Consider the following 72,089-nt stretch of genomic DNA (forward strand, 5'->3'; position numbering starts at 1 on the left):
GATGCAGATTACACCCTCCTCCCAAGAGCTGGGCCTCTCTGAGATGGGAAAATCTCATTGGGGTCATTAATATCTGGGGAGAACCCCTCTTAAAAAGGTTCCATATAGGCAAGGCAAGAACCAGAAAAAACAAGAGCTGAAAAATTCTGATCAATTAAACAGAAGCTATGAAAGAGATCTAGAATAAATAGAACTGAATGCCAAAGAATACATAGAGAACAAATACAAATAACACACATAAAACAAAAACTAGGGAAAAGACTGGAAACAATATCCAGAATAATCTAATCAAGAAAATCAGTTGCTTAGGCTACAAAAAATCCCAAGTCATATTGGGAGGCAAGAACAAATGGACCAGCCAAAGAAACAATCTAACACTTCAACTGAGACACAGTAACTGAAACAACAAATTAAACATGTTCAAACAAATCTTCTAAATCAGATAAATGACCTGAAGGAAAATGTGGGAAAGAGATGAAGGATACAAGGAAGACACTTGGTGAAAATACAGAAGAATTTATAAGCTTGAAAAAAACAAATGGAAGAGCTTGTCAGAACGAAAGCCACAATAGAAGAAATGAAAAACCCAATGGAGACATACAACAGCAGATTTGAAGGAACAGAAGAAAGGATCAGTGAACTGGAAGACAGGATATCTGAAATCATATACACAAAAGAACAGATAGGGAAAAGAGTGAAAAAATATAAGCAGGGTCTCAGGGAACTGAAGAACAACATAAAGGACATGAATATAAGCATTATGGGTGTCCCAGAAGGAAAAAATAAGGGAAAAGAGACAGAAATAATAATGGAGGAAATCATCACTGAACATTTCCCAACTGTTCTGAAGACATACAATTACAGATTCAGCAAGTGCAGCATACTCCAAACAGAAGAGATTTGAATAGACCTACTTCAAGACACTTCCTAATCAGATTGTCACATGTCAAAGACAAAGAGAGAATTCTGAGAACAGCAAGAGAAAAGTGACCCATCACATACAAGGGAAGTTTGATAAGACTATGAATGGATTTCTCCACAGAAACCATGAAGGTGAGAATGCAGTGGTATGATATATTTAAGATACTGAGAGAAACTGCCAACCAAGAATTCTACATCTGGGAAAACTGTCCTTCAAAAATAAGGGAGAGTTTAAAATATTTACAGGTGAACAGACCCTGAGAGGGCTGGTGAACAAGATACCTGCTCTACAAGAAATATTAAGGGAGTGCTACAGGTTGATAGAAAGACAGGAGAGAGCACTTTGATGAAGAGTATAGAAATGAAGACTATCAGGAAGGGTAAAAGGAGAGAGAGAAAAAATATAGGGCATATAAAATTCAAAAGACACAATGGTAGAATACTGTCATTACAGTAATAGCATTAAATGTTAGTGGATTAAACTCCCCAATCAAAACACATAGACTGGGAGAATGGATTTAAAAACAGAACCCATCTATATACTGTCTACAAGAGACTCACTTTAGACCCAAGGACAAATATAGGCTAAAAATTAAATGCTGGAAAAAGATATTTCATGCAAACAACCAGAAAAGAGCAAGGGTAGCTACACAAATATCGGTCAATTTAGATTTCCAATTAAAAGAGACAAAGGATGACACTATATTTTAATAAAAAGGAATTCATCAAGAAGACATAAAATTCATAAATATTTATGCACAAGCCAGAGTACCCCCAAAATACATAAGGCACACACTGACAACACTGAAAGGAGAAGTATGCACTTGTACAATAATAGTTGGAGACTTCAATAAACTGCCTTCATCGGTGGATAGAACATCTAGACATAGGATCAATAAGGAAACAGAGATATTGACTTTTATGATAAATGACTAGACTGAACAGATATTTATGGACTACAACCCCCAACAGCAAGATACAGATTTTTCTCAAGTGCTCATGGATCATTTTCCATGATAGACCATACGTGGGGCCACAAAGCAAGTCTCAATAAATCTAAAAATATTGCTATTATACAAAACACTTTTTCAGATTGTAATGGAATGAAGTTGGAAATAAATAACAGGAAGAAGGTGGGAAAATTTACATGTATATGCAAACTAAACAACACACACTTAAACAACCAGTGCATCAATGAAGAAATTACAACAGAAATTAGAATATATATTGAGGCAAACAACAATGAAAACAAAACATATGAAAACTTATGGGATGTATTAATAGTAAGTTGGGGCTGAGAGGGAAAATTATACCCTAATTGCCTGTATTAAAAAAGAACATAAGAGCAAAAATTGAGGAATTAACAGTTTGCCTGGAGGAACTATAGAAAGAAGAGTAAACTTACTGCAGAGGAAACAGAAAAAGAAATAACAAAGATTAGGAAAGAAATAAATGAAATTGAGAACATGAAAAACAATAGAGAGAATCAAAGACCTACAAGTTGGTTTTTTAGGAAAATCAATAAAATTGATGGGCACTTAGCTAGGCTTACAACACCAAAAAAAAACAAAAAACAAAAAAAAAAAACAGAGATGATGCAAATAAATAAAATCAGAATGGGAAAGGGGACATAACTAATGACTCTACAGAAATAAGGGAGATAATAAGAAGATACTATGGGCAACTAAATGCTAATAAACTAGACAACTAAGACAAAAGACCACATCCTAGAAAAGCGTGATCAACCAACATTGACTCGAGAAGGAATAGATGACATCAACAAACCAACCACAAGTAAAGGGATTGAATCAGCCACCAAAAAGCTCCCAAAAAAGAAAAGTCAGTACAAGGTGCCTTCACATATGAATTTTACCAAGCATTCAAGAAAGAATTAGTACCAATCCTGCTCAAACACTTCAAAAATATTGTAGAAGAGGGGAAGCTGCCTAACTGATTCTATGAAGACACCCATCACCATAATACCAGAAAAAGATTCTACAAGAAAAGAAAATTATACTCCAATCTCTTTAATGATTATAGGTGCAAAAATCCTTGACAAAATACTTGCAATTTGAATCCAGCAAAACATTAAAAAAAATTATACACCATGACCAAGCGGGATTTATTCCAGGTATGCAGGGCTGGTTCAACACAAGAAAATTAATTAATATAGTACACCACATCAATAAATGAAAGCCAAAAGACAACACGATCATCTCAATTGATGCAGAAAAGGCATTTGATGAATATCAGCATCCTTTCTTGATGAAAACACTCAAAAGGATAGGAACAGAAGGGACTTTCCTCAAAATGATCATGTCAATATATGAAAAAAACCCCACAGCTAACATCATTCTCAATGGGGAAAGACTGAAATCTTTCCCTCTAAGATGAGGAACAAGACAATGATACCCACTGTCACCATTGTTATTCAATATTGCACTGGAATTTCTTGTTAGAGAGATTAGGCAAGAAAAAGAAATAAAAGGCATCCAAATTGGAGAAGAAGTAAAACTATGAATTTTTCAAGATGACATGATCCTATATGTAGAAATTCTGGAAGAATCAACAGCAATCTACTAGACCTAATAAATGAGTACAGCAAAGTGACAGGGTTCAAGATCAACATGCAAAATCAGTAGGGTTCCTATACACTAGTAATGAGCAACATGAGGAGGAAACCAAGAAAAAATACCATTTACAATAGCAACCAATAGAATAAAATATTTAGGAATAAACTTAACCAAGGCCACAAAAGATCTACACACAGGAAACTACAAGAAATTGCTAAAAGAAATGACAGAGGACCTAAATAAATGGAAGGACATACCATGTTCATGGATTGGAAAACTAAATATAGTTAATATGTCAATTCTACCTAAATTGATTTATAGATTCAATGCAATACCAATTAAAATCCCAACAACTTACTTTGCAGAAACAGAAAAACCAATAACCAAATTTATGTGGAAGGGCAGGGTGCCACAAATAGCCAAAAATATTTTGAGAAAGAGGAATTAAATAAAAGTCCTCACGATACCTGACTTTAAAGCAAATTACAATGCTACAGTGCTCAAAACAGCATGGTACTGGCACAAGAATAGATATACTGACCAATGGAATCTATTTAAATTTTCAGAAATAGGCCTGCTCATCTACAGACAAAAGGGTTTTTGATAAGCCTGTCAAGTCATCACAATTTGGACAGAGCAGCCTCTTAAATAAATGCTGTTTGGAGAACTGGATATTCATATCACAAATAGTGAAAGAGGACTCCTATCTCACAGCTTATACAAAAATTAACTTGAAATGGATCAAGGACCTAAAAATTAGATGTAAGACCATATAAGTTTTAGAAGAAAGTGTGGGGAAATATCTTAAAAATCTTGTGATAGAAGGTGGTTTCCTAGACCATACGCCCAAAGTGCAAGCAATCAAAGAAGAAAGAGATAAATGGGATCTCTTCAAAACTGAACACTTTTGTGTATGAAAGGACTTTGTCAGAAAATTAAAAAGGCAGCCTATGCAATGGGAGACAATATTTGAACCACATATCAGACAAGGGATTAATACCCAGAATATATAAAGAGATCCTACAACCCAACAGCAAAAAGGAAAACAAACCAATTTAAAAATGGGCAAAACTCATGGGCAGACATTTTTCTGAAGAGGAAATACAAATGGCTCAAAACATAGGAAAAGATGCTTAACTTCACTATTAAATAAATACAAATCAAAAACATAATATCTTGCACTCAAATGGCCATTATCCAAAAAAAAAAAAAAAAAAAAACAGAAAATTAAAAGTACTGGAGAGGATGTAGAGAAAGAGACATACTTATTCACTGTTGGTAGGAATGTAGAATGGTGTAAACACTTTAGAAGGCAGTGTGGTGGGTCCTCAGGAGGCTAAGTGTAAAATTGCCATATGATTCAGCACTCCCAATACTAGGTATATATTCAGAGGAAGTGAAAGCTAGGTCAAAAATATACATTTATAAACCAATGTTTACAGTGGCATTATTCATGATTGTTAATAGATGAAAACAGCCCAAATGTCCATCAATGGATGAGTGAATAAACAAACTGTGGCATACATGTACAATGGAATATTACACAGTTCTAAGACAGAATAAAGTCATAGAGTATATTACAAAGTGGATCAACCTTGAGGATGTTATGTTGAGTGAAATTAGCCAGAAACAATAGGACAAACACTCTATAGTCTCACTTATATGAACTAACATTGATGAGCAACTTTGAGAGTTAAAGCTGAGAACCCAGGTTATCAGACAATAGAAAGAGGATAGATATCAGGCATTTGATACTGAAGGAGTATAGAATGTTCATCAGGATTGATTGAATAAATCCAGAAATGGATAGCACAATACAGTGTGATGGTAGCACAATATTGTAAGTACACTGAACAAAGATGACTGTGAGTATGGTTGAAATAGGAAGCCTAGGGGCATGTATGACACCAGAAGGATTGATAGAAGATAAAGATTGGAACCGTATAACTTAGTGAAACATAGAATGCTCAATAATGGTGATTGAAATGTATGAGTAAAAGAATGTTTTTTCATGAGAGAGAACAAATGAATATGAACTTTTCACAGTGATGAAAATGTGAAGATATTGGGGAAAGAAACAACCATTGCAAACTACCATCTATAGCTATCAGTAGCATTGTAATATTTCCATTAATTGTAACAAAGGCAATACACCAAAGCTAAATGTCTGTAAGAGGAGGATATAAGGAGGGGTATAGAATTCTTGGTGGTGGTGTTGTTGCCTGATGTTTTTATTGTATTTTATTTTATTCATATTTTTTCTTTTTTAATTCTTATTTTTATTTTGGGGGGTAGTGAATGTGTTCAAGGGCTGATTGTGGTAACGAATGCACAACTATTTGATACTGTGAACAATTGATTTTACACTGGGGATGATTATATGGTATGTGAATATATCTCAGTAAAATTTCAAGGGAAAAAATAAACAGAGGGGTAAAAGTGCTGGAGAAAATGTAGAGAGAGGGATGCACCTATTCATTGTTGGTGGGGAAGTAGAATGGTGCAGCCCATCTGGAGGGCAGTGTGGTGTTTCCACAAGAAGCTAAGTATGAGGTTGCCTTAAGGTCCTGCAACACCATTATTGGGTATATACTTGGAAGAACTGAAAGCAGGGATACAAATGGACATTTGCACACTTGATTGTGGAGGCAGTATTCATTATTTGCAATGTATAGAGGTGGCCTAAGGGTAAATCAACTGATAAATGGAATGTTGAACAGTAATATATGCAAACAATAGAATATTGAGTGGCAGCAAGAAGGAATGAAATTGTGAAGCATGCAATTATGTGAATGGATATTGAGGACAATATTTTGAGTGAAGTAAATGAGAAACAAAAAGAAAAACACCATAACACCTCAATAATATGGACTAATTATAATGTGCAAAATATAAGAATTGAATCTGAGAGCATAGGTTGTCAGGGGAAGGCTTATTGTAAAAGTCCCTAGATTGTAAGCTATTACATCAGTCACATGTGTTCCTGAGTTATAATGGCTATCTCTAAATTCTGAGATGCTGAGCTCTTTGTGTATAACCACATCAGTCCCTGGAACTTTGGATATCTGTGTGACACCTGAGATTCAGAGCTAGAGTTCAGCAACTATGAATGCCAGTATTACCTCATGCAGCATTTATTTTAAAAAAACTGAAAAACAGTTCAGACTTCAACTAGAGATATGAATGAAGCTGATCTTGTTAGGACTAAGAAAATCAGACTAACAGGTAAAGGATTATATTGACAGTGTTGTAAATCTTCAACTTCTGTGTGAGACCAAAAGAAGAGATGTTTATTTGGGGCAAAATCTATATTTTATGTAGCACACTATATAATTGAACTTGTATGTTCAGTTTATTCAAAGACCATAATTACATGGAACTTTGAATAAGGATTGTGATCTTTGTTGATTTGTTCATGTTAGTGTGAAGCCCCAAACATCTCAAAGTAATTTGGACAGAGAATAAAAATATATTCACAAAGCCCCCTTGAAAGATTGTGGGAAAATGTGGACATAGTAAACTTTCCCACCTGAGTAATTACTGATACTCCTACAGTCATTGGGGACTATCAATTTAGAAGGCTGAGCTCTTGTTCTTGGGACTTGCCCTTATGAAGATGGTTACTGCAAAGGAGAGGTGAAGCCTACTTATAATTGTGCCTAAGGGTTATCCCATAGAACCTCTTTTGTTGCTCAGATTTGGCCTCTCTTTTGAAGCCAACTCAGCAGATAAACTCACTGCCCTCCACATTATGTGGGAAATGAGTCCCAGGGATGTAAGTATCCCTGGCAATTTGGGATATTACTCCCAGGGATTAGCCTGAACCTGGCATGGTATGATTGAGAAAGCCATCTTGACAAAAGAGGGGAAGAGAAATTAAACAATATAAAAAGTTTCAGTGGATGAAAGATTTCAAATGGAGTCTAGAGATTATTCTGGAGGTTATTCTTATGTGTTATATAGATATCCCTTTTTAGTTTTTAGTGTATTGGAACAGCTAAAGGAAATATCTGAAAGTGTTGAACTGCAACCCAGTAGCTTTGAAACTTGAAGACTATTGCCTTGCTTTGCTAAAGCTGACATCATGCAAAACAACAGAGGAATTGACTTCTATAAAGGGGATCTTTTAGGTTACAAATTCACAGTTCCAAGGCCATTAATGTGTTCAAACCAAAGCATCAACAAGAGGACACCTTTAATAAAGAAAGATCAATGGCTTCCGGAAAATCTCTCTCAGTTGGGAAGGCATGAGGCTGGCATCTGCTGATCCTTTGCTTATGGGTTCTGGTTTCAAAATGGCTTTCTCCAAAATGTCTCTGGGCTGCTGTCTTTCCCAGCCTCTTCAGCTCCTGTGCATCCAAGTGTCTGGGGTCCTCTCTTAACTTCTTTCTGTCAGATCCTGTGCATTCTTGCTTGTTCTCCCAGGTCACTTCTCCCTAAGCATTTGGGGTCCCCTCTTAGTTTTACCAGAGAAAATTCTGGGCAGGCATCTCTAAACATCTTTCTGTCTGCATCTCCAAGCATCTCTAAGCATCTGGGTCTGTGTCACCTCTTAGTTTTTCCCAGGGGCAAACTCTGGATTACATGTTTTGGCTTCTCTCCAAATTGTCTCTCTCAGCTTCTCTGAGCTCCTTCTCTCTGTGAGCTCTCTTAAAGGGCTCCACTGATCAAACTAATGCCCATCTCAAATGGGTGGGGTCACATCTCCATGGAAACAACCTAATCATAAGTCCCACCCTAATCAAAAGACTACTAAGTCTGCCCTAACAAAATTGCATTAAAGATCATGACTTTTTTGGGGGGCATAAGAATGAATTTCAAAACAGCATATCTATATAGCTTTTGTAGTGTGACTGTGTGATTGTGAAAAGTTGGTGGCTCACATTCCCTTTATCCAATGTGTGGAGAGATGAGTAGAAAAATGGGGACAAAAATTAAATGAGTAATAAGGGGGGTTTGGGATGGGACATTTTGAGTGTTCTTTTGTATTTTATTTTTATTCCTATTTTTATTTCTTTTGGAGTAATGAAAATGTTCAAAAATTGATTGCTGTGATGAATGCACAACTGTATGATGGTACTGTGAACAAATGATTGTATACTCTGGATGATTGTATGGTATGTGAATATACCTCAAAAAAACTGAATAAGAAAAACTCCATGTGCAAAAGTATCATCAAAGTTCAAAGTTGGTGAAGAAAGTAAACTATAGCAAAAGACAAAAAATTACTTTGGGGGAGAAGAATAGCAATCTGAATCCTTGCCTTAATCTTGTGGAATATAAAAATGTGAAGTGCAGCAGTGCTAAATCTCCCCTTCTCTTCCAGTTAGACCCTCTCAGAGCTGCTATGTCAGAGACCCATGTGCTAATTTAAACATAGCACAAGGAGAGTACTGAAGTAGGAGTCAGAAGACATGAGAGTTTTCTGGTTTAAATGAAACATACAGAATATCTTGTACCTGTTAGTTCATCCATAAAATGAAAATAAAATTACATTGTTTTCCTATTATAAAGCCAATAGTCCCAGAAGTGTCTAAACAACAAAAATTTATGATGGCTGAGATATATTGCAGTCATCTCGTCATAAAACTCCATGTTTCTAAGCTCATTGAAATAATTTGGAATACAACCCAGCTTGTAGCCATCAGTGCTTCCTGATGAAAATCAGCAAACTGAGAGAATTATAAAGGAGAGGAAAGGGTACAACCAGGTCAAATTAAATGCTCTGTTTCCAGGAATCCTACATACAGAAGTTCACAGTCTTTCATGACCATTTTTGGGAACAATCACAAAATGCAGTAATTTTCCATATCACTGAGAAAGCATCAATGGCAAAGAAACTGTTCCATTTTTGTATGAGTTATGAGTTTGATTTATCTACCATCTAGTGCAGTCACCAATTACCTATGGTGCAATCCAACTTGATATTATAAAATAATTAAAAATAATGTATACAAATTTTAATGACATGGAGGAGGGCACGGCAAGATGGCAGAGGGGTGAGGTATGGGTTTTAGTTACTTCTCCAGGGCAGTTGGAAGGAAGCCAGGAACTGCATGGACTGGAAACCACAGAGCAATTTGAGTTTGGACATACTTCATACAACACTCATGAACAGGTGGAACAGCTGAGATCAGTCAAATCTGTAAGTTCTCATGGCCAGGGGCCCCAAGCCCCTCCACACCAGGCACAGTCCTGTGGGAGGAGGGGCCATTGGTGCTGGGAACCAGAAGGGAGAACTGCAGTTGCAGCATTGATTAAAAACTCAGACTGCTGATCAAAAACTCCAACCACAGATAGACTGAGAACCAGACACCAGAGAATCCAGGAGCAGTCAGACCACTGGGGAGGAGATAGGGCTAACAAAAACAGCAGAAAAAAACAAAACAAAACAAAATAAAAACAGAGACTTTTTGACTTTTTGAACATAATACGAAGAAGGGCTGGGCTCAAACAAAATCAGGCATATATGCAAATCCAGGGGGTAAGAGCCCTTGTCAGAAAAGCCAGTTTCTCTGTTTTCTTGGTTGTTCCTTAATCACCCTTTGTTATTCTAAAACAATTATTATGTTATTTCTAAAACAATTATTCTAAGAAACCCATTACAGAAAGCCACAAAGATTTTCAATTTGGGCCTAGGCAAGAGAAGAGTTAAGATAGCTCTGAGACACAAAGCAATAAGTCTAGTGGCAGAGAAAATTTGCTAAACACCATAACTTCCCAAGAAAAGAGGACCATGGCCCAGCTCCAGTGATAGCCCTCCTTTTGGGAACTCATATCCCAGGGGCTGGAATTCAGAAACCAGCTTCACTCAGACATGCCCTAAACAGGGTCAGGGTCACCTGGAGAACTAAAGGCTCCATGCAACCTTACACTGATGGGAGAATGGTGGGCTGGCAAGCACCAACTGCTGGGAAGCATAGGAGAAACATAGAGTCTAAATGTCTCAAAGGAGGGTCTCATTCTCAAGGAAACACCATACCCTCCTCCTTAGACCTGGACTTCTCTGGACTGGAAAAATCTGGGGTTGACAATATCTGAGAAGACCATCACACAAGAAGGCTACATAGAGGCAGGGTAAGAAACAGAAAAATAAGAGGTGAAAAACTCTGATCAACTAAACAGAATATAAGTTAAAGGTCTAGAATAAGCTGAACTGAACACCAAGGGTCAGAGAACAAAGCCAAACAACAAGAAAACCCTAGGTAAAAGAGCAAAAACAAGCTCCATAATAAACTAATCAAGAAAGTCAGATGCCTAGACAGCTTAACACAACAAGTCATGCTAGGAAACATGAAAATATGGACAAGCCAAGGAAACAAATAGTTCAAATGAAAAACAGGAGTTGAAGCAATTATTGCTAAATCAATTCAATGAACTGAAGGAAGAAGTAATTGGAGATGTTTAAACAAATTTAAATCAATTCAAAAATCAAATCAATGAGCTGAGGGAAGACAGAGCAAAAGAGATGAAGGATACAAGGAGGACACTTGAGGACCATAAAGAAGAATTAATAGACTTGAAAAAGCAAATGGAAGAACCTATGGAAATGAAGGGCATAATGGAAGAGATGAAAAAGACAATGGAGGGATACAACAGTAGATTTGAACAGGCAGAAGAAAAGATCAGTGAATTGGAAGACCAGACATCTGAATTCACACACACACACACACACACACACACACACACACAACAGATCATAAAAAGAATGGAAAAATATGAGCAGGGTCTTAGGGAGCTGAGTGACAACATGAAACAAAAAAATATACATGTTATGAGTTTCCCAGAGGGAGAAGAGAGGGGAAAAGGGGCAGAAAGAATAATAGAAGAAATAATCACTGAAAATTTCCCAATGCTTATGAAAGACAGAAAATTAGAGATTCAAGAAGTACAGTGTACCCCAAACAGAATAGTCCCCAATAGACCTATCCCAAGACACTTACTGAACAGACTTTCCAATGTCAAATACAAAGAGAATTCTGAAAGCAGCAAGAGAAAAGCAATCCATCACATACAAGAGAAGCTCGATAAGATCATGTACAGATTTATCCACAGAAACCATGGAAGGGAGAAGACAGTGGCATGATATATTTAAGATACTGAAAGAGAAGAAATGCCAACCAAGAATTCTATATCTGGCAAAACTGTCCTTCAAAATGAGGGAGAGAGCCAGGTGGGGAAGATAGCAGCATAGAGACAAGTGGAAGCTAAGTATTACCCCTCGAATAACTAAAAAAAAAAAACAGAAACAACTAGTAAATAATCCAGAATAACTGTAGGGGGACAAACGAGACCATCCACTCATCATACACCAACCTGAATTGGGAGGAAGGCCTGATAACACAGCATAAAATCTGTAAGTAAAACCTGCAGATCCAAGTCATGAGACTCCCTCTCCCATAGCGCGAGCTACAAAGCCTCATGGTGCCAGAGAGAAGCTCTCTCCCAGCAAGCAAATATAGCTCAGCTGAGCTCCAAATGTGGTTTTAAGTAGTGAGTGTGAACTGCTCACTACAGGTGCGAATCCCCAAAAAACAGACAGAGGCTTTGGGTGACAACTGACCTTGGAGAGCTGGAGGGTTGCCTTGGACTAGGTCTGAAGGGGACTATCTGTTTCTTTTTCAGCTCAGTGGAGAAAGCCCCAGCCATTACAGTTCCCAGTGCTGTGACTCAAAGAAGGGTGGAGATAGCAAAAGCAGAGAGAGAGACCATTGAAATGCTAATGACCTCCCCCTAGGGGGTCTATCTTCTCTAAGAGGAAAGGGGTGGGACCCTTTCCACTCAGAACCAGACCCCAGAGCCAGGGTGGGGGGGAACACGGCCACACCTCCTCACACCAGTCAAGAATTATAGGCTAACAGGCACCACCTGCTGGGCAGAAAAGCACAGTGACCTGAGGCATCACAGGAACCAATTTTCTAAGACACACCCTCAGGGAAACCAGATACTGACTATTTCTTCCCTCTGGGACCTGAGCCTGTTCTGGTCTGGAAAAACCTGATTGGGGTAATCAAGGAAACCATGCCTAGACAACAGAAAATTACAATCTACACTAAGAAAAACAAAGTTATGGCCCAGTCAAAGGAACAAACATACACTTCAACTGAGATACAGGAATTTAAACAACTAATGCTAAATCAATTCAAAAAGTTTAGAGAAGATATTGCAAAAGAGATAGAGGTTGTAAAGAGAACACTGGGCATACATAAGACAGAAATCAAAAGTTCAAAAAAACAACTAGTAGAATCTATGGAAATGAAAGGCACAACACAAGAGACAAAAGAAACAATGGAAACATACAGCAGCAGATCTCAAGTGGCAGAAGAAAACACTCAGGAAATGGAGAACAAAACACCTGAAAGCCTACACACAAAGGAGCAGATGGAGAAAAGAATGAAAAAATTTGAGTAATGTCTCCAGGAACTTAAAGATGAAACAAAGTACAAGAATGCACATATCATTGGTGTCCCAGAAGGAGAAGAGAGGGGAAAAGGGGCAGAAGCAATAATAGAGGAAACAATTAATGAAAATTTCCCTTCTCTTATGAAAGACATAAAATTACAGATCCAAGAAGTGCAGCGTACTCCAAACAGAATAGATCTGAATAGGCCTATGCCAAGACACTTAATAATCAGATTATCAAATGTCAAAGACAAAGAGAGAATCCTGAAAGCAGCAAGAGAAAAGCAATCCATCACATACAAAGGAAACTTAATAAGACTATGTGCGGATCTCTCAGCAGAAACCATGGAGGCAAGAAGGAAGTGGTGTGATATATTTAAGATACTGAAAGAGGAAAACCACCAACCAAGAATCCTATATCCAGCAAAGCTGTCCTTCAAATATGAGGGAGAGCACAAAATATTTTCTGACAAACAGACAATGAGAGACTTTTTGAACAAGACACCTGCCCTACAGGAAATACTAAAGGGAGCACTACAGAGTGATAGGAGAACACAGGAGTACGTGGTTTGGAACACAACTTTGGGAGATGGTAACACAGCAATGTAACTACACTGAACAAAGATAACTATGAATATGGTTGAGAAAGGAAGGTTGGGAGCATGTGAGACATCAGAAGAAAGGAGGAAAGATAAAGACTGGAACTGTGTAACTTGGTGAAATCTAGAGTGTTCAACAATTGTGATAAAATGTACAAATATGCTCTTTTACGAGGGAGAACAAGCAAATGTCAACCTTGCAAGGTGTTAGAAATGGGGAGGCATTAGGGGAGGGATGCAATCAATGTAAACTAGAGACTGTAACTAACAGAATCATTGTATTAAGCTTCCTTTAATGTAACAAAGGCAATATACCACGGTAAATGCAGATAAGAGGGGGGGACAGGGGAGGCATGTTAGACACTTGACATTGGTGGTATTGTCTGACTTGATTTAAGGTTATTTTTCCTTTTGCTGCTTCCTAGCTGTCATTTTTCTTCCTCTTTCTTTTGCCTCTCTACCTTCTCTGACTCTCCCTCCTGCCTTGTGGAAGAAATGTAGATGCCCTTATATAGATAGTGGTGAAGGTGGTGAACACATAAAATATGACTATACAGAGAATCATAGATTATTTACTTAGGATGGAATGTACAGTGTGTGAACAAAACCATATTAAAAAAAATGGGTTGATGAGAAAACCTCGAGGGCAATATACTGAGTGAAATAAGCCAGACACATAAGGACAAATATTGCAGGGTCTCACTGATAGGAACTAATTATAATATGTAAACTCACAGACATGAAATATAAGGCACCAAGATATAGAACAAGGCTTAAGAATGGGGAGCAGTTGCTTAGTATGAGCAGAATGTTCAGCTAGGATGAACTTAAATGTTTGGAAATGAACAGAGGTGTTGGTAGCAAGATGTGGGAATAACTAACAGTGCTGAATGATGCATGAATGAGGTGGAAAGGGGAAGCTCAGAGTCATATATGTCACCAGAAGGAAAGTTGGAGGTCAAAAGATGGGAATGCATAAAACTGAATCCTATGGTGGGCAATGTCCATGATTAGCATACAAATATTAGAAATCTCTTCCATGAACCAGAACAAATGTATGACAATACAATTAGAAGTTAATAATAGAGGAGCATATAGGAAAGAAATATACACCTATTGCAAACTATATACTACAGTTAGTAGTATGTCAACATTTTTTCATAAACAGTAACAAATGTACTATAACAACACTACAAGTCAACAATTGAGGGGGGTTGGTTAGGGATATGGGAGGATTTGAGTTTCCTTTTCTTTTTTTCTTTTTTTCTTTGTTCATCTTTTACTTTATTTCTTGTCTGGAGTAATGAAAAGCTTCTCAAAATTGAACAAAAATTAAGTGTGGCTATGGATGCACAGCCGTATGAGGGTACCAGGGGCAACTGATTGTACATTCTGGATCTTTGGATAATTGTATGGTATCTGAAAAATCCCAATAAAAATTAAAAAAAAAGATACTGAGTTAGCTTTTATTTTAAATCAGGGAGTTTGTTAGGTTTGAAATCATAAATAAATTGCCATCTTTACCAAAAAAAAAAATAAAAAAAATGAGGGAGAGATTAAAATATTTTCAGACAAACAGACACTGAGAGAGTTTGTGAATAAGAGACTGGCACTACAAGAAATACTACAGGGAGTGCTACAGGCTGATGGGAAAAGACAGGAGGAAGAGGTTTGGAGAAGAGTTTAGAAATGAAGATCATCAGGAAGAGTAAAAGAGAGAGGAAAAAATAAGACATGACATATAAAATCCAAAAGACAGAATGATAGAAGAAAGTATTACCCTTAGAATAATAACACTAAATGTAAATAATAAAAAGACACAGACTGGCAGAATGGATTAGAAAACAGGACCCATTTAAATGCTGTCTACAAGAAACTCACCTTAGACACAAGGAAAAAAATAGGCTGAAAGTGAAAGATTGGAAAAAGATATTTCATGCAAACAACAACCAGAAAAAAGCAGGAGTAGCTATATTAATATCAGTGAAAGTAGACTTCAAAAGTAAAACAATTAAAAGAGACAAAGAAGGACACTATATATTAATAAAAGGGTCAATTTATCAAGAAAACATTACAATCATAAATATTTATGGCCCAAGCCAGAGTGCCCCAAAATTCATGAGGCAAATGCTGAGAACACTGAAAGGGGAAGTAGATAACTCCATAATAATAGATGGATACTTCAATACACTGCTCTCATCAATGGATAGAACACCTAGACAGAGGATCAACAAGGAAATGGAGATGTTGAATTGTATGATAAATAAACTAGACTTGACAGACATTTATAGAACCTTACACCCTACAACAGCAGGATACATGTTTTTCTCAAGTGCTCATGGAACATTCTCCAGGATAGACCACATGCTGGGTCACAAAGCAAGTCTCAACAAACTTAAAAATATTGATATTATAAAAAACACTACCTCTGATCTTAATGGAATGAAGTTGGAAATAAACAGGCAGAAGATTGTAAAATTTGCAAATATATGGAGGCCCATCTATTCCATTACTAGGTATCTGCTCTGAGGAACTGAATGTTAAGACATGAACGGACATTTGTAAACTGATATATATCATGGCATTATACACAATAGCCAAGAGATGGAAACAGCCCAAATGTCCATCAATTATGAGTGTATAAACAAACTGTGGTATACACACATGTTGGAATATTATGCAGCTGTAAGATAGAACAAAGGCATGGAACATATAATAACATGCATGAACCTTGAGGATATTATGTTGAGTGAAGTTAGCCAGAAACAAAAGGGCAGTTATGCTATGGTCTCTCTAATATGAACTCAAATTAATGAGTAAACTTTGAGAGTTAAAAGTTGATAACAGACTACCAGGTGATAGAAAGTGGGTAGAGATCAGACATGTGATGCTGAAGGACTACAGAGTGTTCAGCAGGACTGATTGCATAGATCCAGAAATACATAGCATAATACTGTGTGATGGTAGCATCTTTGTGAAAAAAGAAGTCTGTAAGTAAAGCCAAAAGAGGTGGAATAAGGGAATGTATGACACCAGAGGTAAAGACCAATGATAAAGACTGGCAATGTATAACTTAGCAAAACCTAGTGGTAAATGACTATTACTAAATGTGCAAATATAAAAATGTTTTTACATGTGGGAGAACAAGTTAATATCAACCATGCAGAGTGTTGAAAAAGGGATGGTACTGGGGAAAAAATATTACCAAAGCAAACTGGAGTCTATGGTCAGCAGTAACCTTGTAATTTGCTTCCATTAAATGTAACAAAGGTAATACACCAATGCTAAAGGTGTATGAGAGGGGAATATAAAGGAGGGATATGGGATTCTTGGTAGTGGTACTGTTGTCTGTCCTTAATATTATATTGTTTTGTATGACATTTTATTTTCTTTTTAACTTTTTTATTATTCACTAAAAACACTTTTTACATAGTAATCAATATGTTCAAGTGCTGACTGTGGTGATAAATGCACAACTATATGATGATACCATGAACAACTGATTGTTCACTGTGAATAATTGTATGTTATTTGAATACATCTCTATAAAATGGTAGGAAAATATATGAATAGGGGTAAAAGTGCTGCAGAAAATCATGGAGAGAGGGATTTACCTATTTACTGTTGATGAGGAGGCAGAATAATATAGCCTTTCTGGAGGTCACTGTGGTGGCTCCACAAGAAGCTAACTATGTGAGGGCCTTAAGGTCCTGAAATCTCATTATGGGGTATGTACTTGGAAGATCTGAAAGCAGAGAGAAGAATGGACATTTGTAAATTGGTGTTTATGGAGGCAATATTCATGATTTGCAGTGGGTGGAGGCAGCCTAAGGGTACAATGACTGAGGAACAGAATGGTGAACTGTGGTTTATGCATACAATGGAATACTGAGCAACTACAAGGAGTGAAGCTATGAGACATGCAATGAGGTCAATGGATCCTGTAGAGAGCATTTTGAGTGAAGTACACCAGAAACAAATGCAAACACTATAATGCCTCACCAATATTAACTAACTACAGTGTGTAAACTCAGAATTGGATCTTAGAGCACAGCCTAATAAGGAAATGATTATTGTAATGGTCCCTAGATTATAAGCTCTTAAAGCAGTCAAATCTATACTTGAATTGTAATGGCTGTCTCCAAACTCTAAGATGTTGATCCCTTTGTGTATAACCTGATTGGTCTCTGGAACATTGGGTATCTGTGTGACACATGAAACTCAGAGCTAGAGCTTGGCAGATATGTATGTCAATATTAACACCTACAGCAATTGTTAAAAGAAAAAAGATAAAAAAGAGCCCAATCTTCAGTTAGAGATATGAATGAAGCAGATCTGGTTAAGACTAGGGCAAATCGGGCCAAAGGGTCAAGGTTAAAAATGACTGTGTGTTAAAACTTCAGCTTCCATGTGAGAACAAGGGATCAGATGTTTATTTGGTGTAGGGTCTATATTTTCTAAACAATATAACTTCTACTTTTAGTTTGTTCAAACATCCCAATTACTTGGAACTTTGAATAGGAAATAAGTTATGGTAGTTCTGTAGAAGTTAGAGTGAAATAAAAACACATCCCAAAGTAATTTGGGCAGAGAATGAAAATACATATTTGGTCCCCGAGGAGCTGGGGGAGGATACAGAGGTGTTGGACTTCCTCATCTGGATTGTTACTGATGTTCTCACAAACATTGGGGACTGACAGCTTGATATGTTGTGCCCTCTTTCTTGGGGCTTGCCCCTATGAAGCTTGTTACTTCAAAGTAGAAGCTAAACCTGCTTATAACTTTTCCTAAGAGTTTCCCCTGAGTGCCTCTTTGTTGCTCACATGTGGCCCTTCCTAACTAAGCCACCTTGGCAGGTGATCTCACTGCCCTCCCTCCTATGTGGGACCTGAGTCCCAGGGGTGTAAATCTCCCTGGCAATGCAGTATATGACTCCCGGTGATGAATCTGGACCCAGCCTCATGGGATTGAAAACATCTTCTTGACAAAAGGGGGATGCAAAATTAAATGAAATAAAGCTTCAGTGGCTGAGAGACTTCAAATGGAGTCAAGAGGTCACTCTGGTGGACATTCTCATGCACTATATAGATAACAACTTTTAGGTTTTAATGTATTGGAATACCTAGAAGTAAATACCTGAAACTGCCAAACTCCAACCCAGTAGTCTGGACTCTTGAAGATGATTGTATAACAATGTAGATTACAAGGGGTGACAGTGTGATTGTGAAAACCTTGGAGATCACACTCCCTTTGTCCAGTGTATGGATGGATGAGTAGAAAAATGGGGACAAAACCTAAATGAATATAGGGTGGGATGGGGGGGATGATTTGGGTGATCTTTTTTGCTTTTATTTTTTATTCTTATTCTGATTCTTTCTGGTGTAAGGAAAATGTTCAAAAATAGATTGGGGTGATGAATGCACAACTATATGATGGTACTGTGAACAGTTGATTGTACACCATGGATGATTGTATGGTATGTGAATATATCTCAATAAAACTGAATTAAAATATTTAATGGCATGGAAAAATACTTATACCATATTATTAACTGAAAATCAAGGAATTAAAATTGTATATAGTGAATGTTATCTCAATTATGTCAGATATGTATGTGTGTGTATATATATATATATACATATAAATACATACAAACAGAAAGAGAGAAAACAAACTTGAATGAATTGTAATAAACTACTGAAATTAATTGTTCCTCATGAGTGAGATGATAAGCAACTTTTATTTTCTTCATTTTCCACTTTGAATGTATACTCCTTTTATGATCACAAAGAAAATATTTAAAATTCAAGCTGACAATGTTGTGAACTGCCAGCTTCTGAGCTGAACTCTGGAAATACCTCCAGAAGTGAGAGTAAAGTTCATGGATTTTAGAGTCCTGCACAAAACCTATGAGAAACAGAAATGGGGAGAGGAAATTGGAGCTTAGAGAAGTTTTCTTGGGCAGGGATCTAAGGATGGAGAATAATATTAGTAGAGATTTCTAATTGAGCCTATTATGTCCTGAACTATGCCATAGGTGGATCATTTCCTGCCAGGCTACCATTTGTGGGAAGGGAAACAGCAATGCCAACCAAGCACCCATTGGAATCAAAGGGGTTACATGGGAGCATCATAGGAGACTGGATGTGCAACAGATAGCTAGAATGTTTTGACAGAAGAGTTAGTTGGTGAGAACCCCCACCTCTCCCCTGGATATTCCATTCCCATATTATGGGTTAGGAGATCTCAATCAAGGGAGGAAGTTCTTGGAAAAAAACAATGTTGAGCACAGAGAGGCAGAAAGTTTCTAGAGTGATATATTGGGGGATGGTGGGGGTTAAGCTTGTTATAGCCCACATTATAGCAATGAAATCTCTCTGAAATCTCTGCCCTGAGGCATTGATTTGCCCTCTCCCAGTTTCTTCCATCCATGTGGCAGGCAAGCACTCTAAAGAAAACAAAAAACTGAATATATACCAGAAAAATAGAATTAATAGACCAGAGATTATAATAATATAAAACAATTTATAGTGAATAGTCCCATAAAGGTAAGGAGAATATTAGAAAATGAAGAAGGAACAAATAGTGATAAAGAACAAACTAGAGTTACTGGATATGAAAAATACAGTGCTGGAAACAAAGAATTTAATAGCAGGTTTGAATAGCAGAATGGACATGGCTAGAAGAAACAAGCAGATAATGAGCCACAAGATCAAGATGAGAAACTTCCAGAAGACATCAGGAAGAAATGAAAAAATACATTTTAAAAAGTTAAGCTGAGGAGGGGCAAGATGGTGGCATAGAGAGGTGCGAAATTTAGTTAGTCTCCTGGAAAAACTAATAAGCAATGTGGAAGAACTAGAAGTTAATAAATAGAGGGATACATAGGGAAAAATATACCTATTGGAAACTATGTACTACAGTTAGTAGTTGTTCCAGTTTGCTAATGCTGCTGGAATGCAAAACACCAGAGATGGATTGGCTTTTATAAAAGGGGGTTTATTTGGTTACACAGTTACATTCTTAAGGCCATAAAGTGTGCAACGTAACACATCAGCAACTGGGTTCCTTAACTGGAGGATGGCTAATGGTGTCTGGAAAACCTCTGTTAACTGGGAAGGCACATGGCTTGCATCTGCTCCAAATTTCTGGTTTCAAAATGACTTTCTCCCAGGACATTCCTCTCTAGGCTGCAGTTCCTCAAAAATGTCACTCTTAGTTGCTCTTGGTACTCCCTTGGCTTCTCTGGAGCAAGAGTTTACTTTCAACAGCCATCTTCAAACTGTCTATCATCTGCAGCTACTCTCTCAGCTCCAGTACATTATTCAATGTGTCCCTCTTAGCTGTATAGTGCTGCAATAAACTAATCAAGGCCCATGCTGAATGAGTGGGGCCACACCACCATGGAAACTATCCAATAAGAGTCATCACCCACAGTTGGTTGGGTTACAGCTCCATGGAAACACTCAAAGAATTACAATCTAATCAACACTGTTATGTCTGCCCACACAAGATTACATCAAAGAACATGGCATTTTGGGGGACATAATACACTCAAACCAGCACATTCCACCCCCTGGACCCCAAAATGACATGATCTTTCCATACACAAATACATTCATCTCATCACAATATCATAGAAACTTAAATCATTTCAGCAACAATAGGTAAGTACAAGATTGCATTAAATCAGTTACAGGCATGGTTTGTTCGAAGGCATAATTCCCCTCTAGCTGTGGACCCAAAAACTTAGAACAAGTTATGCACCTCCAGTATACAAAGGAGGGACAGCCATAGGGTAAACATTTCCATTGTGATAAGGAGAAACTGAAAGGAAAACAGTGTTAACAGGACCAAAACAGTTCCTAAAACATGCAGGGCAAACTCCATTAGATTTCAAAGTCTGAGAGTCATTTACAGAATGATGTTGCATCCTTGGGGCTTCAGAAAGTGGGAGTCTAACCCTTCCTAAGGGCCTTTGCAACAGCCCTTTCCTTCCCAAATGCTGGGGTGAGTGCTCCAACATATCCACACATTGGGGAGACCACCTTGGCCCCACCTTCCTCAAACATTGGGGCAGCACCCAGATTCTCTTCCATCTCCGGGACAGATGCTCAACCCTTTTAGAACGGTGGGATGGTGGCTGGCTCTCCCCAGTCCCCTGGGAATGTGCTCCACCCTCTTTGAGGCCTGAAGTGGCAATGCCTTTCCTGAACATCATGGTGGAAGGCTCACCCTTGACCTCCGGGGCAAACTCACCCTTTCCATGCATGTGGGCCACTCCCTTCTCCCAGCCTGAGGCATATTGACAACAGACCTCAACTTCCATTGGCTCTGTTTTGAAGAAATTTTTCCTTCAATGTTCCTTTCCTGTCTCCTCTAGTTCAGACCAGCAGCGGCTCCATCTATAAAGATCTCACAAAAATTCTGTTGGTTTCACATGAAGCACACAGGGGTCAAAGCCATCAGAGAATAGGACTTTCCACAAATTCTTTCTGGATAACTCCATCTCCAATCTTGGCTTGCACTGAAATGGTTGTCAGGTTCCTTGTTTGGATAAATCCTCATGTGGGGCTGTAGCTTCTGGAGCTCCACTGCCTGGAAGCTCAGAGTTTCTCAGTGTCAGATCCCAGAAAAAAAAGTCTAACATATAGAAGGAATGTCTGATCCAGGGGCCCTGCAGCTTATCTCATAAAATCCAGGTGCACAATAAACTAAGGGTTGAAGGCTATTTTAGAAATCCCAGTCATAGTGGTGCCTTGACCCCAAAAGGTGGATAAGGCAAGATCAGATAGGTCCAAAAGATGAATGACCACCAGCAAGCCAAAAGGCCTGCTCCCTCCACATAGATAATACAGCTGCACATCAAAGAGGAGTAGTATGTTAGAACGCTAGCAACCAATCAGCTCAGAAGTTGATAAGCCCTCCCCATGTGGTTTTTTTTAAGAAATGCCATTCTCAGAAAGAGAGCTGGAGCCATTTTCATTCTTTTTGCTGGCTCACACCTGCTTTCTTCCTCTAAAAAATCTTAAACTTTATACTTAAACTTTGACTCACTGCATTGTGTGGATTCTTGAATGACTCTGACCTAACATCTGGTGCCATGACTTGGATACAGAGGTTTGACTGAAGCTTAAGTCTCAAGCCCCTTAGGGGCAATGGGACAGCCTCTTGGTCAACCCCATTCAGAGGACTGACTGAGGTTTGAGTTTCCTGGCCCCTCAGAGCAACGGGGCAGCCTTCCAGTTGACTCCATTCGCAGACTACATAGCTGTTCAGGTTTCCATGCATTCAGCAGCTTGAGTCCATCAACTCAGACCACCTTGATGCAATGCCAGCTCACCTTAATGGCTCTCAAATATCTACAACTAATTTGGCCCTAAGTAAGTGACATCTTTCTACCCAGATCCTCCCCTTGAGAGCTTTGTTTGGTGTCCCAGGGACACCTCAGCCTGCTCTAATGTGATGACTGGCTTCATAAGCCTAAAAATCTGAGCACTCAGTCAAAACTCCAATGCTATGGGAGCATTTTTTCCCCACTGCAGCAAAGTAACTCAGTTGATGCCTTGAGCAAAAGACTGCACACAGTTTCCTGATCCCCAATAACAAACGGGGTATGCCTACTTTGTTGTTGCAATGGGTCATGCAGATCTGGGCCATTAGTCTCACTTGAGCAATGTTTTGGTGGCCTCTATAAGCCTCTAAAGCAGCAGGGGGACTGTGAGCCTCTCATGGGTGATCTCCATTAGCTTCTGATGAGCAGAGTTCCCTAACAAGCCACAAGCCTCTCAAATACAGGGAGACTGTAAGCCTCTAAAGGAGTAGGGGGACCATGAGCCACTCACGGGTGATCTCTGTAAGCCTCTGATGAGCAAAGTTCCCTAACAATCCACAAACCTCTCAAATTCAGGGAGACCATAAGCCTCTAAGGGAGTGGGGGGGACCATGAGCCTCTCACAGGCAATCTCCATAAGCTTCTGATGAGCAAAGTTCCCTTACAAGCAACAAGCCTCTTAAATTTCTTAAATTATCATGGGTAATATCCAGTCACTTTTAAGTGACTCCAAAACTGTTTCCTCCTAAATCTACTCCCCTCATATGTTAACTCTGCAATCTCAATAAACTTCAATTAAAAGGGGAAATAGAACCAATACAATTTGGCTGCAATATCCTTTAGAGCAACAAAAACATTAGCCAGAAAATGGCACTTTCAATTGGCAAATTCTTGCTGAACTTAATAATTTTATTCAGCACAATGGCAAGTGGTCTGAATCTCCTATTCTCAAGCTTTCTAAACTGTTCAGTCCCAGCTACATTTGTGCCACTCTGTTGTCTCCCAGCAAATCCTCCTCCTTCATAAAAACCTTCCAAGTCTTCCACTCCCCCTCTACAGAAATTACAAAACCTCCTAACCCTGAAGTCTTTAAACAGCTTCTGCTCCTTTAACACTGCAAACCATCCCCCTCCTGACTATACTCACCCCCATTCTTCTCAAACCCCTTCCACTCCTCTCCCCTCATCCTTAACCCCTTCCCTTACCAAACCTACCCCCATCCCTAACAAGCCTTAGCCTCTGATATACAAATACTAAATTTACATCCCAGTAAGCTGCTTCAATATGTAAATAACCTCCTGCTGTGCAGCCCCTCCAAAGCCTTATCACAAATACAGCCACTCTACTACCTCTGACAGAAAGGATATAAAGTTTCCAAAGATAAAAAAAAAAAAACAATTTTCTCAGCCACAAGTCACTTACTTAGAAATTTACCTCTCCCCTAACAAAAAAGAAAACTTATTTCTCTATTTGACATGAAATAAGTTGAACCTAACTATTTAAAACCGTGTTTTCAAATGGTAACAATTAGCGAACATGAAGAGACACCTGCTGCCTTTACTGCAGCCCTAATCCATTTCTCATCAGCTGTGAGGCTCCCCTGGACCCCTCAGCTCTGTGCCTACCAGCTGCCCAGAAATTTTTCCTAGAGTACCGGGACTGGGAAGTCCAGGTGGAAGCGCCCACCATGAACAAACACCAGGTGCATCTGAGTTAAGGTAACTGCAATCGAGACTTTCCCTGTGCTGGATAAGTGTGTAATCTTTTGTTTGTTGTGTTCACTTTGCTTTCTTTTGTTTCAATTAGTCTATTGTGTAGTAAGGCTAATTAAGTTAATCCAAGAGTCATGCATGCAAAATTTTGTACAGTTTGCACAGTTTGCATTTGTGTGAAAAACCAGTTACATTTAAACAGCTCCTACTCCTATGTTTCAACTTTATGATTTCTTTTGCTATTGCTCAGCCATAGAAAACTCTCAAAGTGTGCTAGCTACATCTCCCTTAAAAACTATTCTTAATAATTGGTCTAAATTTGGAAAGTGTCATTAAAAATTGTTAGTACATTATTGCAACTCTGTGTGGTCACAATATAAATTAAGTAAAAAGGCAAAATGATCAAAAAATGGGACACTAACCTTCAAGTAATTATCCAATTAAAAATGTATTACAAGAACAAAAAATTATAAAATTTAATAAAAATAACAGATGAGCTGTAGCTGCAGTCAGCTAGCCTTTATGCGTAGTATGGATAGCTATAGCAAACTGTCTCAAGAAAGACAAAAAAAAAATCTGTAAGTTAAAGGAAAAGTTACAGTTTAAAAAATATGCAGAATTCCACCTCTGCTTTAATATCAAGCCTTCCAAAGCAATTAAATAAGAAAAATAATAATGTAAATGTGATAGCCGGTCAGTTTTTAAAATTAAGAAGTTAAAAAAGGACCTGGTCAAAAGAGTCCTTGCAAAAACCTGAAATTGCTGGAAGGACATCAAAAGTAACTAATAGAATTTAAAAATCAGCAAAAGTGCAAATTGTCAAACCAGTGTTGTAGAATAATATCTCTACTAAAGAATCTGATAAGGAGAACTTTAACTTCCTCTCTCTATAAAGATCAGACAGCTAAGGAGCCTTGTTGTTCTCATATGCCAACTAATGATTTGTGTTCTGATGGTAAAGAACCAGTTATTCCTTCTAATATAAAAGCATATTTAACAGAATTTCACCCCATAACACTAAAATATAATTTCTAAATAATAAAAAGTGAAAAGTCTTAGTATAATAACTAAAACAAATGATTCATATCCTCCAAGTCCTATATTAAAAGTTTGTACTTCAAAAGAAGCTAAACAGTTAAAAGCCATAAATATTTTTTAAAAGCCAAAAGATTGTTTATTACTGTTTCAAAATGCATTAACTAAAATGTTTAAAATATTTGGCATTATTCTAACAAGTTTAATTTTGGTGTAATAGCATGTTGTATAGAAGGTATAAGGAATGTTTTTCCAATTAAGGGGAAAAGGAAAGTGGCTTTGTCCTAAATGACTGATTGTTTAGGAATGTGGGATGAAGCCTGGATAGATACAGAAAGGTGCAGAAGGTTTGTAGAGAGGAAAATTTATTTCTGTAGTCAAGGTTAAAAGATAGATACCGAAAGCTGTAAAAAGTTTGTGGAAACAATTATTTCTGTCATCAAAGTTAAAAAATGGTTAAAACTAGTAATAACACTGCTTAACAATAGAACCTCACAACTTAAAAAAAGTGGTTTTATAAAACAAAATAGCATTAAATATTTTAACCACCACCCAAAGCAGTAATTAATATTCAATGTTGTGGGTATGTGCCTAATAATTTACAAAATATAAACATGCCTCACCTTACTGCAAGGTCCTCACATTACTCTCTCCTGCTGTTTTACTATCTATCCGGCCACTCTCTTCCTGCTCCTCCTATCCTACTTTACATAATGGTAATTGTATGCTGTAAAATGTTTGCTTAAAAACAATTTCAAAAATCATTTGGTAACTTTTAAAATAAAATATCAAAAAATGTGCTTTTCTTAAAAAAAGTTTCCTTAAATTATTAAGGTGTTATTTCTCAATAAAAGGTTGTAGAAGTGTTTTTCTGAGTAATCAGTGTAGGAAGCAAAAAGTCTGTTTTATCAAAATAACTTCTTGCACTTCATGTTAACTTTATCATGTCCTTGATTGTTTAAAAATATTGTCTACTCATTTTAAAAGTGCTGTCTTTTTTTTTCAAACCTGACAACTTTTAACATTTTGCCTTCTCAAGGTCAAGCTCTAAAGCATGTCTTTTTATTCCCAACAATTATGAAGAATTTGTTCTTTCACCTTGGGAAAAAAAAATCAAGTGCTGAAAATGAGTAAATTCATGTAATATGTTATAAGTTGCAAAAGAAATGTTTAAACAATGTTATAAAAATTAAAAACTTCTAACCTTTTAGTTACTTATCTGCATAATATCAAACAATAATATAGTACTGCTAGTTATGATTTCAGTTATTTTTAAAAGCTTATCTGTCACAAAAACAGCCAAATTTCCTTGTAAGTTACATTGTTATACTCTAATGCTTTTCTAAAAGTGCTTGCAGTTAGCTACAAGTCAAAGCTTCAACTTCAACAACAACAAAGAAACACTTTTAAAAAGAAGCAAGGCAAATATATAAATTATATTCTACCCATTATCTAACATGACCCTACTAAAAATGTAAAGAAAAATTAAACCTGTTTTAATTAAAGTGCTTGCATGTTTAAACCAAGCTCCTAGTACTGTGCCTGCATGCTCTCTCCCCATTGGAGTTATTGGTAAAACCAATTTCTGTGGTCCCTAGAACTATAATGGGGTCAACCACATCACATGGACCTGCTCCAGAAGTAGGTAAGAACATGCTGTTACTAAAAACACCTTTTACTACAAACACCTTTGCCTCTGCCTGCCAGAAAAAACTTGATCACTTTAGCTTTTCAGTGGACACCCATCTCCAGACTGGCTCTGCTGCATAGTGCCAGAGGGTGCTATAAAACAGTCCGATGGAACCCTGAAGCCTGCCATCCTGTTTCCCAGAAGACCAACGATGCTGTGCTACAACAACTGTACATAGAAGAGACCTCCTGGAGCTGTAATTGCCAGTGTGATGTGGTTGAAACCTAAAAACATAATTAACACTAAGACCTTCTCCTATGAGGGGACAGCATGTATGTTATATAAACTTAACACACAATGCAGCTCAGGAAAAAAACTTAAGCATTCATTAGCATTAAGTGCTACACATATATACCAAATAAATATAACAATGTCTCTTCAATATTAAATCATATGCAGAATAATAATAATCATGTTAAAATTATGGTAAACTAAATGCATTTTAAGTGGTTAATGAATTTACTATAAAATAGAAAATAGCCCTTATTACCATGGTTTTTATTCTGCTTGTCATTTGTTTGTCTTGTTGTTGCCTATATTGTATCTGTGAGTTTGTGTCCAGAACATCTTCACCCTTGCTCAGCAAGAAGCAGTTACAAGGAGAAAAACCTCTGACTACTTTCCCTTTTATAAGAGATGGTCACAAGATACTGTTTCTTAAAAATACGATGTCTCATAAAAAGGGGGGATTTAATAGCTGAATAAGTAGAAAATATTCAATAAAATTTTCAAATTTTCTTTCATTCTTTTCTATGCCTCTGTGAGCTATTCTACTCCCCCTTATTGGGCCATTAATTATCCTTATATTAATTTTCCTTTTTGTTCCTTGTCTCTTACAATGTCTATTTAAATTTATCAATAGGTCAATAGCAGCCATGACTAACCAGCAAAATTCTGAATACATACTCCTGTTGCAACAAAAATTTGAGGGTTTGCTCCTGCCACAGCAAAAGCCTCACTATCAGCCCATTCCTGCAGAAGATGTACAAGCATCAATTTAATAATGCTGAAACTTAGTTCAAGGCAACTTTCCCCCAACTATGTCCCCACCCAGCTGGAAGAAGCTTAAGAATGAACACAACACCCCTACTCCTTCCAAAAGTTGCCACGAGCAAAGTTAAAGCATTAACCCAAATTCAACCTAAACTTTTGCCGATTTTATTAAAAGTAAAAGGCAGGAATGTCAGATCCCAGGAAAAAAAGAGTCTAACATATAGAAGGAATGTCTGATCCAGGGACACCACAGCTTATCTCATAGAAACCAGGTGCACAATAAACTAAGGGTTGAAGGCTGTTTTAGAAATCCCAGTCATAGTGGTGCCTCAACCCCAAAAGGTGGATAAAGCAAGATCAGATAGGTCCATAAGATGAATGACCACAAGCAAGCCAAAAGGTCTGCTTCCTCCACATAGATAATACAGCTGCACATCAAAGAAGAGTAGTGTGTTAGAACCCTAGCAACCAGTCAGCTCAGAAGTTGATAAGCCCTCACCCACTCAAAGCCCAGGACACCCTTCCCTCCCCACGTGGTTTTTTTCCTTTAAAAAATGCCATTCTCAGAAAGAGAGCTGGAGCCATTTTCTTTTGTTTTGCTGGCTCCCACCTGCTTTCTTCCTCTAATAAATCTTAAACTTTATACTTAAACTTTGACTCACTGCATTGTGTGGATTCTTGAACAACTCCAACCTAACATTCAGGCCATCAGTTTCTGGTTTCTTTGAAACCAAGAGTTCATTTCTCAGCTTATCTCTGTCCTCTCACATTTTACTATAAGCTGCAAGGAGAAGCCATGATATATCTGCAAATTTTAGTTTTGAAATATCAGCCACATATCCCAGCTTGTCACCCTCAAATTCTCTCTATCTGACACAAGGACTCAATTTTTCCAAATTCTTTGCCACTTTAAAACAAGGATTGCTTTTTTCCAGTTCACAACAAAAAATTCATCATTTCTGCTGAAGACCTCATCAGAAGTGTCTTTAGAGTTCATATTTCCACAGTCTGTTCAAAGCAGTTTAGGCTTTTTCTATCAAGCTTCTCATAATTTTCTAGAATCTTCCCCTTATCCATTTAAAAAGCCACTCCAACATGTTTGGTGTTTGCAAATTCAGCAGTACCCCACTTCTCTGGTACCAAAATCTGTTCTAGTTTGCTAATGCTGCCAGAATGTAAAACACCAGAGATGGATTTGCTTTCATAAAAGGGGGTTTACTTGGTTACACAGTTACAAAGTCTTAAGGTCATGAAGTGTCTGAGGTAACACATCAGCAATTGGGAACCTTAACTGGAGGATGGCCAGTGGTTTCCAGAAAACCTCTGTTAGCTGGGAAGTCAGGTGGCTTGTGTCTGCACCAAAGTTCTGGTTTCAAAATGGCTTTCTCCCAGGATGTTCCTCTCTAGGCTGCAGTTCCTCAAATATGTCTCTCTTAGTTGCTCTTGGGGTGTTTTTCCTTTCTTAGCTTCTCTGGAGCAAGAGTCTACTTTCAATGGCCATCTTCAAACTGTCTGTCATCTGCAGCTACTCTCTCAGCTCTGGTAAATTCTTCAGTGTGTCCCTCTTGGCTGTAGCAAGCTTGCTCCTTCTGTCTGAGCTTATATAGTGCTCCAGTAAACTAATCAAGGCCCATGCTGAATGGGCACGGCCACAGCTCCATGAAAACTATCAAATCAGAGTGAGTCACATCTCCATGGAAACACTCAAAGACTTACAATCTAATCAACACTAGTAAGGTTACAAGAATACATCAAAGAACATGGCATTTTGGGGGACATTATACATCCAAACCAGCACAGTAGTATTTTAACATTCTTTCATCAACACTAACAAATGTACTATACCAATACTATGAGTCAATAATGGTGGGGGGTGGTTAAGGGTATGAGAGGATTTGAGTTTTCTTTTTTATTTTATTTCTTTTCTGGAGTAATGAAAATATTCTAATACTTGAAAAAAAATTGCGGTGATGAATGCACAACTATATAATGGTACCATGAACAATTGTTTGTACACTTTGGATGATTGTATGGTATGTGAACAGTCTCAACAAAATTGAATTTAAAAAAAAAGTTAAGCTATAGGGAAGATATAAGTAGAATTGTCTTCATTCACATAATAGAGATCACAAAAACAGATAAGTAAATAATTGAACAAATAAAACCAAAAGTTTCCAAGTAATTAAAGAGATAAAGTTGTTAAATCCATATTGAAAGTGTACTTGGAGTGCCAAAGAGCAAAGAGAAAAAAATACACTTATTGCTTATGCAAATAGATAAATTGAAGAGAGGAAAGACAAAGCAGAACTCTAAAAAGCCTCCAGGGATTCATATAATTTAAAAAGGAACAAACAATCAGGTCAATATCAGATAATAACATATATTTTTAAAACCACATATACATATAAACAAGGCTATACATATTTCAAGGATACCCAAATATCCATGGCCATATATTAAATCATTAAATTCAGTATTTATGGAAGGGAGAACAATGGGTAGGAGATTATGAAAGGTGTATGGAAGGAAAGAAATAGCTACAAATAAATGGATAATGATTGTATTTTGTGGATGGAAATGATTAGAGCTATTTAATATGCCAGATAAAGGCAGATGATTATACAATATACTATTAATGTCTTTGCTTAGAATTTGGAGAATTACAATAATGACCATCATGATACTATGGGAAAAGATAATTAATTTGAACCAAGGTGAAAATATTTACTTGGATTTTTGTAAGCAATTGTTAGGACTCCCCATTCACATCAAATCTGGCCCCTTTAAGAACTGGAGGGCAGAGTATGAATCCCAGCACATAGTCAGAGCTATGTATACAATAGTCCCACAGTTCAACATTTCTAGGTTTTTCTGACATATTGTTGTCCCTGGTCTCTTGGTCCTCTTCTGCCATACACTTCTGTTTCTTGCCCAACATCCAGTCCTGGTTTCTGGCTCCTGAGCCCATTTTCCTTTCATTTATCAGCTAGACTCAGTTTATATTTCAGCTGAGCTGCTGTTTCGGTTTCTAAAATCTTGATTGAATATTCCTCCCAGTTTTTCTAGGATTATTGGTATCCCAGATCACTTGTTTTCCAGGCAGACATTTGTTGCTGCTACCTGCTGAATCCAGCTGACCCAGAAGTAACTCAATACATTCAGATAATGAATTTTACATACATTGCCCTAAACTTAGATTTAAGCTTTTGAGTCATTCACATAGATATGTTATATATAGCCCTAGGATGAATATACAATCTGTGGAAATATAACAAAATACTTCTAAATAAAACTGAATATTGAATTAAAGAGAGCATAGGGCGAAGCTCATAATAAAACAGAGAAATTTAAAAATAGCCAAAAGTCAGTTTTCAAAGAAAACTTTCCTAAGAACCATAAAATTCAATTTAGATATTAATATGAACAATTTTAGATTTTATCATTTGGGTACTCAGGCCCAATCTGAACATCATTCTGTTTTTTATTCAGTCTATTACTAGTCATTCACAGACAGTGTCTGTATTTACTGTCACCAAGTATATGATTCTGTATTAGAAAAGGCATTTTCTGCAGAAATATTTGATTGTTGTGGGAAATAAATGTGCTACAATAAATCACTCTTCATACACAAAGCAACCCTCTTGGAATATATTTAATTGAAATATGTCTTTTAAAAGAAGATTTTTATGAGCACCTGACTTTGTCTAATCTAAACATGTAACTATCATAATTTCCTCTTCACTCAACATCTGTTAAATACAGATGTTGCTTTCTGTGAATATATCTGTATATCTGAAAAAAATTGAAATTTTCAAGTTATAAATATGTCTCTACATGCTCAAAACAGTGAAGCCTGCTATTAGATTTAATTTTTGGAAGGTTCTTCATATACCCCAGCCCAAATCTACCTTTCTGCAATTATCATCCACTAATTCTAGTTCTGCTTTTGGGAAATATACAAACAAATCTAATGTCTCTTCTGCATGAAAGTCTTTAAATTATTTGATTTTCATTATCATGCCCCTTTCCATCTTCTCTTTTTCAAGCAAAACATCCCTGTAGTTTCTTCATTTTCTCCTATTCTGATAGATATCCAGTCTAATGATCAGGAGGTAAAAGGGGACATTTACTGCCTTTGTTCCAAACATTGCATATTCTCTTAATGCAGCTTATAATAGTATTCAGCCTCCTTGCTCCATCCCCCAGGTCACAACTTGACTCAAAGTGTGCAGGCACATTAAATGAAATGACATTTCATGGGAATCACTATTAATATGGTCTGCCATGCTCTGTATTTGTACAATTGCTTCTACAAACTAAATTCTGGTCTTTAAATGTATTTCCATGCAATTTCAACTTCTGTCTGGGACTCTTCATTCCAGGCTTTACATTTTTTTAGAATTCTGAATATTTAATTTTACCCTCCCATATTTGATGGGATCCCTATAGTAAAAAGGTTTGAACTTTAAATTTTCATTCAAACAGAATACTTAAAATGGTGAGTGGAAGAGAATCAAGGAAAAAGTCCTTTGGAATATCTCTAGAAAAATCACTTCAGGTTGAAATTCATCCATTGTGCCAGTTTGGATGTATTATGTCCCCCAAAACACCATTATCTTTGATTCAGTCTTGAAGGGGCAGTTGTATTAGTGTTGATTAGGTTGGAATCTTTGAGTGTTTCCATGGAGATGTGACAGTCAACTGGGCAAGACCTTTGATTGGATAGTTTCCATGGAGGTGTTATCTCACCCATTCAGGGTGGGTGTTAATTGGATCACTGGAGTCATATAATGGAGTTCACAAACAGAGGGACCTCAGAACAACTGAGAGTGACATTTTGGAGAAGCTGCAGCTGAGACACATTTTGAAGATGGCCATTGGAAGCTGACATTGACATTTTGGAGAATGCCATTTTGAAATGCAACCTGGGAGCAAGCAGAAACCAGCCATGTGCCTTAGGAGTTAAAATAGGTTTTCCAGATGCCAATGGCCATCCTTCAGTGAATGTAACCTATTTTTGATGCCTTATCTTGGATACTTTATGGACTTAAGTCTATAACTTTGTAACCAAATAAATCCCCTTTTATAAAAGCCAATCCATTTCTAATATTTTGCATAACAGCAGCATTAGCAAATGGGAGCATCCATTAATGAATGATCTGTGGCAATGCTTCTTCATCTTAGCTGCATATTAGAATCATCTAAGGAACTATTAAAAACTATTAATACTGGTGCATGAGCCCCAGTCTGGACAATTAAATATGATTGAGGATGGTTTCCTGGATTTAATCATTTTTTCAAGCCCCCCCCCCCCCAGATTATTCTAATGTGTAGCCAGGATTGAGAGGACAGATCAAATGAACATTTTTAAGTGCTTTTCCCCTCCTCCTTCCTTGAAAGTTTTATAAAGGCTAAATCTTTTATTGTTCTTGGTATTAATTTATTTAAACAATTTGACATGTCAAAACAAAGCAAGAATAAAATATCTGAATAGCTTTTTCTTTACATTTATACCTAAAGTAAATATTTTACTTATACAAATAATTCTATAGCTTCATTATTTTGCTTTCTCCTTTATAGATCTACTTCAGTGCCACATACTAGACATGCTTAAAGGACAGGAACTATGACACCTTCCTTCATGCTGTATAGTGCCAAAAAGGAATAATAGAAAAGAGAACTAGTTATGTAATAAATGATTGGTGATTAGTATGATAGGCATGGCTATGACAACAGCAGCAAGGATGCTAATAATTAGCATTTACTAAGTTCTTTTTACTTGCCATGAACCTTATTAATATTATATATGTATGTTTATACATAATATTATAAATTTTATATATAAATATATATAATATAATTACATAGTTTAATTTTTAAAAGTTACATTTTTTTCATTAATTTCATTTTCTCAAACAATCCTATGAAGTAGATCCTCATATTTTATTTTCCAGATAAGAAAGCAGGCTCAAAGAGGTTAAGCAACTGTACCAAGATCAAAGATAAATAAGATGACATTGGGATTTAATCTCACAGTTTCCCATGTTCCTAGAAATAAACAGCACTACTTCTTATAATTTAAAATATACAATGGTATATGTATATGCAAGCACAGCTTGATTATAAGCAATAAGACTAATTGCTTACATGAGACAATTGAGCATATTGAACAATAGTCTAAAAATGTCTGTTTTACTATTAATTTTTAGTCTCTTTGTCCAAATGCCATATATTTGGATAAAAAGTTAATGCCAATTATTATACTACTTTGAGAAGTAAATCACTCAACTAACAGTAAAATTATATATGTGAATGATTTATTTATATGAATACATGGGGCTATATATTTATCAACAAAAACATTTCAAATAAAGCATTTTATGTATAATTTATAGTGAAATATTGAGGCAATCATCCTTAAAACTCTCTTTGATTAAAGGTAGCCAGACATTAACATTAAAAGTTCTAGTCAGTAGTGTTGATTTGACTGCCCTGAATGAGAAGGTAATGTGCATTTGTTCTCTTCTAGGATTCCATTCCCTCCTGAAGTTGCATATACACTCAGTCCATGAAGCCAACATTCCCAGAGAGATAAAGACCATTCTTTATCAGGAATATACAAATATCTGCACTGATCCTCTAAAGCCACCGTATAAGTACTGAGGTTTAAATTGTTTTAATCCTTATGTTTAACTTTGTTTTAAAATTTATGCACATGTTATTTTTAAATGGCCTTCTCCTCAGCATTGCATACACAGTAAGCAACTTTAAAAGTGGTAAAAATTATTAATGGCTTATTGATTTTAATGCAGATTTATAATTACAGTTTAAAAATAAACAATATTGTTATCCTTTCTTCTTGAACAACTGTACACTTCCCAGTACACAGAGCTCTATATAGCAAGTCTACAATAAAGGGCAAGCATATAAATATCTGTCCTCTTTGAATTTCACAAATTTTCTCTTTCCATTGTATATGAATTTTAGCAAAATAAAAATAATTGCAGTATTAATATGTTTATTGCAGTGTGAAATCTTCACCTACATGCAGTTTTTGTAGTTTTCACTGACAGTCCTGCATTGACTAAAATGCTGAACACTCTGAAGGAAAAGAAAATGCACTGTGGCATCTCTGAGGATACATGCAGTGATACAGAAGATTTCAGTATTCTGGATACTGATTGAGTTGTACTTTTCTGACCATAATCATGCTTAAATTCCTTTTCTTTGAATGCTTGCCTCCCTTTGCTCCCCACAACTGCCAATAATAGGAAGAAATGGAAATAAATGTGTACAAAACTGCTAGGGGTAGAAATAAAGGAGGAGGTTGCTATTGATCTGTGTTTTTTACAAGAAGATATTCTGATCCATATTAGCTGTGAGAAGAGACTTCAAGGATGAAAAATTATTCAGCTAACAGGTCCAACATCTGCTATATTTTCTAAGGCCCCTCAACAACTGTTTTTTGTTCAAAGTACAGAAAATCCCTGTCAATAATTTTCTGCTTTCTTCTAAGAACTATAAATTAACACTGGATATTTAGCTGGATCCACAAGTCAAGGCTTTACCAAAACCTGAGTATCTCCTTACTGGAATTCCTCAAATAAAAAAGTGAAAAAAATGAACTTGTGTAGTATCAGATCTTATTCTTCTCTTCTTTTAAATGACATCAAAATCATATAAGTAAATCATAAATTACTGCCTATTTTGATGTTGAAATTTCAATCATCCATTGCTTTGTCATTCTCTTTTACTCCTAACTGCAAACTTGCCCTGAAACACAAACATATACAGTATGTAGACCCCTTCCATTCCTAATAAACAATAAATCTTATTTTTAATCTGTATTTGAAATCTACATAATGAGCCACTTTTTGACAGAGGTATAGAAATCTAAAGAAGCTAAGAGTCAACAGGATGTCAATATGTGAACATCAGAAGAAAATGCACTGAATGATGCTTTCTGTGATACTCTATTATTATTAATTTTAATAATATTATTTTCACACAATGTGTTAATACAGTAAGCACAAAATAATTTTTCATGGTTTTTGAAAATCTGCATATGGTTTTTGATACTTCTCTGCTAAAGATAAGTAAGTTGGTGAAGGCTTTGTTTAGGATCATATTATGATGCATGATATCAAAGCTTGCTGTTTATAAATGAATTTATATAAACATCCTTCATACTCCCTGCCTCTTAGTTTGTGGTAATAACATTGCCCTTTGCTCCTTCTCTGTGAATTTCAAGATTAAACATCCAGCATGCAAAAAGGGATTTAAATAATAAAGATACCACTTTCCTTGGAAAATTCTGTCAACATACCCAACATGCAACTGGTAATTAATATTAAATATTCATGTAAGAACTCCATAGCCAAATACAGCACTATAATAAAGGTCCTAAAGAAAGGAGTTATCATGGTACTCTAAAGCCATGACAAAAATAAATGCATAAGAATATTTAATAATCAGTTATGTTTGTGAGTTTTACACAAGCAACTTATACTATACATTGTCCTTGCTTTTTTGGAGCTTACTCTAAGAGGAATGTCTGAGCTACATGCCACAATGCAATGTATTAAACTTAATGCTCATGACCAAATGCAGAGTAGCACCAAAACTTGGATTAACAGAGAAAAAATATTTTGACTCTCAAGATAGTCTCCCTGAAGTTGCAGTATTATAAATGGTTGACTGCTACTAGATAACTATTAGTTGAAAATTTGTGGCAAAACTGAGAATGTTCATGAAGAACCAGCATCATGTTTCCTTCCTGGATCAGGATCTAACTAGGTCTACAGTGTTTAAAGCTTTGTTTCTCATTTTAAGCATATTCCTTCTATTTGTCTCCTGCCCCCTCCCCCAAACACACACACACACACACACACAGCAGAGCACATAAAAGCACTTGGACCCTAGAAAATGGCTCATATTAGTGCTTACCAGTTTTTAGAGCCTCTATCTCAGATGTTCTAGTCTCTGAACTTCATTTCTGAGATCTAAACCTATGCATATTTTAATGATTATCTGAGCTCAATTTATGGCCAATATGAGCCTGAATTTTTCCAGCCTCACCTTGCTCTGAGTAAGGAATGAAATGGAACTAATTTTTCTTGACAACTTATTGTGTGAAAGACATTTTCACAAATCTTTTCTCATTTTATCCTTATAATTACATTGCAAGAAATAGGTACTATTTTGTTCATTTTAGAGATAGAGACATTGATGTTCAGAGACATAAAGTTACTTACCAAGGTCATTTTATCAGTTGAACAGTAATTTGAACTCAAATGTATCTAACTCCAGACCTGCTAGATTCAACTCACTGCCAACAAAATACATGTGATGGTTAAGTTCATGTGTCAACTTGGCCAGGTTATGGTGTCCAGTTGTTTGGTCAAGCAAGCACTGGCCTGATTGTTACTGTGAGGGTATTTAATGGATTTAAATAATCAGCAAGTTTATTGCATCCATGGCTGATTTTGTCTATAATCAACTGAGGAGATTGCCCACAACAATGAGAGAAGTCTCATCCAATCAGTTGAAGACATTTAAAAAAGTGATGATTTCAGCAGTCAGAAGAGAGAATTTCCATCTCTGCTTCAGCCAGCCAGGTTCTCTAGGGAATTCACTGAAAGTCTTCATCAGAGATCTCAGCTTGTGGCCTGCCCTATGAAATCTGGGCTTGCCTATTCCCACAGTCATGTGTGCCAATTCCTACTAAAAATCTCATAATATTTACATAATATATATGTGTGTGTATACACACACACACACACACACACATATATCTCACCTGTTGATTCTGTTTCCCTAGAGAACCCTGACTATATACAGATTTTGGTACCAGGAGTGGTTCTTGAGAAACAGAATCTCAAGTATGAGATTTCTGCTTTGGTTCTGGAATTTTGAGAATTGGTTTTCTAACCTGATTAGATTCAAAGACATTAATGACTCTATTTCCAACAATCAAAAAGATCCTGATAGTCCATAGAATGAGTTGGCAAAAGAAATATTCAAAACATCACCAATGGATATGGCTGTTAAAATGCTTCTAAGAGAGAAGAAAACCTAAGATGGTGGCTAGGTGAGACAGGGCAAAAACAACACCTCCATGAAAAATACTAGATAAAAGCCAGAAAGTGACCCAGAACACCAGTTCCAGCCATGCACCAGCCGGACAAGGTCTGCTAAATACACAGGGACCTTGCATTTGGTGAAACTGGGAGTCTGAATTCTGAAATGAGTGAGTAAGCCAGCAGAAAGTCTGGCAGCCATGCTGCAGTGTGGGGAAACTGCAGGTTGGCATTTGGAGATGGACTAGTTCTTCAAAAAACAAAAAAACAAAACCCAGGAGTGGCTGCAGATATGGCAGTGAGAACCACGCAGTGAAGCACTGCAGGAGCAGGCTGTAGCCAATGCCTCAGTATCTGGCATGGAGGATAGCCCTCCTCACACATGCTCCTGATTGCCTCAGGGCCAGGGGGATAGAGGGGAGCCAAAAGGAGAAAGAAACCATGCCCCTTGCAGATATCTCCCCAGTGGGCTGGAGACACTCCTGCCTGGGGATGGAGCCATAGCCCAGAGCCATGCCAAGAGTGTTTCCCACAGTGCCATGCACACACCACAATATTGGCCAGGGACAGTGGCTTTTATTGCACACACAGCTAATTGTCCTGGAGCTGGGAAGGCAGAGCTGTGTAAAGGGGGAAATTAACACACCCCACTCAACCATCTTTATAGCAGGCTGGGAATGCCCCTACACAGCCCAGTGGCCCAGGGCTTCCCTGGAGGCCAGCACACACTTCTGACATGGCACGGTCTTCCCTCAGCAGAGGTCCTGGAAGAGTACAGCTGGGAAGGGGATCCACTCAGAAATCCCAGGGACCCTACACCAATACCAAGGACTTGTGAGTCAGCGGCAGAGACAATCTGTGGCAAGACTGAAATGAAGTCTTAGAATTTTGTAACAGCCTTAAATCTCTGGGAACACCTGGGAGGTTAGATTATTAAAGCTGCCATGTCTCCCTAACCACCCAGACGCACACCCCACATTCAGGGCAGACAGCACCAAAAACACACCCAAACTTAGTGCACCAATTGAATCCCACAAGAATCAGATCCCAACACACCACAAAGACAAATTCAGGGAGAACTGACTCAAGGGGAATAGGTGACTTGTGGATGCCATCTGCTGGCTAGTTAGAGAAAGTGTACACTACCAAGCTGTAGATCTGAAAAATTAGATATCAGTATTATATCCAGAAAGAACCCTATCAAGTAAAGAAAATGCCTAGAGGCCAAAAAAAAACAGAAAATCTTAATGCATATGATAAAACCAGATGATATGGAGAACCCAAACCCAAACACCCAAATCAAAAGATCAGAAGAGACACAGTACTTGCAAAATTAATCAAAGTCCTAAAATCAAACAATGAGAGCATGGCACAAGACATAAAGGACATGAAGAAAAGCATGGCATAGGATATAAAGGACATAAAGAAGACCCTAGAAGAGCATAAAGAAGAAATTGCAAGAGTAAATAAAAAAATAGATGATCTTACAGAAATAAAAGAAACTGTTGGCCAAATTAAAAAGACTGGACACTCATAATACAAGATTAGAGGAAGTTGAACAATGACTCAGTGTTCTCGATGACCACAGAATGGAAAATGAAAGAACAAAAGAAAGAATGAAGAAAAAATTGAAAAAATCAAAATGGATCTCAGGGATATGATAGATAAAATAAAACATCCAAATTTAAGACTCATTGGTGTCCCATAAGGGGAAGAGAAGGGTAAAGTTCTTGAAAGAGTATTCAAAGAAATTGTTGGGGAAAACTTCCCCAACCTTCTACACAATATAAATACACAAAACATAAATGCCCAGTGAACTCCAAATAGAATAAATCCAAATAAACCCACCCCAAGACATATTCTGATCAGACTGGCAAATTCTGAAGAGAAGGAGCAAGTTCTGAAAGCAGCAAGAGAACAGCAATTCACCACATACAAAGGAAACAACATAAGTCTAAGTAGTGACTACTCAGTAGCCACCATAGAGGCGAGAAGGCAGTGGCATGACATGTTTAAAATTCTGAGAGAGAAAAATTTCCAACCAAGAATACTTTATCCAGCAAAGCTCTCCTTCAAATTTGAGGGAGAGCTTAATTTTTTCACAGACAAACAAATGCTGAGAGATTTTGCTAATAAAAGACCTGCCCTACTTCAGATACTAAAGGGAACCCTACCAACAGAGAAACAAAGAAATGAGAGAGAGATATAGAGAAATTTAACAGATATATATAGAACATTACATCCTAAATCACTAGGACACACATTTTTCTCTAGTGATCGTGGATCTTTCTCCAGAATAGACCATATGCTGGGACATAAAGCAAGCCTCAATAAGTTAAAAAAAATTGAATATATTCAAAGCACATTCTCTGACCACAATGGAATACAAATAGAAGCCAATAATTTTTTATTTGTAACTCCACTATTTACTTCCTACAGGACATAAAATACATAAACTCTAATGGCAAATCAGTGACTTTGGACTCAATGTTTAATAGGTAATTTCTGACAAGAACTACATAAAGGTGGGGGAATGGAGGAGGATAGGAACATAGTTTACATGTCCTATCGAAGTTAAGTTGGTATCAGAGAAAAACAAGATTGTTATATATTTAAGAGGTTAAATTTAAGCCCCACAGTAAACACAAAGAAAGTATCAGAGAATATGACCATAGAGATGAAAAGTAGAGTATGGGTTATGAGAAGTGGGGGAAGGGGCAGTGGGGAGTTAAGAAATGAGTGTAGGTTTGCTGTTTGGGGTAAAGGGAAATTTCCAGTAATGGATGGTGGGAAGGTGATAGCATAGCAACATTCTAAATGCAATTAATCCCACTAATGGAATGCTGGGGAGGGGTTGGAATGGGAAGATTTAGGCTGTATATATGTTTGCACAATTGAGAAAAAAAAAGAAAAAAAGAAAAAGACAGTCTAAATAGGCAATGACAATTAAATTCCAAGGATGATCCTGGATGGGATCTGAGTGTGGAGGAGAGGAGGCTCAAAGGGACACACTTGGGACATAAGGAAAAAAAAAGGAAATATAGAACGTAAGCTTTGTATGAATGTAGAATTTCTTGAACTTCTTAGCTGCACTTAATGGGAATGCATAAAAGAATGTGCTTGTTCATGGGAAATGTATAGGTGAATTATACTGTTTGCTCAAGGATGTGTGCAGCCTGCTCTCATATGTTCAGTAGACAGAGCAATAGATGATGGATGATAGGGAGGGAGGGAGGGAGGGAAAGAAAGAAATGGTGGTGTGACAGCATGTTAAAGTTGGTGGATTGGGGAATCGGGGGAGGGGTGATGGGGTATGCTGGAGTTCTGTGTATGGGTTTTGTGTTGTTTTTGCAACTGTTCCTGTAACTTTGAATTTATTTCAAAATAAAATTTAAAAAAAATGCTTCTAAGAGGCAAGGCTCTGGGCACAAGTGTTTTTGACAACTTAACAGAGTATAATGGAGTTAAAAATTATGATTTGGGCTGGTTATTTCTAAATACTCTGGATACCGTTGTGAAGAGATGAGCTCAAGTTTTCAAATCACCAACTAAAGCACCACATGGAGAACATGAAGCTTCTATGTGTGACTTGAAAGAAAATCTTATTTCTTGTAGCTGCAGACTTGAGAATTCTGAAAACCAGATCTAGAGTCTCAGTGTGCAAGTGGTTGAATTACAATGTAAATTGAATTCCGAATCTTGCAGGGTGTCTGCTGTCAAAGTGAGGGCATTGATTGGAAAGGAACAGGATCCTGAAAATTTGAATGGAGATATGTGTGTTGATCATAATAACTTTGGTGATATTGAAACCCTAGATTCTGCTGAGACTTTGCAATAGAAATCTGTAATGGTTGCCCTGAGGAATCAGTCAACCAATATCCAAGCTGCTCTAAGGAATCAGCCATCCAACATCCACCTGAAAAGATTAACCCTGCTGTGCCTGATAAACCTGTAAACACCTCTCCTGAGGGAACAGCCTTCACACCTCTCTGAAGAAAATAACTGCAATGGAATGCTTTGACATGGTTGGCTTGCAAGACACTTCTAATTCTTCTCATGACCTGTTCCCACCACCCTGATTTTCTTCCAGACCTATAACTAGACTGAAGTCCCCACAGGCCCCAATAGGTGAGGTACAAAGTGAGATCCATTAAGAGGTACACTGTACTCCAAAAGAACTGCATGATTTTTACAACTTATAATATGTGTAGGAACAGACAGTAAAGGTACGGGAATTAATATCACTGCTGAGCCAGTGTCTGATAATCCTTAAAATGTCTGATCATTCATTTTCTCCAATGCACAGTCACCCAGGTAATAGGCCATACGTCTCTTTGGGAAAGCTGGGAGGAATATTAAGACTATAAATTTTGAGCAGTGTATCTGGGTCTTACCCAAAGTGACCTGGACTTCCTTTCATTCAAAGTGCTTTGGGTCTGTTAATTGTCTCAAGTCTAGAAACTGATTAAGAGGCCATGACTTTCTGTTTTTGCAATTCAAGTTAGATATTTCCTCACTTGACCTAGAACTTCTTCTGTTTATACTGATCAAGTAAGAACTTAGTATACTTCCCATCAATTTTACATAGGTACCCCATGATCTACTAGCCAACACCATAGGTCTGTGAGTCAGATAATTTTGATTATTGATTTGAGTCTGGCTCCCCATTTTGGTAGCTACACTCACCTTGTCTTTGGTAATTAAGTGCTGCCATTTGGCTTCTGCAAGCCTGAGATCTGATCATTGTGTTTAAGCATCCAAGTATATTGACTGCCATTCCCACAGTAATATCTGACTTACAGAGAAGAGCAACTACATAACTCTTCAGGGAAGATGGAGTTAGTCTCACAAATTTATTCTTCACAGACCTTGTGAAAGTTGCGTCCTCTGGACATTCCTGTGGTGGGTGAGCACAGCTTACTTGATAAATCCCACTCAAACATTCTAATATCTCTAAGCCTTTGGATTCCCCTCAACTACAGCATACCAGGGTAGTTCTGGCATTTTGGCTTCAGGCAACATAGGCCACCTGTTGGTCCATGCTTCAGCCAATGATCTGAACAAACTGTCAGAACCCTTTCTAACCCCATGAGCTACAACACTGAATCAAGAATCTCTGCTTAGTAGGCCCATATCAATAAGTTCAGGATGATCCAACTTTGTGTTCCTTTCACCACTTTCCCATACCCTTACTATTTATTTCTATACATGTACAAGCTGCTATGCCACATTGGGCTGTTGTCAATGGTTTGCTTGGCTGGTCAGGGACATAGAAGGAACATGATTGGAAAATTAGTGACAAGGAAGTCTAGGGGAAAGGTATATGGATAGACTTTTCTGAGTGGGCAGAAAACCTGAGGATATTTTTTCCCCATGTGAATGCTCATCAGAGAGTGACTTCTGTAGAGAAAGAGTTTAATAACCCAATGGACTAATGAACAAAGTGGCCATGGAGGTAGGATTGGAGATTATGCATGGGCTGAGCAACATGGTCTTCCCCTCACCATTGTCAACCAGGCTACAGCCATTGTTAATTGCCCAATTTGCCACCATTCCCCCTAGGTGATCAAACTGCTACCTCATGGCAAGTTGATTACATTGGACCACTTCCATTATGGAAGGGTCAGCTTTTCATTCTAACTAGAAATCATACTCTGGATAAGGATTTGCCTTCCTGGCATACAATGCTTCTGCAAAAACTACCATCCATGGACTTACAGTATGCTTTATCACCATAATGGTATTCCACACAGCATTACTTCTGATCACAAAACCCACTACACAACAAATGAAGTACAGGAATGGCCACATGCTCATGGAATACACTGGTCTTACCATGTTCCCCATCATCCTGTAGCAGCTGGATTGATAGAATGGAGGAATGGCTTTTTAAAACTCAACTATGACATCAATTGGGTGTCAATAGTTGCAGAACTGGGGCAATATTTTCCGGGATGATGTAGATGATCTAATTCAGCATCCAGTATATGATGCTGTTTTTCACATAGCCAGAATTTATGAGTCCAATAATCAAGGTGTGGAAATGGGAATGGCACCACTATTACCCCTAGTGATCCACTAGAAAGATTTCTACTTCCTGTAGCTACAACCTTAAGCTCTGCTGGTTTACAGGTCTTCATTCCAAAAGGAAGAGTGCTTCCACCAAGGAGATACAACAATTATTCCATTGAACCAGAAGTAAAGATTGCCACCTGGTCACTTTGGGATCTCTTGCCTATGAATTAACAGGCAAAGAATGGAATTACAGTATTGGCTGGGGTAATTTATTCTGATTATCAAGGGGAAATAGGACTCCTACTTACACAATGGACATAAAGAAGAGTTTGCCTGGAATAGAGGAGATCCCCTATAATGTCTTAGTATTATCATGCCCTGTCAATGAAAAACTGCAACAACCCAATCCAGGCACAACTGCTAACAGCCCAGAAACTTTAGGAAAGAAGGTTTACATTACCCCACCAGGCAAAGAACCACAACCATGTGAGTTTCTTGCTGAGGGAAAAGGGAATATGGATTGGATAGAGGAGAAAGCAAATAAATATGAGCTACAACCATGTGACCAGTTACAGAAAAAAGGACTGTAAAGGTTTTGAACAATTCTTCCTTATTTTGCTATGGGTATGTTTTGTATATATACATAAAGAGATATGTTTGTTTTTTCCTATATTATTTTTCCCTATATTATATATTATGTTTTTTCCCTATATTATACCCTTATCATATGACATTGTTTTTCCCTATATTATACCCTTATATGACAATACTGACATATGACAGTATTAACTTCATGTCTCAGTATTTAAGTTACAGGATATCAGGATTACATGTGAATATTCCCCAAGGACTAGAAAACTATTCTGGAGAAAGTTAGTGTGTTTCTAGTTGTATGCAAGACAGTTGAGTATTGTTAGGTGAAAATATGACTTTTTTTATTTCAAAATTAAATATAGGTTAAAGTGATGTGTGTGTGCCAAGTTGACAAATGGTTGACTGTGATGGTTAAGTTCATTTGTCAACTTGGCCAGGTTTTGGTGTTCATTTGTGTGATCAAGCAAACACTGGCCTCATTGTTAATATGGGGATATTTCATGGATTTAAATCACCAGAAAGTTCATTGCATCTGATTTCCTAGAGAACCCTAACCTATGCAAGGCAAAATATTGTTTTGACCTCTATAATCTAACTGTAATATTTATATGTAACAGTTCAATGTGCAAATTCCTTGCTTCTACACATATCTCACTGGAAAGAACCCTGAATTTATTAGAGAAGTTGTGGGTTCAAAGAACAATCATGCATAAAGTACAGAATTCCAAAATACTGCCCCACCACCAACGTCTTGCACTGGTGTGAAACATTTGTTAAAATTGATAGTAGTACATTTTTATAATTGTCCTATTAATTAAAGTCCATGGTTTAATCTAGGATTCACTGTTTGAATAGTGTAGTTCCATGGATTTTTTTAAATGTGTATTTGGTTACCATATACACAATCTAACCTTTCCCCTTTTAATTATATTCAGTGATGTTAATTGCATCCACATTGTCATGCTACCATCACCACCATCCATTACCAAAACATTTCTATCATTCCAAATAGGAACACTGTACATCTTAAGCCTTAACTTCCCATTCTCTAAGCCCACTCAATTGTCTGGTAAACTATTTTCTAGATTCTGACTCTATGGATTTACTTGCTCTAATTGTATCAAATCAATGAGATCATAAAATATTTGCCCTTTTGTGCCTGACAGATTTCACTCAACATGATGTCTTCTAGACTCACCCATATTGTCATGTGTATCAGAAATTCATATATTTACAGGTGAATAATATCCCATTGTATGTATATACCATATTTTAATTATCTATTCATCAGTTGATGGACATGAGTTGCTTCCATCTTTTGGCAATTGTGAATAGTGCAGCTAAGAATATCAGTGTTCAAATATCCAGCTCCCTCAGGACATAATCTAAATCTACTCTTTGTTCTCTGGATCCCTCTTGGAGGTGGCAGGAGCCCATCTCCACTCCATACAGATTCAACAAGACTCAGGGCAGGAGGTGATGCTGCATTTGAGACCTAACTGGGGAATTTTCCATGTATCATGCAGAAGTCCAATGGGGCAGGAGTCCAATGGAAGCCAAATCAAGTACCCCTGTCTCTCTCTCTCTCTCTCTCTCTCTCTCTCTCTCTCTCTCTCTTTCTCTCTCTCTCTCTCTCTTTCTCTCCTCAGCTCTCCTAGACTTCCCCACACTCTCTCCTTTACTACCCTCTAGAGACCACCTCTTGATCATCACTTGCCTAATAGCATTTCCTTGCCCTTCAGATGCTTCCTTCCCTGCAGAGGTCCTCTCCACTGCCTTTAGGAGAGTCTCCTTCTTTCTCCTCTGTCTGGCTTTCAATACCTTCTGAGACATTCCATCTTTTGCAACACAGGATTTTGCTAAGGATTCTTGCACCAAACAAGGTGTTGTTTCTGATGTTCTAGGGATTCACCTCTGGTCTATATTCATAGGAACTGAGTATTTCCAATGGGAGTGTCTCCCCACCAGGCCTTGATCATTTAGTCCCTATTGGAACATATTTTGGCTGAATATAAAACTTTCATCCTTCTAGAGCATGCTCACTTTTAGCCCCCAGGAAACAGGAAACTAGAGGACAAAGTTAATCCCAGGAGCATTTTCCTAGACTTCTCTCAGATGGGGCAGGCCCCACCTCAGATGTGTTCTGGGGAGGAGCATCACAGGGATGCTTTGTGACATGTTCCAGGGAAGCCTGGTGACTTTACTCCCCATGTTTTCAAGACATTGGGGCAACAGAGAGGGAAAATTCCAGCTCTGTTGTGAATTGGGATGCCAAGTGGTCACACTGAGACTAGTGAGGCTCCTCTGTTTCCTTTCCAGAGAAAATAGGAAATGCCAACAAATATAACCTAGAAGATGGGAAAGCATAGTCCTCCAATGAGACTCTCAATTACAGTACAATCTTCCAGTCTGTAAAAGACAAGAAAATTAGTCAGAAAATCCCTATGCTCTGATGTTTATAACTCTCTATCAAGACAAGGACCTGTGAGGGACTTGTCACTTGTGTTATGCACATGTCTCCATTTCCATTAGAGAAGAAGGTCTTCTTAATGCTTCCCTTTTAAAACTTTTATTTGCTAAAATGCATGAGAAAATGTAACAACAAGCCAGATAATTTTGATATGCTAAGGGAATTCACTCAGGGGAAAGAGGAAAACCCAACCCTGTTCCAGGCAAAGTTAGTGAAAGCCTTAAAGAAGTACACTAAAGTAAGCCTGGATTCCTAGGAAAGTCAGATTTTGCTGTGCACTTATTTCATCAGCCAGTCTGCCCTGACATTCAGAGAAAGCTGAAAAAGTTCTCCATGGGCCCACAAACTCCCACTAATTACCTATTAGAAACTTCCTTTTCTGTCTTTAACAATTGGGACAAAGCCAAGGAAGATGTTCCAGTTTGCTAATGCTGCCTGAATGCAAAATACCAGAAGTGGATTGACTTTTATAAAGGAGATTTATTTAGTTGCAAGTTACACTGAATGGACAGGATAACACCTTCATGGAAATAGTCTAATCAAAGTTATTACCTACAGTTGGGTGGGTCACATCTCCCTGGAAATGAACTAATCCCAATATCCCATAAGATTGGATTAAAGATCATGGTTTCTCTTGGGAGACATAATATACCCAAACTGGCACATTCCAACCCCTGAATGCCAGAAAAACATGATTTTCCCTATACAAAACACATTCATCCCATCACAATATCACAGAAACAAATTATTTCAGTAACAATAGGTAAACACAAGATCTCAACAAAATCAGTTACAGGCATGATCTGTCCTAAGAAAAATGTCTCTCTGGCTGGGGACCTGTGAAACTTAGAACAAGGTATCTGCTGCCAATATATGAAGGAGCAACAATCATAGGATAAATGTTCCCATTGCCATAGGGAGAAGTTGAAAGGAGAACAGGGTTCACAGGAACAAAACAGTTCCTAAAACCTGGAGGGCAAACTCCATTAGATTTCAGAATCTGAGAATCATTTACAGAATGATGTTTTATCCTTGGAGCTTGGAGAGCAGAAGTCCAACCCTTTCAAAGGGCCTTCATGACAGCCCTTTTCTCTCCAAATGTTGTGGTGAATGCTCTAACATATCCACACATTGGTGAGACCCCCTTTTCTTTCCTTGGCCCCACACTCCTCAAGCATCCTGATGCCACCTGGACTCTGAAAAGGCTCTAGGGCAAAGGCTCTCCCCTCTCTGAAGAGTGGGGTGGCTGCCAGACTCTCACCAATCCTCAGGGAATGTGCTTCACCCTCTCTGGGGATTGGGGCAGCAGCACTCTTCCTGAGCATCAAGACAGAAGGCCCTCTCTCTGCCTCCAGGGCAAACTCACCCTTCCACACACATGCACTTTTCTGCTCTCCTTGCCTGAGATTTCTTGACCCCAGACGTCAGCCTTCATTGTTCTGTCTTTGAAGAAATTTTTCCTATACCTTTTCCCTTCTCCATCCCCTCCATCCAGACTGGCAGTGACTCCACTTATATAGACCTCACAAGAAATTTGTTTGCTTGGTGTGAAGCACACAGATGTCAAAAACATCAGACAATAGGACTTTCCACAAAACCTTTTGGATAATTCCATCTCCAGTCCTCACTTGTACTGAAATGGCTGGCTGGTTCCAGATTTCATTAAATCCTCATGTGGGGCTTTGGGATTTCACTCCCTGGAAGCCCAGAATATTCCGGACCATCAATTTCTGGTTCTTTGACCCAAGAGTTCATTAATCAGCTTATCCCTCTCATCTTGCATTTTACTATAAGCTGCAAGGAGAAACCAGGCTACATCTTTCACATGTAGTTTGGAGATCTCATGAGCTAAGTACCCTAGGTTGTGGCAATCAAATTCTGCCTTCCATCCAACACCAGAACACAACTTCACGAAATTGTCTGTCACTTTAAAACAAGGATCACCTTCCTTCCAGTTTGTAATGGCACATTCATCCTAAGGCCTCATAAGAAGTATCTTTAGAGTCCATATTTCTACCAACAATCTCTTCAAAGCAGTGTAGGCCTTTCCTATCAAGTTAATCACAATTCTTCCAGAATCTTCCCATATCCATTTTAAAAGCCATTCCAACATGTTTGGTATTTGCAAACTCAGCAGCACCCCATTTATCTGATACCAAAATCTGTTCCGGTTTGCCAATGCTGCCATTAAGCAAAATACCAGAAATGGATTGGCTTTTATAAAGGGGGGTTATTTGATTGCAAAGATACAGCCCTAAGGCCATAAAAGTGTCCAAGCTAAGACATCAACTAAGGTACCTTCAGTGAAGGATGGCTGATGGTGTCTGGAAAACCTCTGTTAGCTGGGAAGGCATGTGGCTGGCATCTGCTGATCCCGGGTTGTGTTCCAGCTCCTCTCTCAGCTCCTGTGCATTCTTGGTTCTTTCTCCCAGGATGGTTCTAAGTCCCTGGGGGTCCTGGCTTAGCATATCCCAGTGCAAACTCTGTGTTTCATCTCTCTTAGCTTCTCTGGAGCAAACTGGGCTAGCAATGGTTGTCTCCAAGATGTCTCTCTCAGCCATAGCAATGAGCTACTTCTGTCTGTTAGCTCTTATAGGACTCCAGTGATTTAATTAAAACCCATACTGAATGGGCAGTATAACACCTCCATTGAAATAATCTAATCAAAATTATTACCCACAGTTGGGTGGGTCACATCTCCATGGAAACAACCTAATCCAAATATCTCACAAGACTGGATTTAAAGATTATGGCTGTTTCTTTGGGTCATAATATATCCAAACTGGCACAGAGGAGGAGAAGGCAATGAGAGATAAGCTAAAGACTAGAGAATAGGCTCAGCTTATTGCAGTCACTGTTAAAAGCACTCTTTCCCCTCAAGGTCACCCAAATAATCGGTCCAAGCCTCAAGGGCTTTGCTTCAAATGTAGGTCAGAGGGCCACTGGCAGACAGAGTGCCAGAAACCTTGAGATAACCCTTGACCTCAGGACACACTGGGGCCTTGCCTCAAGTGTCACCAGCCTGGGCATTGGGCCCAGGACTGCATTGTCTCCTGAAAGGTGGTTGGGATAGCATGGAAAGCCCTGCTCAGAGCAAGTAAAGAGGATTGATGTTTCCAGAGGTCACATATGGCTCTGCTGACTTCACATCTGACCATCAACCTAGAGGAGCCTCAGGTGACACTCAAAATGGCAGGTAAGATTATTAATTTCTTAATTAATACCAGAGCCACTTACTCTTTCTTGAACTATCACTCTAGACCTACCTCCATTCAAACTTGCTTAGTTATGGGGGTTGACAGTAAAGCCAAAACTAAGACCCTCACTACCCTTCTCCTTTGTAAGCTTGGAGACATTCTGTTGTCCCATCAAATGTAAGCTTGGATACATTCTGTTGTCCCATTAATTTTCATTGTCCCTGAATACCCCACCCCCTTCCTAGGGATGGATCACTCCCTGGGGGCCACCTTAAGGCTAGTAGAAAGGGCTAGTGTTTACCCCTTTATTTGCCCTGAGGCCCCTACTAGATTGAGGCCTTTCAGCATCCAAAGGAGATCTTTGAGCAAGTAAACCCACACAAGTGGAGTGAAGACATCCTGGGGCAAGCTCACAGGATAGAGACTGTATGCATTCAGGTTCTCAGTCCTAGATCTTAAAGATACTTTCTTTTTATTCCTCTTCACCCTTACTCTCAATACCTATTTGCTTCTTTTGTTTTTTATGTAATTTTATTGAGATATAGTCACATACCATAAAATCCACAACCAATGGTTCAGAGTAGCATCACATAGTTGTATATTCATCACCATGATCAATTTTAGAACATTTTCATTACTGAATAGCAGGGACATAAGGATAGGATTCCTGCTCTTCTCACTTAGTGCTGCCCTAAGGGTTTCAAATAGTTCCCACATCTTTAAAAATGGCTTAGCAGCAGAACTTGCTGACCTCCAACTACCTCAGGGCACATTCATGCAATATGTTAACTCTGTGAACTAACATATTCCTAATATGAAATTTAATTTTCTTTATTGTAACCAGTGCTGAATAAAATTTTATAAGCTTGTCTAAAGTAATATGGTTTGTCCTAAAATAAAATAGCTAGTTTTAATATGAAAGAAAAGACCTGAATATGTTTTCTCTCTGTTAAAATTATGTATGTGGTTGGTTTGCTCTTAATGAAAGGTTATAAAAAGTTTTTAATAATCTGAGTACTCTGAAGACAAAGATTTTAAGCCATATCAGAATAATATCCTTTTTGATGTTTATGTTGACCTTATAAATTCTTCTCACTCTTAAAGGAAAACTGTTACAAAAGATTCATTCTTTCATCTCGTAAAAGTAAGGTGTTAAAATAATTTAACATATTACTTAAGAATTGTTTAAGAAGTATTACAATAATTTAGAAAGCTTTTCTATACTTCTGTTAAGCTAAATTTATATAAGTGAAATATTATTCATACATTTAGAGATAGTATAAAATCCCTAAAAACTTGACAGTGTTCTCACTGTCCATGTTATATCCTGATACTCATTTTAAAATGCTTATAAGAAAAGTACAACTTAAATTGTAAGCTCTTACAGCAGTCACATTTACTCCAGAGCTTTAATTGCTATTTCTGAATTCTGAGATGCTTTACTCTTTGTATAACCTGCTAGTTCTCTAGAAGATTAAATATCTGTGAAACACCTAAAACTCAGATGTAAAGTTCTCCAACTCTGAAAGTAAAAAGTAAAATATAATATTGTCTGCATTTTAAACCTTTAACTTCTCTGTGAGACCAAAAGAGGACATGTTTATTGCATCCAAAATTTAAACTTTCTGTAGCACACTAATTTAACCTATCTAGTCATTTTATTTAAACAACTTAATTCAGCTTTATTTGATGTGGAACCTAGAATAAAGAATAAAATCTTAATCAGAAAACTAAGAAGCATTTGCAAAGTTCCTTAAGAGACTAAAAACATAGAAAGATTAAATTTCCCCACCTGGGTAATTTTTGCTATTCTTTTAAGCAATGGGGGCTCACAATTCAGTAAGCCAGGCTCTCAATCTTGAGGCTTGCCCTTATGAAACATTTCTGTAATGGCAAAGCTAAGCCTACTTATAATTAGTGCCTAAGAGTCACCCCCAGAGAACTTCTTTTGTTGCTCAGATGTAGGATCTCTCTAAGCCAAACTCTACAATAAACTCACTACCATCCCCCTAAATGGAACCTGACTTTGAGGGGTGTAAATCTCCCCAGCAATGTGAGACATGACACCCAAAGTGGAGCATAGCCCTTACATCATAGAATTAGATAACAAAACAGGGAAATAAAATTTCAGTTGCTAAGAAATTTCAAATAGATTTGAAAAGTCATCCTAGAAGTTATTCTTATGCAAATTTCAGCCAGATATTGCAAACTGCCACAGCATGCCAAACCCCACGCATGTTACTAAAAACTCTAAAGAACACCCTGATCTCCATCTTGCTCCTACTTCTGTTCAGACCATGTATACTACAATTTGTCACCAAGTTTTATTTCCTTCCAGATCAGAAGCCTTTCACAACAAACTCCTCCTCACCAGAGGCAATGTTCCTGTTCCCCATGCTCAACCAGCTACCCTCAATAGCATAGCCAGAGGCTTCTATCCTCCGGTGAGAAGTGCCTGTGACCCACTGACCACTTGAAACAGCTACAGAAGATAGACCATTGGCCCAAATTCCCTTAAGATTAAGGGGAGCTAGAATTCTCTGAGAGGGAAGTTGAGGCAGGTTAGAATTAGGGTGGAGGATGTCTGATGAGCAAAGGTGGCAAGGAGAAAGAAATCTCTGAGAAGAAGAGCAATAAACAGCACCTGGGGACCAATTGGCCCCACCTGAGTGAGTCATCTATGACCAAGCATCACAAAGGAGGGAAAGGGGGAGGGTAGTAAAATAGTTAAAAAAAATTACAAAAGGAACACAAATCTATAAAAGTAGATTGCCCACAGTGCCAGGGCCTCTTGCCTCTCACCTATATTTTCTTGTGAGAGTGCCTGTATGCTCCTCTTTGCATGTGTACTTAATAAAATTTCAGCCTGCTTGCTTGATCAAAAAAATAAAAGAAAACCCAAATTCCCCCACTCTCCTCAATTCTTCCTCTATTATTGATCCATAGTATTGCTGTTTACATTTGTTACTGTTGATGAAAAAATATTAAAATATTACTGTTAATTATATTTCACAGTTTGCAGTAGGTACTATTTTTCCCATATACCCCTACATAAATAACTCCTATGCTAGTATTGTCCATTTGTTCTGGTTCATGAAAGAATTATTTTTTTATATTTGTATGATTAATCACAGACATTTTCCATCACCAGATTCACTTGTGTTGTACATTTCCATGATTGAATTTCTAACTTTCCTTCTGATGACACAGATGACTCTAAACATTCCCTTTCAACCACATTCCCACACCATTCAGTACTGTTAATCATTCTCACAATAATGTGATATCATCACCTCTATTCATTTCCAAATGCTTAAGTTCAACCTCGTTAGACATTCTGAACATATTAAGTAACTGCTCTCCATTCTTTAGCTTCATTCCATATCCTGGTAGCCAATATTCTATATTTTATTTCTATGAGTTTACAATATTATAATTAGTTCATACCAGTGAGATCAAACAATATTTGTCCTTTTGTGTCTCACTTCATTGTTGTCATTTCATCCATGTTGTCACATTCTTCAGGACATCTTTCCTTCTTACTGCTGAATAATATTCAATCACATGTATATTCACATTTTGCTTATACATTCACCTGTTGATTGGCACTTGGGTTGTTCCCTCTTTTGGCAATTGTGAGTAATGTTACTATGAACATCAGTGTTCAAATGTCAGTTTGTGTCCCTGTTTTCAGATCTTCTTGGTATATCCTGATAAATGGGATTGCTGGATCTCAGGCAACTCTATACTTAGCTTTCTGAGGAACCACCAAACTGTTTTCCACAGAGGCTGCACCAGAACATGTGGCAGTGCAGGGGTCAGAACACACCCTCCCTTAGGGAAAAGGGTGGAGCCTTTAGCCTGCAGTGGCCCACATGACTAGGGTGCAGACATTGAAGGTCATGGAGCCTAATCACTGTTGGTAATCAACTTTCAAGAGAATCTTCTGAGGTTACTTTGTAGCCAAATCTCACAAGGCTCTGCTAAAATCAACTTTCGAAAGACTCAGCTGAGGCTTCTTTGTAACTGTATTAGTTGGGGTTCTCTAGGGAAACAGAATCAACAATAGATATTTATAAATATAAGATTTTATAAAAGTGTCTCATGCAACTTGGGGTATGCACAAGTCCAAATTCCATAGGGCAGGCAGCAAACTGGCAACTCCAATGAAGATGTTTGATGAATTCCTCATGTGGCAACTAGCAACTTTGATCAATATGTTCAATGAACTCCTCAGGAAATAAACTGGCAACTTCAATGAACTCCTCAGGAAATGCTTCACTGCTTAGCTGAAGAAGAAGTGAAGGTCCTCTATCTGTCTTGATTAAAAGTCTTCAACTGATTGGATTCTCCCATTGTGGAAGACACGCCCATCATTGATGTAATCAGTCACAGTTGCAGCCATTTTACTGATGATTAATAAACCAGTCTTCTGATTTATTAGCTAGCCACAAATGACCTTGCAGTAATAGTTAGGCTGGTGCTTGCTTGACCAGACACCTGGACACCATCACCTGGCCAAGTGAACCTAAACATAACAGTCTACCCCTTGTAAACTTAGCAGGACACATCACCTTAGTAGGACACATCACCTTAAACTATATTTTACCTCTAAGTAGAGAACAATAACAGATATATATTTCAGCTAATAATACTCCACTGTCCTGCATACAACCAGAAACACACTAAATCACTTGAGAATAGGGTGCAAGTCCTTGTGTGACATTACCTGATAAAACAGATTTCCTTTAACTTAAATACTGCAAAAGGAACAATACAGCTTGTGTCATATGATAAGGGAATAAGAAAGAGAAGAAAGCAAAAATATGTGCTTTACAGAAAAATGCAAATATACTCATAACAAAACAAGGAGGAAATATTCATGCCATCATAGTCCTCATTTCTGTAACTGGTCACATGGTGGTAGTTCATATTTATCACTAACTTCTTTCACTATCCATTCCATGTTTCCTTTACCCTCAGCAAGCACTTCAGCTGGCTGTGGTTCTTTGCCTGATGGGGTGACCCAAACCTTCATTCCTGAAGGTTCTTGGCAATTGATATTCCTGTCTGGATTGGGTTGTTGCAGTTTTCCATTGACTTTAATCACATGGCATGGTAGTACTAAGAGACACCCTAGGGGATCTCCTGTACTCCAGGAAAACTCTTCTTTACCTCCATTGTATAGTTGCAGTGCTATTTCCCCTTGATAGTCAGGATCAATCCCCCCAGCTAGTCCAGTAATCTCCTTCCTTCCCTATAGGTTAAGAGGCATAAGAAGCCCAAAGTGGTCAGGTGGCCATCTTAACTTCCAGTTCAATGGAATTATTGTTGTGTTTCCTGGTGGAAGCACTCCTCCTTTTGGGACTAAGACTTGTAAACCAGTGGAGCTTAAGCTTTCAGGGACAGGGAGTAAAAATTTTCCTAGTGGATCACTAGGAGTGATAGTGAGTGGCATCACTCCTGTTTCCACCCCTTAATTCCTGGACCCATGAACACTGGGTATGGAAGAAACAGCACCATAGAGTGGATGCTGATTCAGAGCATACACAGGCACCTGGACAACACTGCCCCAGCCATGCAAAGTATTGCCACCTAGTTGGAACAATAATTGAGGCTTCAACAGGCCATTCCACTGTTCTAGCAACCCAGTTGCCTCTGGATGATGGGGAACATGGCAAGACCAGAGAATTCCATGAGCATGTGCCCATTCCCTCACTTCATTTGCTATAGAGTGGGTTCCTTGGTCAGAAGCAATACTGTGTGGAATACCATGATGGTGGATAAGGCATTCCATATGTCCACAGATGGTAGTTTTGGCAGAAGCATTGCATGTAGGGAAGGCAAACAAATATCCAGAGTATGTATCTATTCCAGTGAGGACAAATCACTGCCATTCCATGATGGAGGTGATCCAATGTAATCAAGCTGCCACCAGTAACAGGTTGATCACCTCAGGGAATGATGCCATATAGGGGACTGAGGGTGGGTCTCTGCTGCTGGCAGATTGGGCACTCAGCAGTGGCTGTGGCCAGGTTGGCCTTGGTGAGTGGAATTCCATGTGGCTGAGCCCATGCATAACCTCCATCCCTACCACCATGACCACTTTGTCCATGAGCCCATTGGGCAATGAAAGGAGTGGCTGGGGAGAGACAGATTGTTATCCACCAAATGGGTCATCTTATCAACTTGATTACTAAAATCTTGTGCTGAATTCACCCTATGGTGAGCATTCATATGGGACACAAATATCTTCATCTTTTTTTCCCCACTCAGAAAGGTCTATCCACATACATCTTCCCCATACGTCTCTGTCACCAATTTTCCAATCATGTTCCATCCAAGCCCCTGACCATCCAGCCAAACCATTAGCAACAGCCCATGAATCAATATACAAACACACCTCTGGTCAGTTCTCCTTCCAAGCAAAGGGAACAACCAGGTGCAATACTCAAAGTTCTACCCACTGGGAGGATTTCCCCTCACCACAGTCCTTCAGTGACATGCCAGAAAGGGGCTGCAGTGCTGCAGCTGTCCACTTTTGGGTGGTGCCTTCATATCATGCAGAACCATCTGTAAACCAGGCCCAACTTTTTCGTCCTTTGTCAAATGATTGTAAGGAACCCCCCAAGATGCCATAACTGTGGGCTGGGAAAGAGAAGGTAAGGTGGCAGGAGTGGGGGCCATGGGCATTTGGGCCACTTCATCATATAACTTACTTGTGCCCTCAGGACCACTCAAGTTCTGTCTCTTATATAGCATTTCCATTTTATGATGGAGTGCTGCTAAGCATGTCTAGCTTTATGGCTTGGTGGGTTGGACAGCACCCAGCTCATGATAGGTAACTCATGTCTCATCGTAACTTTGTGGCCCATGGTTAAGCCTACAGTCTCTACTAAGGCCCAATAGCAGGCCAAAAGCTGTTTCTCAAATGGAGAGTAGTTATCTGCAGAAGATGGTAAGGCTTTATTCCAAAATCCTAAGGGCCTGTATTGTGATTCTCCTATAGAATCCTGCCAAAGACACAAAACAGCATCTCTATTTGTCACTGACACTTCCAGCACCATTGGATCACCTGTATCATATGGTCCAAGTAGCAGAGCAGCTTGCACAGCAGCCTAGACCTGTCACAGAGCCTCATCTTGTTCCAGTCCCCATTCAAAACTAGAAGTTTTGGGGTCCCTTGGTAAATGGGCTGCAGTAACACACCCTAATGAGGAATATGTTGTCTCCAAAATCCAAAGAGGTTAACTAAGCATTGTGCCTCCTTTTTGGTCATAGGAGAGGCCAGGTGCAAGAGCTTATCCTTCACCTTAGAAGGGATATCTCAACATGCCCCACACCACTGGACACCTAGAAATTTTACTGAGGTGGAAGGCCCCTGTATTTTTGTTGGATTTATCTCCCATTGTCTTCCATGCAAATACCTTACCAGCAAATCTAGAGTAGTTGCTACTTCTTGCTCACTAGGTCCAGTCAACATGATATCATCAATATAATGGAGGAGTGTGATTACTTGTGGGAGGGAGAAATGATCAAGATCCCTGCAGACAATATTATGACATAGGGGTGGAGAGTTTATATAACTCTGAGGTAGCACAGTGAATGTGTACTTCTGGCCTTAACAGCTGAATGAAAACTGTTTCTTGTTGTTCTTACTAATAGCTAAATGAAATAAAAGCACTTGCCAGTACAATAGCTGCAATACCAGTCACCAGGGGATGTGTTGATTTGCTCAAGCAATGATACCACTTCTGGAACAGCAGCTGCAATTGGAGTCACCACCTGGTTAAGCTTCCAGTAATCCACTGTCACCCTCCAAGACCCATTTGTTTTCTGCACAGGCCAAATAGGAGAGTTGAATGGAGATGTGGTTCAAATCACCACCCCTGCATCCTTCAAGTCCTTAAGAGTGGCATTAATCTCTGCAATCCCTCCAGAAATCTGGTATTACTGCTGGTTTACTATTTTGCTAGGCAGGGTTAGTTCTAGTGGCTTCCACTGGCCCTTTCCCACCATAATAAGCCTCACTCCATGAGTCAAGGAACCAGTGTAAGGATTCTGCAAGTTGCTGAATATGTCTATTCCAATTATGCATTCCAGAACTGGGAAAATAACAACAGAATGTGTCTAGGGACCCACTGGATCCACTTTGAGCTGGACCTGAGCTAAAACTCCATCAATCACCTGACCACCGTAAACCTCAACTCTGACTGATGGACCACAGTGATGTTTCATGTCTCCTGGAATTAATGTCACTTCTGAACCAGTGTCTAATCCCTAAAATATCAACCATTTCCTTTTCCCCAATGCACACTTACCCTGGTAAAATGTGCAAGGTCCCCCTGGGGAAGGCTGGGAGGAAGATTAACAGTATAAATTTTTGGTATTGTAAATAGGTCCTTCTCCAAGTTGTGCTCAGCCTTCCCCTCATTCAAGGGGCTCTGGATCTGTAAATTGTCTCAAGTCTGGGAATTGATTAAGGGGTGGTGACTCTCTGTTTTTGTAATTCAAGGTAGACTTTTGTTCACTTGACCTTGAACACTTCTGCTTATTCAGCGCAAACTAGAATTTAGTAGACTGCCCATCTATTTTACTGCTAGGTAATCCATGATCTAATAGCCAATGCTATAAGTCTCTGGGAGTCAGATTATTTTGACTGCTGCCTTGAGCCTGTTTTCCATTATGGTAGACAGGCCCACCTTGTCTTTGATGATTAACTGCTGCCATGTGGCTTCTGCTGACTTGGGATTCTATTATCCCCACTGTGTTTAAGGATTCCAGTTCAGGTGACAGCAGTTCCCACCGTAATATCTGACCTGCATAGAAGGGCAACTCCAGAGCTCTTCAGGAATGATGAAGCTAATCTCACAAATTTATTCCTCACAGTCCTGGTAAAAGGTGTGTTCTCTGGATATTCCAGGGGTGTGAGAGCAGCTCTTCCATGATAAATCCTCTCTATCATTCCAGTCTCTCTAAGCCTTTGAATCCCCTCCTCTGCATTATACCAGGGCAGTTCTGGCATTTCAATCTCAGGTAATGTCAGCCACCTTTTGATACACATTTCAGCCAACCACACAAACAAACTTGTAATGCCATTTCTAACCTCTTGAACTACAACATTGAATGCAGAATATCTGCTTAGTGAGCCCATATCAGTAAATTCAGCTTGATCCAACTTTATATTTCCTCCACCATTATCCCACACCCTTAATGTCCATTCCCACACATATTCCCCTGATTTCTGTCTGTATAATTTGGAAAATGCTTGCAGTTCTTTTGGAGTATAGCATTCTTCCTCATGGCTCACACTTTGTACCTCACCTTTCCAGGCCTATTGGGACTTTAGTTCAGTTATACGTCTTGAAGCTAAAGGGGGTGGGTCATGAAAAGAATTAGAAGTATCCCTCAAGCCATTTACCTCAGGGCATTCTGTTGCATTTTCATCTCATAAAACAGGATTAATCTCTCCAGACAGAGGGGTGAGGGCTGTTCCCTCATTGGAGGTGAATACAGGTTTAGTAGGCACTAAATGGTTAATCTCTTTCAATGGAGGTTGGGTGGCAGGCTCCTCAGTGCAGACTGGAGGTTGGGAAGCTGTTACCTCAGGACAGACCACTACAGATATATCTATAAAAAAACTCAGTAGAATTCAGGTTTCCAATGTCCTCACTGCCATTATTATCAATCAATATGTCCCCATCCCAAGTTTCAGGACCACGTTCTTTTCCAATCAATGCCTTCATTTTAACTGCAGACACCCTTTGAGGTTGAGATTTTAGTTTACATTGTAAATCTGCTACTCACACTGTGAGACACTTGGTCTGATTTTCAGAAGTCTAAAGTCTGCAGCCACAGGAAATAAAATTTTCTTTCAGGGCACACATAGATACTTTTAATCTAACATATGGCACTTAAGTTTTAAATTTGAAGCCTTTAGCTCATCCCTTTCTCTTATAACTTTATCCAGCACATCTAAGAGCAACCAGCCAACATCATTATACCTCTTACCTCTGCAAGACTCTCTTAGGGTGTCAAAAACACTGTCACTCAGAGACTTGCTTCATACAAGAGTATGATTAGGAGAATCAAATGGTGATATTTTGTATATCTCCATTGCCAATTCATGCCTTGGACTCTTAGTGTCATCTTGATTATTGGAAATGGAGTCATTAGTGCTGTTGAATCTAATCAGTAGAAAACCAATTGTAAAAGCCTGTTTTAAGATTCTGTTTTTCAAGAACCACTCCCAGTACCAAGTTTTATTAGCTATGGTTCCCTGGGGAAACAGAATCAACAATAGATATCTATAAATATAAGATTTTATAAGTGTCTCAGGCAACCGTGGATATGCAAAGGTCCAAATTCCATGCGGCAGGCAGCAAACTGGCAACTCCAATGAAGATGTTCAATGAATTCCTCAGGAAATGAACTGTCAACTCTGTTGAACTCCTCAGGAAACACTTCACTGGTTAACAAAAGAAGAAGCGAAGGTCCTCTCTCTGTCTCAACTAAAAATCTTCAACTGATTGGATTCTCTCATTGTGGAAGACATGCCCTTCACTGATGTAATCAGTTACAGATGCTGTCATTTGACTGATGATTTAATAAACCAGTCTTCTGGTTTATTAACCAGCCACAAATGTCCTTGCAGTTATGGTTAACCCAGTGCTTGCTTGACTGAACACCTGGGTACCATCACCTGGACAAATTGACACATGAACCTAACCATCACAATAATCAAATCTAGTGAGGCTTTGCTGATTTATATAAGGCACTCCTGTTCAACTTGTTTGTGTGGATCACTGACTTCCATTTCCTAGCCAGCCACCACTGAGAAAAATCCTCCTGTATATAAGTACCTAATTAAAACTCATAGGTAACTTTTTGCTTGGTGTATTCTTTGGTCTTACACTTGAGTTGAGCTGGAGCATAAGGTAACTGTATGCTTAACTTCCTGAGGAACTGAAAACCATCCTCCACAGAGGCTATGCTGTTTTACATTTCCACCAGCAGTGATTAACTGTTCCATTTTCTCTGTTTCCCCTTCAACATTTGTAGTCCCCCATTTGTTTAATAGTGGACATTCTAGTAGGTGTGAGATGATATCTCATGGTAGTTTTGATTTGCATTTCCCTAATAGCTAGTGAGGCTGAGCATCTTTTCATGTATTTTTTAGCCATCTGTATTTCATCTGGAAAAAATAGTCATGTCTTTTCCCACTTTTTAATTCAGGTTCTTTGTATTTTTATTGTTGAGTTATAGGATTTCTTTATATATGGATATCAAACCCTAATCAGATATGTGTTCTCCAAATAGTTTCTCTCACTGATGTCAGTCATCTCCCTCATTTTTGAAAGAAAGTTTCCCCAGATATAAAATTCTTGGCTGGTGTTTTGCTTTGCTAGTGCTGCCATTTTGCAAAATACAAGAAATGGATTGGATTTTATAAAAGGGATTTATTCAGTTACAAATTTACTGTTCTAAGGCCATAAAAGTGTCCAAAATAAGACATCAACAAGAAGATACCTTCACTGAAGAATGGCTGATGATGTCCAGAACACCTCTGTCAGCTGGAAAGGCATGTGACTGGAATCTGCTCTTCCCAGATTGTTTCAAAATGGTGTTCTCCAAAATGTCTCTGGGTTTTTCTCTCTTAGTCGGCTCAGCTCCTGTGCATCTAACTGTCTGGAGGTCCTCTCTTAGTTTCTCTGGAGCACACTCTCAGCTAGTATCCCTTAATTTAACATCTCCAAACATCCTCCCACATATCCAAGCACCAGCTTTAAACAGCCTTCTCCTAAAATGTCTCTCTCAGCTGCAGCACTGAGCTCCTTCTTTCTGAGCTCTTATAGGGATACAGTGATTTAATTAAGACCCACAATGAATGTGTGGGGTAACACCTCCATGGAAATAATCTAATCAAAGTTATTACCAACATTTGGATGAGTCACATCTCCATGGAAACACTCAAGACGTTAAACCCTAATCAGAAAGATTTACCAATCTGCCCCCACAAGAGTGCATTAAAAAATATGGGGGTCATAATATATACAAACCAGAATATTCCAACCCCTGGATGCCCAAAAAACATATTCTTTCCAAATACAAAAATACATTTCATCCCATCACAATATTACACTTAAATAATTTCAGTAACAATGGGTAAGTACAAGATCTTATCAAAATCAGTTTCAGTCATGGTCTGTCCTGTGGTAAAATCCCCCTCTAGCTGTGGACCTGAGAAATTTAGAACAAGTTATCTGCTTCCAATATGCAAAGGAGGGACAGTCATAGGTTAAATGTTCCCATAACCAAAACAGTTTCTAAAACCTACAAGGCGTACTTCATTGAATTTCAAAGTCTGAGAGTCATTCATTGAATGACATTTTATCCTCAGAGCTGGAGAGAGCAGGAGTCCAACCCTTTCCAAAGGCTTACACAGCAGCCATTTTCTCTCCAAACACTGGGGTGAGTGCTCCAACATATCCATGCATTGGGGAGACCACCATTTTCTCAGCCCCATCTTCCTCAAACACGGACTCTGACTCTCCAGGACAAAGGCTCTCCCCTTTCTGAACAGTGGAGTGGTGGCCAGGCTCTCCCCAATCCCCAGGGAATGGGCTCCAATCTCTCTGAGTCCTGGGGCAGCAGCACTCTTCCTGAGCATTGAGAGAGAAGGCCCATCCTCTGCCTCTAAGGCAAACTTACCCTTTCCATGTACATGGGTTGCTCAGCACTTCTTGCCTGAGATTTCTTGCCTCCAGACATCAATTTCCATGGTTCTGTCCTTGAAGAAATTTTTCCTTCAATTTGTCCCTTCTCCATCCCTTCCAGTCCAGACCAGCAGTGGTTTTGTCTATACAGATCTCACAAAAATTTTGTAGGCTTGGCATGCAGTTTACAGGGGTCAAAACCATCAAACAATAGGACTTTCCACAAATCCTTTCTGGATACCCCCATCTCCAATCCTGGCTTGTATTCAAATTGTTGTCAAGTTCAATATTTGGTTAAATCTTCACATGGGACTGTAGCCTCTGGGGTCTCACTTTCTGGAATCCCAGAATTTTCCAAACTATCAGTTTCTGTTTTCTTTGTACCCAAGAGTTCATTTCTCCACTTATCTCTGTCCTGTCACATTTTACTATAAGCTGCAGGGAGAAATGAGGCTACATCCTCCACACATAGTCTGGAGGTCTCCTCAGCTATGTACTCCAGGTTGTAGCTTTCAAATTCTGCCTTCCATCTGATACCAGGACACCATATTGACAAATTGTCTGCCACTTTAAAACAAGAATCACTTTCCTAACAGTTTGCAATGACACATTTAACTTTTCTCTTCAAGGCTCCATCAGAGCTAACTTTAGAATCTGTATTTCTACCAATGGTCCCTTCAAAGCTATCCAGGCCTTTTCTATTAAGCTCCTCACAATTCCTCCAGAATTTTCCCCTTATCCATTTAAAAAGCTGTTCCAAAATGTTTGGTATTTGCAAGCTCAGCAGCACCCCACTTCTAGTACCGAAATCTGTTCCAGTTTGCTAATGTTGCCATTATGCAAAATACTGGAAATGTATTGGCATTTATAAAGGGGGTTTATTTGGTTACAAATTTACAGTCTGAATGACATGAAAATGTCCAAATTAAGGCATCAACATGAGTATACCTTCACTGAAGGAAGGCAAATGGCATCCAGAAAACCTCTGTTAGCTGGGAAAGCAAGTGGCTGGCATCTGTTGATCCTGGGTTGTGTTCCAGCTCCTCTTTTGGCTCCTGTGCATTCTTCAAAATGTTGCTCTTGGGGCATTTTGTCCTCTTTTAGCTTCTCTGGAGCAAACACTGGGCTAGAATCTCCAAAGTGTTAGCAAAATTCTGCTTTCAATGGCCATCTCAAAAATGTCATTCTCAGATGCTCTTCAAAATGTCACTCTCATCTGCTCTTAGGTCCTTCTGTTTGTGAGCTCTTTTATAGTACTCTAGTGATTAAATCAAGACCCACTCCAAATGGGCAGGGTCCATATTTCCATTGAAAAAATCCAATCAAATGTTCCACCTACAGTTGATTGAGTCATATCTCCATGGAAATAATCAATCAAAAGTTTCCATCCTAATCAACACTAATATGTCTGCTGCCACAAGATTGCATTAAAGAACATGGCATTTTGGGGGACATAATACATCCAAACTGGCACAGTGTGCATATTCATGTCTTTTGCTAAGTTGGGAAGTTCTCTGTCATTATTTCTTGGACTATTTCTTCTGCCCCTTTCTCTATTTCTTATCCTCCTGGGACTCCAATAATGCATATATTGGTGTGCTTGATGGTGTTGCATAGCTCTCTTGGACTATTTTTGCTTTTAATATTTCTTTTTTTCTTTCTATTCCTCAGCCTGACTCATTTCAAATTCACCCTTTTTTTCTTTTCTAGTTCACCCATTCTTTCTTCTGCCATCTCCAATCTGATGATGAAACCCTCCTGGGAATATTTCAGTTTTTGTTGTCTTCAACTGCAGTAGTTCTATTTGGTTTCGTAAAAATTTTTTTCTTTACTTAAACTCTCATATTATTCATTTATTGTTTTCCAGATATCCTTTTCTTCTTTCTCTGCACTTTTCTTCATCTGCTTGAGCGTTTTTAAGATCATTTTATTAAAGGCTATTTTCAGTATATTAACATTCTTGTCTTCTTCATTGGTGTTTTCTGTATTTTTACCCTCTTCCTTTGGAAGAGCCATCATTTCCTGTTTCTTTCTTTGTCTTGTACTCTTTTGCTGCATTCTGTACATTTTAATATTTCAAACTGCTAACTCTGGGATTTACTTCTTGGGATATCTTTTCCTTGGTGTTGTAACCAGCTGGTTAAAAGAGATTTTCTAGAGCTTCACCCCTCCTATCAGGAAGGTCTCACTAAGGGAAAAGCTGCCCTGTCTTTCTGGAACTCTGTCTTGTCCTGAGCTTTTGCTTGTTGTGGGGTTCCCCTGTTTACAGAAGTTAGGTTGTCTCCTTTGTTTCACAAGAACAGACCTCCCTTTCTGGCAGGCCTTTGCCTCAGACTGCCTCTATAGATATTTACACTCCTTTATTCCTACACAGTTTTGTCTGGAGGGCATATTCTGGGAGGAGAGTCATCTTGGAGATGATCTTTCCATGTCAGATTTTCCCATCTAAAACAGGGCCAAGGACCCACAGTTGGGGCACAGACTGGCTCCAAAGTGGCTTGGGGAGGTGATCAGAAAGCACACCAAAAATTTCTCTGATATCTCCCCAAGTTGAGATTTCTGGCCTCCCCAGAAAATGCAGCCTTTCAGCTTACTGTCCCTCACAGCCAAGAGAAAGCATTACATCTTTCAATCACCACTGCCTCCACCACTCTGTGTGGAGGGTTGAACCAATGGCTTCCACTGCCTTTTTCCAGAGTAAGGTTGAAACAATGGTTGCAACCAACTTTGTCTGGGATGAGTTGAAAGAATTGCTACCCTCAAATTAAGGATCCAGTGATCTGAATTTGCTAATCAAAAGCCATGATCAGCAATGGGCCAGAACAATTCCTAGGGTAATGAAAATTTTATAAAACTGATCATGAGGATGTACGCCCAACAATGTGATGACACTGTGAGCCAGTGACTGCATACCTCACATAGTTTGTATGGTGTGTGAATATATTTCAATAAAATTGTATTTTAAAAAATGTGGGGGATGGGAATCAGTAACTGCCCTGTTTACCCTAATTTATCATCCTCTTCCTCCACCTCTTCCTTGGATTCTGTATAGTGTTCTGGCCTCTGGAGTTTCAAGGTAGCTGTTACAGAAAATACCCACCAGTTTATTAGTTGTGTTTTCATGGAAGGATTGAGACCTGAAGCTCCCTACACCACCATCCTCTCCGTGCTTTCTGGATTTAAATTTAAGAGGCAAAGGTTTAAACTCCTTTGTTAGCTTAGGCAACATCATTGGCTAGCTCTGGAAATCATGTGTACTCATCTAAAGTATGGGCCATTCATTTTTCATAAGTACCTGTGCTGGTTTGTATATATTGTGTCCCCCTGAAAAAGCCATATTCTTTAATGAAATCTTGTGGGGGCAAATGTATTAGTGTTGATTAGATTGGAATCTTTGATTGAGTGTTTTCATGGAGATATGACTCAATCAACTGTGGGCAAGACTTTTCATTGGATTATTTCCATAGAGGTGTCACTCCACCAATTCAGGGAGGGTCTTAATTGGATCACTGGAGTACTTTAAAAAGAGCCACACTGGCCCAGATGCTGGCTGCAGAAGAGAGACAGTTTGAGGATGGCTCTTGAAAGCAGACTTTTGCTCCAGAGAAGCTAAGAGAGGACAAACACCCCAAGAGCAACACTTTTGAGGATGTCATTTTCAAATGCAACTGGGGAGCAAGCAGATGCCAGCCATGTGCCTTCTCAGCTAACAGAGGTTTTCCAGATGTCAATGGCCTTTCTCCAGTAAAGGTACCCTTTGTTGATGCCTTACCTTGGACACTTTATGGCCTTAAGACTGTAACTTTGTAATGAAATAAACACCCTTTATAAAACCCAATTTCTGGTATTTTGCATAAGGGCAGCATTAGCAAATTGAAACAGTACCTTTTAGGTATGTAGTGAGATATAAAAAGACCATACACGTGAAAATGCTTTACAAGTGCTAAAGCACTACCAAAGTGTTATCACCAGAATCACTATCATCATCATCAACATCATCATCATTAGATAACTGTTACACAGTTCTTCCCCAGATCTGGAAAAGTGCCCTTTATCTGAAATTTGGAGCCCCAGGTTCATAACACCCAAATCACTGGGAGTAGATACCAAGAAGATTAATATTTTCCCTTTATCTCAAAATCTGCATTTCTTCAGACTGTACTAAAAATCATCAGTAGTCAAGTCTCAGATTTTCTGACAATCTATTTTCTCCCATTGCAGTTTTGGAGAATGAAATCTACTGGCATGAAATGAAACTGGACTTATTTGAGATGAATATTTCCTAAAGAGATATCTTCAAAATTAGATTTTCTAAGTGATGCTTTATGAGTTTATTGAGGCTTTTTTTGTCCTCCAGCCTCTGCAGGTGTATGGCCCATCTTGGCATTGTTCTACATCTTCTCTAATGAACAGTTAGTCCCAGTTTCTTTATGTTTCCTAGCTTCCTGGTCAGATCATAAATACATGTGCAAAGGGGGCTCCCTGAGGAAGTGTGCACATGAAACTTACATTGTACTTTCTAATGTAAAGGACTTCTGAATCTTGCTGATTCATACACTGTGTATAGAAATGTAGTTAGTGTAATGTACCATCCTCAATGTATCTACATTTAAAAAAGAAAATCACCCAAAACACTTATACTTGAGTCTGTTGTTTCAATTGTTCTGAGTGTAGTTGAGGATGTGGATGTTATTGTAAAATTGCCACAAGCAAAAGGTATGGAAGAAATATCTCTTTTATACACTTCATTTATATTAATATTATGTTATAAATATAATGTTTCTTTTTTTTCTTGTGGACAAGTGCCACATAGTTTTGCACTTATTTCCTAGTGGAAAATCTTGAATTCAAATAGATTTGCTGTCTTGTCTCCTGAGATAACCTTCTGTGGGAACTACCAATGTTCAAACCAGCTTAGTGGCTGTTTCCTGGAAGAGAAGATTGTTCAAGTCAATTCAATGTATTAATTGCTATTCCAATATACGGGCACTGTAATAGACACTTCAGGTGATATACGGATCAGTGAGAGATACAAGCCTTTCACTTGCAAAGTTTAAAACCACAGTATTAGTAAATGAGACAATGATTTATAGATATAAACAAGATAGAAGTTGTGGTGGCTTGAAGCTCTATGTACCCTAGAAAAATATGTTCTTAAATCCAATCCATTCCTGTGGATATAAAACCATTATAGGCAGGACCTTTTGATGAGGCTACTTCAGTTAATGTGTGATCCATCTCATTCAGGATGGGTCTTAATCCTATTACTGGAGTCCTTTATAAATGGAATGAATAGAGAGAAAGAGAGAGAAAGCCACAGAAGCAAGAAACTTAAATCAACAAAACCCAGAAGAGAAGGGAGAGACCAGCAGATGCTGCCATGTGCCTTGCCATGTGGCAAAGGAGCTAAGGCTTGGTGACAGCTGATCTTTGGGAAGAAAGCATCACCTTGATGATGTCTTGATTTGGACACTTTCTTGTCCTTAAAACTGTAAACTAATAAATTCCCATTGTTTAAACCTGATCTATTTCATGGTATTTCCTTTGAGAAGCCTAGGATATTAAAACAGAAATGCAAATTATTAAAATGGAACTTATCATAAAAAAAGTGTTAACATGCCCAAAATATATCCACTTTCCCATATTTATACAAGTCAAACATCTCTGAATTAATCTAAACATTTATTTATCCAATTTACTATATTTAGTATGTATCACTTTCCAAGTTATCACTTCTTTTCTTTTGATCCATTTTTATTTTGTTGTATACAGTAATTTTAAGCTGTATAAAGTATCCACCAATGTGGTATTCTGGGATTTGTTGTGCCATTCACAATCAATCTATTCATATATTCTATGATTTTATATATTTCAATTATATTTTACCTCTACCTTAACCTTTTCAGGCTGAATACTGCAAAATTTGTAGTAAATTCATAAGTGGAAGGCAGTGAATACCTTCGATTCAAAATTTTTATGTATTATAATAAATAAAGGATTCTATTTACAAATACAAAGGTAACATAGCCACAAAGTACACAGTTTAGAGATTATTTCCCCATGAAAATTGAAAGAAGTAGTTTTGGATGTTAACAAAAGTGATATTTTAAATTTAAGTTTTTTCACCCAAGGAGGTCAAAGTGCATATTACAGCTGAATTAATTTTTAAAAAACAGGTCAGTGGGAAATATCATCATCTATATTCAGAGGATTGTTCTTTTTTATTTGCTCTAGCCATTTAGAAATTCCTTGCTAGGCTGGGTAAAGAAATATACTCTACCAATATTCCATGTGAATAAAGTGATATCATAAAAAGAAAACATTTCTTTTAATTATAAAGTATTGTCATTACATTCTAGAAAATTTTAAAAATGCAGGGAAAATGAGTAACAAAAATAGCAATATTACTCATGCTTCCCCACCCAAAGATATCATGATTCAAATTTTTGCCTATGTTTTCTGGTGCATGTGTGTGTGTGTGTGCATTAAAAACAGTGCTCATTCTGCACATGCCTATGAATTCTGCTATTTATTTTACATAACGCATGTTTCACCATGTAGTAAATATTCTTTGAAAAGGTGAAATTTAAAATTTGACTAATCTGTGTGAACATATCTCAGCATATAGATCTATTTTCCTACAGTGAGACATTCGGACCTTTTTTCCTTTTGTTGCTCTTATAAATAGTGTGCTTAATATTCCTGTGCATAAACATGGGTGTTTATTCCTGGTTATTACTTGAGCATGAATTTCTATATGTGATTTATGGGTCAAAGGATTGAAATGTCTTTTGGATCCTTATATACTACTCAACAGCGTGTATATACATACATATATACATATGTATGTATATATGGTATATTAACATATATGCTATATATCAACATATATATTATTATATATGTTATATATATTATATATGTGTTATATAGTAAATATATAACAGTGGTCTTATATTTAAGATCCTGAAAGAGGAAAAACACCATCCCAAATTTTTTTTCCACCAAAACTGGCCTTCAAAAGTGGGGGAAAGTTTAAAATTTTCACAGATAAACAGAAACAGGGAGAGTTTGTCAATAAAAGACTTCAATTACAGAAAATACAAAAGGGAGTTCTGAAGGCTGAAAGGAAAAGACAGGAGATAGATGTTTGGAGGAGAGTGCATAAATGAAGATTATCAGTAAGGGTAACTAAAAGTTAAAAAAGAGAGGCAAAAAAGACATGGCATATAAAAGACAAAGGAAATAATGCTTGAAGTAACTAATGCCTATACAGTAATAATATTGATTGTTAATGGTTTATACACCCTAACCAAAAAACACAGATTAAAAGAATGGATAACAAAGTATAGTACATATATATGCTGTCTACAAGAGTCTCAATTTAAACCCAAAGCCATAAATAGGTTAAAAGTGAAAGTTTGGAAAAAGATATTTTATGTGACCAGTAACCAAAAAAGAGCTGGGGTAGCTAGAATAATATAGGAAAAAAATAGACTTTAAATGCAAATGTGTTATGAGAAACAACAAAAGATACTGTATATGAATAAAAGAACAATCCACCAAAAAGAAATAACAATCACAAATATTTATACTCTAACCATGGTGAAACAAAATACATAAGGAAAACACTAGAAAAAATGAAGGGATAAATATGTGTTTCATCATTAATAGTTGGAGACATCAACACACCACTCTCTTCAAAGATAGAAAATCTAGAGAGAGGATCAATAATGGAACAGAGAACTTGAATAATATGATAAATGAAATAGACCTAACAGACATGCACAAAACATTGAACTGCAAACAGCAGGAATACACATTCTTCTCAAATGCCTGTGGATCATTCTACTGGGTAGAGCACATGATGGGTCACAAAACAAGTCTCAATAAATACAAAAGGATTGAAATTATACAAACCACTCTCTCTGATCATAATGGAATAAAGTGAGTAAAAGGTGGAGAACTGGAAAGTTCACAAATATATGGTGGTTAAACAACACACTCATAAGCAATCAGTCAGTAAAAGAAGAAATTGGAAGAGAAATGAGTAAATATCTGGAGAAGAAAGACAATGAGAATACAGCATATCAAATTTATGGAATGTAGCAAAAGCAGTGCTGAGAGGGAAATTTATAGCCCTAAGTGCATACATTAAAAAAGAAGAAAGCAAAAATGAAAGACCTAACTGCACACCTGGAGGAACCAGAAAAAGAACAGCAAACTACTCCCAAAACAAGCAGAAGGAAATAAATAATAAAAATAGAGTAAAATAATTAAATTGACAATGAAAGAGCAATAAAGAGAATCAACAGAAACAAAAGTTGGGATTTGAGAGGATAAATAAAGTTGACAATCTCTTAGCAAGACTGACAAAGAAAAAAGAAAGAAGATGCAAATAAATTAAATCAGACAGGAGATGGGGGCATTACTACTAACTTCACAGAAATAAAAAGGATCATAAGATGAAACTATGAACATCTGTTTGTCAAAAATGTAGACAACTTATATGTAATGGACAGATACCTAGAAACAACCTACATTGACTCAAGAATAAATAGAATACCTCAACAGACCCATTACAAATACAGAGATTAAAGCGGTCCTCAAAAACCTATCAACAAAAATGGCCAGGACTAGATGGCTACACAAGTGAATTCTACCAATCATTCCAAGAATTGATACCCATTTTGCTCAAACTCCTCAAAAAATTTAAGAGGAGGGAACACTACTTATTTCTTTCTATGAGGCCAACATCT

Source organism: Choloepus didactylus, chromosome X (assembly GCF_015220235.1).
Source record: "Choloepus didactylus isolate mChoDid1 chromosome X, mChoDid1.pri, whole genome shotgun sequence".
NCBI classification, from domain to species: Eukaryota; Metazoa; Chordata; class Mammalia; order Pilosa; family Megalonychidae; genus Choloepus; species Choloepus didactylus.